General features: G+C 48.6%; 2 protein-coding genes across 2 annotated transcripts; one reads left to right on the top strand and one right to left on the bottom strand.

The window, feature by feature from the left end:
- Nucleotides 1–22,833: 22,833 nt before the first annotated feature.
- On the top strand, nucleotides 22,834–57,019 carry MME (membrane metalloendopeptidase). The gene is made up of 23 exons (XM_054639406.2): nucleotides 22,834–22,957; nucleotides 26,678–26,847; nucleotides 28,317–28,352; nucleotides 31,977–32,138; nucleotides 33,741–33,821; nucleotides 34,491–34,586; nucleotides 34,688–34,806; nucleotides 35,508–35,573; nucleotides 38,146–38,280; nucleotides 39,634–39,735; nucleotides 41,287–41,423; nucleotides 41,519–41,612; nucleotides 42,637–42,765; nucleotides 44,170–44,268; nucleotides 44,766–44,846; nucleotides 45,507–45,610; nucleotides 45,785–45,843; nucleotides 49,095–49,214; nucleotides 49,447–49,580; nucleotides 50,510–50,575; nucleotides 52,642–52,737; nucleotides 53,141–53,217; nucleotides 55,673–57,019. The coding sequence occupies exons 2-23, from the start codon at nucleotides 26,688–26,690 to the stop codon at nucleotides 55,770–55,772; spliced, it is 2,253 nt and encodes a 750-aa protein (XP_054495381.2). The 5' UTR covers nucleotides 22,834–22,957; nucleotides 26,678–26,687; the 3' UTR covers nucleotides 55,773–57,019.
- A 4,243-nt stretch (nucleotides 57,020–61,262) lies between these two features.
- STRIT1 (small transmembrane regulator of ion transport 1) lies at nucleotides 61,263–63,045 on the bottom strand. The gene is made up of 2 exons (XM_077183609.1): nucleotides 63,033–63,045; nucleotides 61,263–61,357 (listed from the first exon to the last, which is right to left on the bottom strand). The coding sequence occupies exons 1-2, from the start codon at nucleotides 63,043–63,045 to the stop codon at nucleotides 61,263–61,265; spliced, it is 108 nt and encodes a 35-aa protein (XP_077039724.1).
- Nucleotides 63,046–68,425: the final 5,380 nt, after the last annotated feature.

Raw genomic sequence — 68,425 nt, 5'->3', positions numbered from 1 at the left:
TCCTGGGATTTCTGCCTGCACTGGTTTGCATTTGACCTTCCAAAATTCATCTCCAATCAAGCAAATCCATCCATGCTACTGGACCATGCCAAGAGTAAAATAAAGGCACTAAAGGAATCAAACTTCATTTTAACCCAATGCAAACAAATCTAAATTAAGAATTTTGATTATTGAAAAGCAGATGGGACAGTGAGGCATTACATGACCACTGCTACAATGCCTGATTTATAAAAAGGAAAATACTATTTCATCAAAATCCATTCTTCATAGTAATGAATATATGAGATAACTAAGGCCCATTAAACCAAGTTATTCTCTTTAAAAGTCTCATTTCAGTGATAGAAACTAGTGTAAATACAGTCTCTTACTGCAGGATAAAAAAATAGACCTAATTTTAATATTTTCTTTGGTCAGGGGTACATTAAATGCAGCAACCTCATCAGCCACGCTCCTATGTGGTGGAAGTTGGAAGTTTTATGCAAATCAGGATTAATTCTCCTGGCAATAGCAGAGGGCCCCCATTTCACTGCCAGGGTGCCCCTGCCTGCTCAGAGGTGTGCTGAGACAGCCCGAGCCACACAGGGCATCATGCAACGGGGAAATGGAACTTTCAGAGCTTCTTTTCCCAGCCTGGCTGTGGCCCCTCATTCCCTCTGCAGCAATGATCTCCCAGGGTTCTCCTAGAGAAGGAAATGGGTTAAACTGATGAGGTATTTTTAATGTGTGTTGACAAAGGTCCAGAGTGAATGCACAGTTACATCAGTTAAATTGGGACTGCTCTGCTCAGCCCCAGTAGGAATGTCCTCCTCCTTTATTATTTAAAGCTTCTGGGTTTTTTTTAACATTTGCTTATGCAGGAAGAAGAAATACATCAGATGCAAATCCACTGGGAAAATATTCCAGCATTTTCTGTAAAATCACATTGAAGAAACCATGGAAATTTGTTTCATTTTCAAGCTACCTTTACACTTAATTTGTACACAATCCTTTTCCTTTTCTTCTCCTAATTCCACTGCATGGTGCAAGGAAAGAGGAAAGGGAAAGTGCATTTTTTACTCAGTTTGCAGAGAGTACCCCTGCAGGGTGAGGATGGGGATCAGTGGCACCATTCCAACCCCTGTGTCTCAGTCCCACTGTGAGAGCAGGGAGCAGCCTGGAAGGAAAACCCAGACTGAGATGCTCCACTGAGACCCTCCTCAGTGCCAAAGTGTGTGTTGGCACCTAGGAGGAGAGCATGCCAGGGGCTCTGTGGCTGGTACAGGAAGCCAACAAAGCCCTGTTCTGTCAGGACCCTGGGCTGGTAACCTGAGTCACTCTGGGTGCCACCAGGCTGCAAACCCAAACCTGCGCAAACCCAAACCCTCCTGTGCAGCAAAGCTGCCTGCACGCATTCCTGGCGTCCTCCCACAGGGAATTTCCTTCCTTTCCTTGTCTCTGAGGGCAGAATTCAGCGCTGAATTGATCAGGCTGTGATTGCTTTTGTTCATGTGAGCAATCTGTGCTCACTCCCACTCAGACCTGCTTGGCATATTGGCTGAGCTGCACGTGGTGCCCCATTTCCCCCTCGATTCTAAAATATTCAGGGCTCATTTCTGGTGAACAACAGCACTGTGGGGACTTTTTAGGGAGACCCCAATCCATATGGCAACTGGGCTTAAAATTATCTATAGGTGCAAGTTCCCTGGTGAAAGAATGCATCAGTCGTGTATTACAAACAGCCTGAACATAAACAGATTTCACTGTTATTGCTTTAGATAAAATCTTTCACCCCTTCCAAGGTTTTATATCATTTCACACTTATAGGAAAATGTCCCAAAAGCTTTTCAAATGGGATTCAGCCACAGCTGCTCTATCATAAATCTAGAGAATTAAAACGTGCAGTGAGACAGTTGGGCTAAACAACCTCTTAATTTCCTTCACGTGAAGCAGCTTGTGTAAACAGGAACAGCAGCAGGGATGGGAGCTTGCTCAGGCCATGGGAATGGAGAGAAAGGGAGAGCAAAGCACCAGGAAAGCAGCACTGGAGGGGCTGAAGGAGAACTGGGGGAGCCAGGGAGAATTAGCAAAGCCTTTGGAGTCAGAGAGCACGGGAGGGAAGGGGAGCATTCACCTCAGCCAAACATGGGGAGATCACCAGTGCCCAGCTGTGAAAAGCCCCCTGGAGGCACTGGAGATCCCAGTGGCACTGGGGAGACAGAGCAGCATAACCTGGCATCACCCGTGGGACTCCGGGAAGAATTTGGATTTTGCAATCAGAGAGCAAATTTAGAAATTGCCTTGCAGTTTTCCCAAATCAATCCCCCTGCAGTTTAAACAATTCTTTCCCTGAATCCTGATGGAATTCCTCCACTTCTGGCTCGATCCATGCAGGCATGCTGCCAGCCCAAGGTGGGCCAGTGGCTGCTCAGTGCATTGCAGATTTTAGCAGCCACACCAAGGAGCTTTCCATGAACAGCAAATTCAGGATTAATACCAACCCCACATGTAACATGAACACCCAGCATGCAGACTGTTCCTCATCTTGTACAGCCAGCCAAGCTGGCAACTGGCCATCCTTACACAAATACCAAATACCAGAAGAAAGAAAAAGAAGCAAGAATCCTGCAGGTCTTACTTCTCACTCAATTAATCAGAACCATATAACAAAGACACTGTGGTTCATTACAGGGGAAAAAAAATGTTATTCCTGATGGAAAACAACCAAATGGCAGCTAAACAATGAACTGTGGAAGAGAAGTGGGAAGAGTTTTCCTTCCTCCTGCTAGCATGGGCATTAGGCTTGCACTGCCAAGGTGCTCAGGGCTACCCCAGAGCAAAGGCCAGGGCTGGGAGGGAGCAGCTCTGCTCTCAGCTGGACTCTGCTCCTGACAGCAGCAGCTCTTGGTGGCCCAGCAGTGACACTGGAGCCACCCCAGCCAGCCTGGGATGGGCTATATCCATCAGCCAGCCTGGGAGGGCTCTCCAGCTGCACTGCCTCTTCCTAGGGACAGCTTCTTGGAGCCTTGAAAGAGTTTGATTTTAGCATGGAGCTCTTTCCTGTCAGATCAGATACAGTGATAGCATCAGCCTGTACAGGTACAATTCCAGGATTGTTCCTGCTCTCATTTTAGATCTGGCATTTGTGTCCCAGCACTGCCATAACTGGTGCATGTGGCTGGAAGCTGAGAAGTCAATTGTGTGTTTTCCTTTTCCACAATGTCTCGAAGGCCTGGGAACAGAATGTCTCCCTCCTGCTGAAGCACACTGCACATATCAGCACCACTTTATGGGCCTCTACCTTCCTCTGTCAGTTCATAAAAGTGCCTGCCAAGTTCTGCTTTTGGATGGGCTGGAGCAGCCCTGGGGATGGCCCTGCTTTGCCTGAGGCAGAGCTCAGCCACACTCACCCTCTGCAGGGCACAGCACTGAGTGAGGCTGGCAGGAGATTGGGAATCCACAGCCCACACAGGAGCAGCCCTGTCTGCCAGCACCAACAAACCTGGGGACAGCTGGGGGAACAGCTGGGGGAACAGCTGGGGGGATGAGACTGCCAGCGCCCATGGTGCCCATGGCCACAGCAGCACTCTCTGTGAATGTGCCATCAGGAATAATGGCATATGTGGGCTGGCACTGACCCCTTCCTTCTCCAAACTCCTGCTATTCCACAGCCAAGTCCCACCAGAGTCATTTCCAGGCTGGTCAAGGGCAGCAGGAAAGGCCAAAGAGGAGAGACCCTGAAGGTGAGCTTTGACTGAGCTGCAGGGTGAGCAGGAACAGGGTGAGCAGGAATAGGGTGAGCAGGAATAGGGTGAGCAGGAGCAGGGTGAGCAGGAATAGGGTGAGCAGGAGCAGGGTGAGCAGGAATAGGGTGAGCAGGAATAGGGTGAGCAGGAGGAGCAGGGTGAGCAGGGACAGGGTGAGCAGGAGGAGCAGGGTGAGCAGGGACAGGGTGAGCAGGGACAGGGTGAGCAGGAGCAGGGTGAGCAGGAATAGGGTGAGCAGGAATAGGGTGAGCAGCAGGAACAGGGTGAGCAGGAATAGGGTGAGCAGGAGCAGGGGGTGGGAGCAGCTGCCAGGCTGTGCCCCAGGCATGGCTGGGACGGGCTCTGCTGCTGTTTGCAGACAAGGCAAGGAAGCCCAAACGCCTCTGCTGGCTCTGAGAGCCTCTGCCCCCGACACTGGAGTGGGGATCCCTGGGGCTGGGGCATTGGCAATGTCCCCTTGCATTCCCAAGGACCCTGGCCCCAGGAGCACCTTCCCTGCTCCAACACCTCTCATCTGCCTGCTCTCTCCTCTCCTGCTTGCTCTTAGAAGGGGTGCAAGGTGCCCTGGTGAGGTTTTTGGCAGCCTGAGCTCAGCCTGGCTATTGAGGCACTGTGGATTTGTGGAACCAAGTCTCTGCTGCACCTCTGGGCTTTGCTATGGTCCCAGAGCACAAACACAGTCCCATTCCTGACTTTTCCCACTGTCTCTGCTACTGCCCCACAGCAACCACGAGCTGCTGGACCAATCCCTAAGAAAGGCTGCTTTAAGATAAAACAAAATAAAAGACTCCCTCATTTTAAAGCAGAAGCACAAGGCCCCAAGCAAAAACATGCACACAATTAAATTGATTTGTGCATGGAAATGTGGTGAGCACATGAAAATGCAGCATATTTCTGTGCTGCCTTGGGCTTCTGACTTTATGGAAATTCACTCCAATATATTAAACCCTACTTGTCCTTTGAAAAACAAATCCCCATTATTAACTAAAGTGCCCAAACTGAATAAATATGATTGTCCCATGCTAGCTGGATTGCCTATTTTAAAAAACGCCAAACTAACAGTTCATATCCATTTTATTAATATAGCTGTCTTTTCAGCAGAAAAAAAAGGAAAAAGACAATGGCAGAGTCTTTTATGTTGACATGCACATTAATCAGCAAGTCACCAAGCCATGTTCATAGTCCAGACAGGCTTCTGCTTTCCAGACCAAACTGAGCACAAACAGTGACCCATATTGAATGAGAAATCTCCCTCCTGGGCTGAATTAAACCCAAAATGCCTGATGGCAGGTTGGTTCTTACAGTGAACAAAGTGCATTCCTGATGGAATGAGATGTTTCAGAATGAGACCCTGGGGAAGTCTCTCTCCTCAGGGGTCAGTCCCTGTAACTTCACACAGCTGTGCCCTAGGGATGTATTTCGTGGGCACGTTGGTTCTACCAGAACAACAACTGCTGGCTCAACAAAGAGTAATAAAACTTTCCAAACTGAAGGAGGAGGGGACTAAGACAGACAAAACCCTGCAGCCCACAGGATTTTTGAGGCATTGGATCATGGTTTGTTCTCCCACTCCTCCTGACTCCAAAGGGGTTTTATCAGTGACCTTGGCAGGTTGTGCCAACACTGAACACTCAGCACTGTAAACCCTGGAAGGTTCACTCACAGAACCTCTGCTCCCTTTACTTAGGAAGGATTTATCAAACACACACTTCTGTAGAAATGTTGCATTGGAGAGCTGTGCTGATCCTATTTTATACCTCACCCACCTGACCAGTTTCTTTTCAATTTGCACATATAATCAGATGTAAGAAAACATCTCTTTTACCAGCTCAGGCAGAGGCAGGACTGAATGTGACCCACAGCATGTGTTTGCTGAGAGGTTTGCAGCACTGATGTGTGTCCCTGTGTAAGGAGATTCAGGGATCAAACCCTTTTCCTGCTATGATGGTGTTTACTGAGAACAAGCCACAAAGAACAGCTGAGCTCCAAGATCATCAGAATTAACCACTGACAAACAATAATGAGATTCAAATGGAACCCTGTTAAACATAAGTTAGTGCAGAGTGAAATAGTAATATTGAATTAGCAGCAAGATTCTTGGGGTTATTTAATACACTCAGTGAAAGTCATAAGTTGTGATGTAATATTTAATTGAAATATATTTCTGTCAGCTGGACACAGTAAAAAGTTGAGTGTTTTGTTTGAAAGGGATAAAGTGTGTGTTTGGTCAAGGAAATGAATCCTTGTATGTTAGAGCTGTGAACAGCTCCATCCAAGATGAGACTTTGCTACCAGCACCTATCCCAGACCCACCAGGACAGACTGATCCATCCCAGGCCCATCAGGACAGGGGCTGATCCATCCCAGGCCCACCAGGACAGGGGCTGATCCATCCCAGCTCCATGAGCACAGGGGCTGATCCATCCCAGCTCCATCAGGGCAGGTGCTGATCCATCCCAGATCCATCAGGGCAGGTGCTGATCCATCCCAGGTCTATAAGGACAGGGGCTGATCCATCCCAGGTCTATCAGGACAGGGGCTGATCCATCCCAGGTCTATCAGGACAGGTGCTGATCCATCCCAGGTCTATCAGGACAGGTGCTGATCCATCCCAGGTCTATCAGGACAGGGGCTGATCCATCCCAGACCCATCAGGACAGGGGCTGATCCATCCCAGGTCTATCAGGACAGGGGCTGATCCATCCCAGGTCTATCAGGACAGGGGCTGATCCATCCCAGATCCATCAGGACAGGGGCTGATCCACCCCAGATCCATCAGGACAGGGGCTGATCCATCCCAGATCCATCAGGACAGGGGCTGATCCACCCCAGATCCATCAGGACAGGGGCTGATCCATCCCAGGTCTATCAGGACAGGGGCTGATCCATCCCAGCTCCATCAGGACAGGCTGATCCATCCCAGCTCCATCAGGGCAGGTGCTCAGAGGTTCTGCCCCTGGGGCTCCCTGGCCACTGCAGCTTGGAACAAGACATCCAGGCACAGATTTCTTTCCAGCTGGAAACGTTTCCCAGCCTCTCCCAGCTCAGCCCAGGACACAAGAGCTGTGTGGTCCCCAGATGGCCACCAGTGACACACCCTGTGCTCACAGCCAGGTGATAAAACCAATCCAGCCCCGTGAGAGCTCTGGTGGAGCTCACCCCCTTCACAGGGAAGAAAACTGACAAAGACTTAGGTTTCAAACATTAAAAGCACAAAAATACTGAGCTGATATTTCAGTGCCAATTCAATGGCAGTGCTGGCCGTGGGAAGGGCTCCAGGAGAAAATACAGCACAGATACTCGGGGTGCTGAGGCAGCATCCCAGCTCCTGAGGAGAGCAGCCAGAGGAGAGCAACATCCAGGGAGCTCTGAGAGCTCTGAGAGCTCTGAGCTGTGCCCGAGCACAGAGCAGAGGAGCCTGGGCACAGCCTGGGCACCACAGGAAGGGCAGAGCTTGGTCCCTGTGCCCCTGATGTCCCTGGTGAGCAGAGCTCCAGCTGCAGCTGCTCCCTGCTGCACAGGGAGGGAGTGAGGTTTCCTTATTGCTCAACAAAAGCTGCTCTGTTGGGACGCTGTGCTTGGGGTTTGTGGTGCTCCTGCTGCCAAACACCTGCATTTATTCAGACACAAGTGCAAAAGAATCAGAGTTTGTGATTTGTGTTTCTGTTGTCAGACACCAGCCCCAGCAAGGCACCCAGTGAAACTCTGGGAACTCTGCTCCTGCGTGGGGTTTGGGTGCCTTCACAGCCTGTACACCAAGAGTGAGCAGAGAAACAGCAGCAGCCCCTCGAGCTCAGTGCTGGGCAGTTCTGCATCAGCAAAAGTACTGCAGAATGTTTAGGGGATAATCAGACCCTTCATTCAGTTTTGCTTTTTCTTTTGTATTTTTAATGTCATTTCTGACTTGCTTCCTTTTATCTGTATAGTGAGATTTTCCCCTTGGTTCTATTTGAAGTGGTGTCTTTTATTTATTTACTTTATTATTATTACAGATAACATAATCAACATGTGTATTTTAAGAAGGACAACTTCATCTGACTTGCTCTGTTTGTTCAGTCTGAATTTATCCTATTGGCTGAGAAACCACCAGGAGCCTTTTGAGAGTGCAGAGCCGTGCCTGTGCCCGCAGAGCAGCCAGCTGCAATTAGCAGATCTGCACACAAAAACTCAGCACTGCCTTCTCCAGGCCTGACACACCAGAACAGAGTCTTGGCTATGGCAGTGGGGGCTGAGCTCAGCAGGGAGTGTAACCCTGAGCTTCTCCTTGCTGCAGAGCTGCTGGGATGGATGGAGATGTGCTGCAGGTCCATCCAGACCAGCGGCACCCAGCACTGACACCAAACACGAGCACACAGAGCACACAGGGGGACAAAGGTGATGCAAGAAGAGCTCTCCCAACAGCCCTGGTGGCCCTGGCAGTGGCACTGCCATGTGTGGTACCTGCCAGGGCTGCCACAGGGGCACTCACAGCCAGAGGCCAGAGCACAAAACCAGACACACCTGAGAGCTGGCAAGAGCTGCTGCTCTCAGTCACTCTGTTCCCAGAGCATGGCAACTCCAGCAAGGAATGCAGCTGTGCTAGGTCAGCCCCAAAAGGATTCTCTTACAAAGGCACTGCCAGAGCCATTGCACCACTGCCATAAACCACATTTGTACGAGCAAGCCCAAGGCTCTTCATCTGGATTTATGACTCTGCTACCAACTCCAGAAACCATCTACAAGCACTTGAGTGGCTGGATTAAAGTCAGCTGTGTGGGAAAGAATGTGAGTCTGTCAACTTCAATGAAAGCATGTCCACCTTGCACTGATCCTGAATCTGACTCCAGAGAACCAACTGGAGCCTGACTCAGGACACACACACAGCAGATGGAGCAGTTCCAGATGTATTTTGGAAAATGGGATGACTCAGCTGTTTCTCTTCAGAGTTTTCTGGGTTCTCCTCAGGAGCTGAGCTTACACATCCTTCCCCAGAGCCTGCAGGCTGATCCCACCTTCCCTTCACAGCAGCATTTTATCTGGGTGGCACAGGCACCCCCAGGGCAGCTCGCCCTTAAGGATCCTGTCTGCTGCCTGACAGATGAGGCTGCTGTGGGTGCTGACATCTTCCATTCTCCCTGTGCTATCGGAGCAAACACAGCCCTGCCCCTTTCCAGAGGGCTGTGTGCTCCAAGGATGGTGCCAGCTCTGCCTATCATGATTGCATTGTTCTCTGTGCACGCTGGACTGCACCAGGATTTTGCTTCACCTCTGTATAACAGAGCCAGCATTTCTTTCCTTCCCCCACCGTGTCCTAAAATAACACTTTTTAAGCCCAATCCCTGTCATTCTGGGGAAAAGTGTGTATGGAAAATTATTATATTGGGAACATGTATTCAAACAGCTGCCAAAAGTACACAATTTTAAAATAGTGAGAGCAAAGCAGAGCACTGTGGGGTCTGGCCAGAAGAAATCTTCACTCCAAAAAGCTTATTTCATATACACAATAATTTCCTCAAAAACATAATGCCATAATGCTAATAATGTTTATGGGATGAGACGGATCTCTTCTGAATGCCAGCACAAAATTTAAATTAACTGACAAGAGGCATAATTTACCTTGAGTTCTCTTCATTAGGCACCACTGGCAGCTTCTCCTGAACTAGGAGGAATAACAATTAACTTCAGATGGAAATATGAAATCTAAATTATAGTTGCTAAACCTAAGAAGAGTAAGGAGAAGATTCTATTATAATAAGATATATTCAAATTACATACACAGCACCTTTAATTTGGGAGAGTGGGCTCGTTAGGAATGACAGAAATGAGAATAGAGTATGAAGTTTAGTATTTCTTTATATTCCTCAAACAAGCAACACAAGACTGCACCTTGTTTTCTCTCAGTGTTTATATACAGAAAATCCCAGCCAGCTTCTCAGCTGTTAGACACAGGCACAACTTATCACCCATTCCACTGGGCCAGTTTCCACCCCAAATCTTCCAAGGATTATTACAGAGGACTCCAGGAACTGTGCTTGAAACTCCAAGGGAGTAACAACTCCTTCAGCTTCTCACCCTGCCATCCATGCTGAGGACTCCAAAAACAGAGGAGAGAACTCCTCAGTCTGTATTACTGCACTTACTTCAGCTGGGGAGCTGCATGACACCCTCCCTGCTCCAAATACCCCTCCTGCCCCAAACCAACACCCTTCCTGCCCCAAACACCCCTCCTGCTGCAAACACCCTCCCTGCCCCAAACCAACACCCCCTGCCCCAAACACCCCTTCTGCCCCAAACCAACACCCTCCCTGCCCCAAACCAACACCCTTCTGCCCCAAACCAACACCCTCCCTGCCCCAAACCAACACCCTTCCTGTCCCAAACCAACACCCTCCCTGCCCCAAACCAACACCCTTCCTGTCCCAAACCAACACCCCCTGTCCCAAACCAACACCCTCCTGCCCCAAACCAACACCCTCCCTGCCCCAAACCACCCCTGTCATGGACATATTTTATGAAAAATCCTGTCCTTAGGATTTTTCCTCCTGAGAAGCTGAGAGGCCTCAGGAACAAAATGTAACCAATGGTTATCTGCTGCTGTGGAATGCAACAGGTGCATCTGGGATTGGTCTCATGGGATTGTTCTTAATTAATGGCCAATCCCAGTCATCTGGCTCAGACTCTCTGGTCAGTCACAAGATTTTATTATCATTCCATTTCTTTTCTATTCCTTGCCAGCCTTCTGATGAAATCCTTTCTTCTATTCTTTTAGTAGAGTTTTAATATATCATAAAATAATAAATCAGCCTTCTGAAACATGGAGTCCAAATTCTCACCTCTTCCCTTGTCGGGGCTGCCTGCAAATTCAACACACCCTCCTGCTTACACATTTAGTAGGGTTTTATTGGGAGATCAAGCTCCCAAGCAGGACGTGCTTTGAAGCCCTGCCTCTGATGGGCCTTACCCCAGATGTGCTGTGAAGCCTTAGGGGCCTGGGGCACTTGGTGTCCCTCCTTCTGGGCAGTGCCTGGAATGTCACCACCCAAGGATGTCCCAGGGCTGGCAGCTGTATTCCTGTGGCAGTGCTCCATGTCCCACAGCACCCCTCTCATCCCAGGCATTGTTCTCAGACAATTTCAAATATCTTCCATTAACATTCAGACAATGCCATGTCACTGTTCCCTCACTATGCTCAGCTCACTTTGAGTTATGAGATTGCATTTCTGCAGCTCACACGGGAAGTGGAATGAACAAAATAAAAATTCCTGGTAAGGACAGCAGCTGACTGATAGAGAACCAGGCCCTCATGAAACCCATTATTCTGGAACAGTTAAGGGGAGGAAAGCATTTATAAGACAGACGAATTTTTTTTCCAAAAGCATGTAAATAATTTATGAATTCAAGCTCTAATGGAAAGCAGGTGGGACCTGTGCTATAAATGGCTGCAGCTCTGGAAAACTGAAATGCTCACTGAATATACCTCGGTAGGTAACCACAGAGCACTCTTCTTCAGAAAATACAAAAGGCAGAATTGTTAATCTTTGTTTTGGCAGAGGATAATTCTAGCATGTAAAATTGCATCATCTTAAATACCACCTGGAAACAAATGGTGGAAGCATGTGCTGTGTTAGAAACTGCTGTAACATTTCAAACATTCTTGTCCTGCTTCTTTCCACTGCAAGCCAGCAAAGAGCCCAAGTGAGAACATCTGGGGCCAGCACAGAGCATGGCAGAAACACAGGCAGGGAGACTCAGAGCAGCTTCAGCCGTGTCACGCTGAACAGGAGGCCAGCACAGCGAAACCAGCCAATGTTTTCACCCTTAGAAATGCTGCTGTCAGTATTTGTGGGCCCCAGGGAGCCCGAGGGTACCTCTGCCCACCTCCTCACCCTCCGTGTCTGGGGCTCAGCTCATCCCCCGTGAGCTGTCAGAGCCTTCCCCATTCCACCAGGGTCACCGTGGGGAAAGGCTCCTCTGGCAAGAGGAAGGATCAGAGTTCAGACCAAAGGATAACTGTGACTCCCTTTGCAAACGCTCCCTCTGCTCCCACCCTGTCTCTTCCTTGGGAAAGCTGTTAATGTTTAAAGGGGGTGTGCCAGGAGCTCCTTTCAGCACTGGGTTTTCAGGCTGTTCCCTGACTGTGCCAGGGAAGCTGTGGTTTCACTGCAGAGTTCCTCAGTTTGCCATGGAAGCAGAGACCCAGGCCCAGAGCAGGCCAGAGCTTAACCAGAGGCAGAGGCAGCTGCAGCTGTATCCAAAGCAGAGGTGGTGACTGGCACTTCCTGGGGGCAGCTGAGGTGTAATAAACACATTTATTAACTTGCTTCTAGCACAACCAGGGGTGTCACCCCCTCAGGTGCTTCTTTATTCAATCCCCTGGCACCCAAACCCTTTAAATTTAGCAAGTGGTCCAGCCAGGTAAAAAACTTCAGAAAAAACTTCTTCAGAACTTTTGAAATTTCAGAGCTTCTAAATCTCCTGAGTTTGAGCTCAGAGAGAAGAGGGAAAACCAGCAGTGACTGAGCCCTGCTCCTGAGCCCTGCCACCAGCACAGAAATGTCACATTAGCCTGGACCTGTATTCCCTCCTCACTGTGTTCTAAGCTTTCTGTGTATCTCAGCTCAAACCAAAGAACTTCAGGTGCATCTTATTTTAAGGCTGATACAGAAAAAAACTTAATTGTTATTATGTTGGAAAATCTGATTGTGCTTCTCCACCACAAGGTGAGAAGAAAATTAAAGTATCACTTGTCAGTATCTTTATAATAACTAAAGCTGGGAACTCTGAATGCATCTTAACAAAGAGCTGTGAACATCTTCACAGATTGAAATTTCTAATCTCCTGAAATGCCACAAGCAAAATGGTTCATTTTTAAATCCTCCAAAAATTTGGATTATTCCCTCTAATCTTCACTAAATCATATAAAAGATAATGAAAAACTAATTTGTTTTAATCACTCTTAGGAAAATCATCAGAGAAATCTCCCCCTTTAATCTCCTCACAAGGGCCATCTCCTCATAACTGCATCAGCAAAGGTTTGGTCACTGGCCAGGGGAAGCCTCAGCCCAGTCTCCGTGACCATGGAATGCTTCAGTGCTGGTCTGACACTGGCAAGGGTGTTCCAGGGAGCACAGACTCATCAGGAAAACCCCAACAATCCCATTTCACTCTTGTCTCACACACCCTTCCAATCCTGATCTCATTCTGCCCGGCCACCCTATAGATACAGTGCTTTTATCAGCCCAGCAGTGCTAAAGGCTTCCTAGGAAACCAATATCTGCATCAGACAAGTGTGAAAGAGCAACCTGGGAGACAAAAGGTAAAATACCTTTTCCTTACTGCTACCATATCAACCATTAATGTCTGGATATCTGACATTAAGGTATCCAAGATGCAGCAGGGTGTTCCAGGAGTGCTTCAGAGCACAGGATACACAAGACCCGGGAAGGTGTAGGAATAAATATTTATAAACACTCCTGTGAGTTTTGTTTTGGCTCAGCCATCAGAGCAGAACATTATTTACATAGTAAAAGCAAGCTCCTATCTGTAAACAAAAACTAATGATCAGGGTGATAATATATGCTGAGGGCAGGGGATTTTTGTCTCAGGTAAAACAAATAAAACTCATCAACGTGAGAGCAGGCAGTCAGTGAAAAAGGAGGAATAGTGCCACACATCACACAGTGTGAACTGTGCCCAAAGCTAAAGAACAGCTGTAAATGATGCATGAGCAAAGACAGCATTTACCTACAACTGTCAAGAAAAGCTTGAATAAAACATGAGGACAAAAAAACCTCTCTATGAAGAAATTGTAAACCGTAAATGGAAAGAGCTGAAATTTCACAACGCAAGCAGTCAGTTGATGCTGCATTTGGAATGTAAAGGGCACAGGATGGGGCTCCCCCAGTGCAGGTAAACTCTGCTCTGGGAGCTCAGGTGAGCGGGAGGAGCTGCAGGTGCAGGTGTGGAAATTCCCCCTCTCACCGGGAGCTCAGGTGAGCGGGAGGAGCTGCAGGTGTGGAAATTCCCCCTCGCTCTCTCCCAGCTCCAGGGCAAAGGCGGATTCTGCCCTGCTCGGATTCAGCCCAGTCTAAGCCCGAGTTCTGCCCTGCTCGGAGCCAGCCCAGGGAGGGCAGTGCTGAGGATGATGATGATGATGATGATGATGATGATGATGATGATGATGATGATGATGATGATGATGATGATGATGATGATGATGCTCCCCACAGGGCTCTGCCTCCCAGCAGAACACGATCCCGAAGGAGCTGCCCCGGACAGGATGCACAGCACACCCCCAAAGGGGGATTTCTACAAGGAGAGACTTCAGAGCATTCACAGTGCTTTAAATCAAACACACAGGATAAAGAGAACAGAAGTGAGGCAAGCTCAGTGCACTGTGTGGGTGTGGAGTATTTTATAGCCATTGTTTTGCACTATTCTCTCACCTAAATCAAGAACAGTGATGTCAGAAATAATTCTTTAAAGTATGAAAATAAACAAAATAATTGTACTAGTTCTGAGCATTGCTGAATATTTTCCAGAGGAAGTTTTGCTGGACTGAAGGTCAAACTTTAACTATAACAGTAGTCTAAGACAAGAAAAACTTAAAAGTCCATGAAGACATGTGGAAATTACATCAATGCATGACTGTATCTCATAAGAATCCTCACAGAACAAATACTACTATTTCCAGTCCTCAGAAGTGAGGAAGGCATGTCACAATTTTCACACAAAGAAGTTTAAGTTAGCATACTTTGTAACCCTTCACGCGTGGTGGGTCAGTGTCACTATCCCCACAAAAATAAACACTTGCTCTTGCACAGGACCTTTCCTTGGCCCAGCAGTGTCACCAGGATGTCCCCACCAGCGAGGAGGCTGGCCCCACACCAGCTCAGCTGCTTGTGGCTGTCCTGGCTCTGCCGGTGTCCCTGAGGGACAGAGGAGCCCCGGGCGTGGGTGGCCCCGGGTTCCTCCTGCAGCCCTGGGTCCCCCAGCTGGGCTGGATGCTGCTGCCTGCCCCTGACACCTGCCCCAGGTTCCTCCTGCAGCCCCGGGTTCCTCCTGCAGCCCCGGGTCCCCCAGCTGGGCTGGGTGCTGCTGCCTGCCCCTGACACCTGCCCCAGGTTCCTCCTGCAGCCCCTGATCCCCCAGCTGGGGCTGGATGCTGCTGCCTGCCCCTGGCACCTGCCCCAGGTTCCTCCTGCAGCCCCGGGTCCCCCAGCTGGGCTGGGTGCTGCTGCCTGCCCCTGGCACCTGCCCCAGGTTCCTCCTGCAGCCCCTGATCCCCCAGCTGGGCTGGATGCTGCTGCCTGCCCCTGACACCTGCCCCAGGTTCCTCCTGCAGCCCCCGATCCCCCAGCTGGGCTGGGTGCTGCTGCCTGCCCCTGACACCTGCCCCGGGCTCTCCAGCCCTTTCCGATCCCCGCGGCAGCTCACGGCTCTTCCAAAAGCCAATTCACTGGAGAAAGAGGAAGGGACGCTTTATGCTTGATGTTTAAACTGAAAATTTGTTTTCCAGAAGCTCTTCCGACTGCGAGTTTTGATTGTACTTGAAGAGCTCCCAGTGTGACACGTTGAGCTGTGGGTTCCTGCTGCTGCTGTCACTCACAGAAACCCAAACTCTGCCTCAAGTCGGAGAGCAAGGGTAGAAATCCAGTGTAATGCCAAAGATATTCATGGAATTACCCTGCCCACAGGTGACAGAGCTACTCTGAGGCTGTGGAAGAACAGCAAGAAAAGCTCACTGTGGCTCCTGATATACATAAAACCCAAATTGCTAAGGCCAAGGAACACTCCAGCATTTGTCTTTTATCCCACTCCTCCCAGGGTCAGCATTTCTAGAAGCACATGTTTTTAGTGCTCAGGATACCATCAGTGAAGTTATGCTGTAATAGGAACAGAAACAGCTGAATTTATACTCCTGTATTTAGACAAGACTTAAACTCACTGTAACTTCAAAACTTTCCACAGGAGCAAATCAATTTGACATGAGCAAGTATCCTTGGATGGCTGCAGTCAGGAGATAGGGGTATGGACCAAACCACTCTGAGAGATCCTGATATACATTACACTTACAGAAAAATCTGAATTGGAGTTTACAGACCAATTTCACAAGTCAATCCATTGCTGATCCAAAACCAGATGTGGATAGGTCAAATTTCCAGAAAGTTCTACACTCCCTTTGCTGCACAGGTAAGCAGAGTAGTTTTAACACCGTGGTCTTCTTTCAGGGTAATTATTGAACAGAGAGAAGAAAGTTAATTATGGTTTGGGTTTCTTTAACCTGGAAGAAAAAACAGCAATTTTGTGCTACTATGAGAAAACTCCCAGTCGTTTTCTGCCTTTTCTTATCCTCCACCCTGCCCAAGCTCAGAGACATGGGGTAGGGGGAGGAAGGTATTTTTGGGTTAGATGTAATTTTCCCTTCCTCTCTGGAAAGTAAACAACAACAGAAGCTTGTGCTTGTCTCAGTTATGAGTAAAAAATAAACCAGGACTTCACACTAAAATTACCTGGCATTTAGCAGACACTGATCTCCCCAAAACACACAGAAAATGCGATGCCACAGAACCTTGTAAGTGACAAACAAGTATGATGGAGGAAAGCAAAGACTTCATAATTTTTTTAAACACAATTATGTATTCCAAGATCAGAAAGCAGCAGCAGTCACATATACCTACAGTACAATGCATACACAGAGCCTGGCTAATGTGTGATTTAATATTCATGTCTTATCAAATATGGAAACGTGCATCCTCACAGAAAACACACATCATACACTCTAAGCCAGGCATGTGTTACCAAGATAATGTTGAATATTTATTTCTGCATTTCAAATTAGGAAATCTGTGAGACTTCTCCTTGTTCTTTACAAAACAAGTAGTTTTCTAATTCTCATCCCTCAGTTCTATGTGTATTTTGAGACATCCTAGCTCCCTGCCAAAATCAGAGATGTCTTTAAAACTTCTTAAGGAATGTAATAGGTCTGGAAACTCTTAGTAGGCTACTAAATCCCCCTGTAAATCCTGGCAAATTCCCAGAGTGCCCATTCTCACAGGGATACATGGCCTAATAACAAACCCATTAAACACTGTGAGTTCAAGGGTGTGCTTTAAGCCTGCAATTATTTGATCCTCCTCACAGTAAAAGCTTCAGTGAAACAGAGACAGGCAAAACAGAGCCAACAGGAGAGGCAGGAGCAGGATCAGAGAGCAGGAAAACTGAAATTGTGAGGCAAGTGAACAGCAGTGGAAAATGACCGAGCAGGGAGGGAAATAACCCTCAGGAAAGGGGAAGACTTTCAGCTCCAGGGGGAGGAGAGCACAGCTGGCCAGGTGTGAGGGCTGGCCAGCCAGGGCAGGGGCACCGAGCTGGCAGTGCCAGGGCAGCTCTCTGGTACTGAGGGACTGGGAGCAGCTCTCCATGGCTGGGCAAGGAGCAGGGTCCCTGTGGAGCTGCCCCTGGCACGGGTGTGCTCATCCCTGGCAGCAGGATGCTGTGTATTCATCTGCTGTAACACATGAGCAATGCCAGGGCAGCTCTCTGGTACTGAGGGACTGGGAGCAGCTCTCCATGGCTGGGACCCAAGGAGCAGGGTCCCTGTGGAGCTGCCCCTGGCACAGGTGTGCTCATCCCTGGCAGCAGGATGCTGTGTATTCATCTGCTGTAACACGTGAGCAATGCCAGGGCACCTCTCTGGTACCAAAGGAATGGAGCAGCTCTCTGTGGCTGGATGCTGTGTATTCATCTGCTGTAACACATGAGCAGTGCCAGGGCACCTCTCTGGTACCAAAGGAATGGAGCAGCTCTCTGTGGCTGGATGCAGTGTATTCATCTGCTGTAACACATGAGCTGAGCTGTGGGAATGCTCAGACAGCGCTCAGGGTGCAGCTGGACACAGCAGGCACAAGCACCCACCCAAGGGGCCACTTGCCAGGGCACAGGCACCTCCTGGCTCCTCGTGTCACCCATGGAGCTCCCAGGAGCTTGGGCACGGGCCCCAGGAAGGCAGGACAAGTTCTCACTGACACAAACAATAGACATTTGTTTTCCCATATTCACAGATACAGCACACTTGCCCTTTCCTATTTTAAGATAGAAAATCTAATGTAAACCATTAGGAAAAGCTCTTGGTTTTCTCTCCCAGATCTGCTATCTCAGTGTGGCCTGAGAAGGATGGCTGGGATCAGGACAACTCTCCCAGTGCTCTGACAGTCCAGAGTCAGCACTTTTTCCTCTCCATTTTCCATACTGCACTTGTGCCACACAAGCCTTGTACTTTGTCATTTGACATTAAAAAAGACCAGAAAGAGACATTTAAGTCATGGACTTGATTCAAATGATCTCATGGACAGGGCTGTGGAGACAGCTAATCTGTGACATTGAAACACAACCTATTTTTCTTGCTGACTATTTGCTTATGTCATTTGGGTGGTGAAAAGAACCTCTCATCCAGGGTGCCAGCAGCAAGAAAGAACAGAAAAATGGGACTTGCCACTAGGCCAGGCAAAGTGCCACTACCCAGCACTTTGTCAGGTTCTGGCTGATTGTTTTCCAGTGACCCAGACATTACTAATGAATATTTTTAATCAGCCATCCTACATTTGAACGTTTCTTTCCTCTCTTTTGAATCCCCTGACCATCAGCTGGGCTGTGGCTGCAGTCAGGCTCCGGCAGACACAGCCCGTGGTGCTGGGTGTGTTTATCACCCTGGCAGTCCAGCAGGGGCTCGCTGCTCCAGCAGCCTCTGACACTGAAAGCAGTCACAGCCCTGGCAGGGATAACCTGATTAGCGCCTGTGCCAGGCTGACATTCCTGCAGCCTGCTGGGGGAACCCACACCTCAGAGCTGTCCTGCAGGGAGCTCCTGGGTCCTGCTGAGCGGGGAGAGCTGCAGCCCCTGCCGCTGGGCAGCCCCCAGGGCACAGCCACCCTGCCAGGGCACAGCCACCCTGCCAGGGGCAGCATTCCGAGGGCTCCAACGCCCCGGGGAGCTCTGGGGCTCCAGCCCCACCGCAGGCACCCCAGCGCTTTGGAGCCCCAGGGGTGTGGCATTCCCGGGGCTCTGGAGCCTCTGCTGTGGCTCCGCAGAGCCCCGGTGCAGAGCTGGTTCACTCCTTGGGTTCTCTGTGGCCCTGGCAGTTCCTGCTTCAGTTGTGGCTGCAGTGAAGGCCCCTCTGTGCTTCTGCTCGTTTTTCCCTAGAGCTGTGGTTTTAAAGTCAACCAGAAAAGTGTGACTGAGCCTTCACAACTGTATTAGCACTGAACAGGAAACCCGTGGTTAAGGGATCTCAATTCTCTCCTCTCCTTTTCTTCTGTGCTTACACCATTATCCGTTTTCACTCCATCATGCATGGCACATGCAGATTTACATCCCCTGTTTTGACCCACTTCTTCCACGAAATCACCCCCTATTGTCCCAGTACCATTTAACACAAGGCTCCTGGTAGGGCTGCAGGGACTCAGGACCCCAAAGAGCCTGTGAGCCAGAGCAATGTGTGTGGCAAGCTCCAAACCCTCCAAAACAAAACAAAACAAAACAAAAACATCAACAAACAAACAAACAAAATACGGGGAGGGGGATTAAAAAAAAAAAAAACACCAAAAAGAAGCAAGCTTTTCAGCCTTTTCAGCCAAGTGTTTTGTCAGGCTTGCAAACACCTGCAAATCACTTGCACTGCAAAGCCTGTTGCCTAACAAAGACAAAGCTTTGTAATACAATACAATTAGACCTGAATAATTTAGGCATTGAAACAAATATTTTGAGACCAAGACTGTTTGCTTTCCTGAATGAGAAATTACCCAGGCTTGGATTCATTACAAACCTACTGAGAAACAAAACCAGAACCAAATGAGGAAATTCTCCGTGTGGTAAGACTTTACCACCTAAATTCTCACGGTCCAGCTGCACTGAACATGCACAGGGCTAAGGAGGGAAGGCAGGAGGTTCCCCATTTTCCTCTCCTCTAGCAGAGGACAGGATGGGGAAGGGATCAGCAGGGTTGAGAAGGGTGGTCTCACTCACACAGGCAGCATTCACGTTGTTTGTTCCTTGAACCCTGGCTTTGCTGCTTTGAAAAGTGAGCTTTTCCAAGAGGAACTAAATACAAGTATCAATGAAGTTGTTTCACAGTGTGAATGAGCCCTAACGTCACCCAGAGGGCATATGGGGAATGAGGTCGTGCTGTGGTCCTTTGGATCCACCGGAGAGCACAATATCGAATGGGCCGCTGGCTTTTCTTGACTCCAGGAGGAATTCCAGTTGAGCTCTTGGGATACAGTTGTTTTTCTGAAGGCTGGACAGTGAATCCATTCCTGTATGTTGCTCTGAGCTACTTGTGGGCCCAGATTTTGGAGCAGCTTTCTTCCCTAGCCAGATTTTTAAGGGATACTACAGCTAAGTATTGCTAGCTCTTCTCAAATCAGCAGTGAGTAGAACTCTTTGTTTTTCAAGCACATGGATTTAACAGTAGTGTGCTCTTCCATGTTAACTCCGTTTTGTTCATTTTCTGACTCTAAAGGCTATGTTGAGTGGGTTTTGGTTCCATAAATTTGCCTCATATTTGTTTCAGCCTGGTGGCTGTGCATCAGAAGCCCAGAGGAGTCTGTGAGCAGCAGTGCCAGACCCTCCAAACTCGTGCCTATAGGATGAAGCTGCACACTCTTCCTCCTGCTCCTTCCCACAGCAAGAAGCAAGACCAGAGCAGCACACCTCAGCAAGGTGCTAAGGAAAAACAATTTACTCTTATCTCTAAATTCGAGAATTCCATTGTTTCTTTCAATTGTGGGGTGAATTTTCTGCTGTTGGTTTGCCTCTTTGTTTCTTATCTTGGTGAAGTCCCAGTCCTGGCAGAGGAAGGTGAATAAGAGGGAAGCAAACACACAGAGCTTGACTGGAATCAATACAAGGGTCAGCTGCCCCTTGGGTCATCCTGGCACTGGGGGCTTGCCCTCAGGAACCTGCAGGCCATGTCCATGAGCAGAATGAAGATACAGATCTGCCATCCCTATGCTGACAGGATTGGAAATGCTCTCTATCCATTCCCCCAGCACGCCAAGGCCCCAAAGGCCATGTCCCCAAGTGCCACATCTGCACAACCTTTAAATCCCTCCAGAGGTGGGGACTCCTCCACGGCCCCGGCAGCTGTGCCAGGGCTGGGCAACCATTTCTGGGAAGAAATTCTCTCTAATATGCAAACAAAACCTCTCTGGCAGACCTTGAGGCCATTTCCTTTTGTCCTATCATTGTTATCTAGGAGAAGAAGAGACCCCACCTCATGTTGTGTCCCCCTGCAAACCTCCCTTCTCTGACTGCCCACAGCAGCAGAGATAACATTGTCCCTAAGAAGCAGATCACACTGTTGCCTTGCTGGGAGCTTTCCCTAGGGAAGGCCCAAAAGGAATCTCGGTGCTTGACTCACAGATCACACCTCTCACAGCCTGTGTCACCCTCGGCTGCTCTCTCTTTCCGAGCACGGGGCTCTACAAGAGTGGAAACTCTCTCACTGCCTGTCAGGTATGTCTGTCCTCTTTGGGCTATTTACAGATTGCCAGACGAGTTTCTTCCTTTTCTCTCTCTTTGTGGTTAATTAGGAAGTTCTACTTTTTTTTTTTTTTTTTTTGTTCACCTAAGATTTTTGAAGCAAGTCCTTTTTTTGCCTTTTTAGTTCAGTCTGTTTGCACACCACCCTGCACTTCCCCAGCTTTGTTCAGTGGAGGCTCTGCAATGGGCACCTGGTTACAAAATCACATGCATTTTTAATGCCTCCTCCAGTCTTACATTGCTTGGTGAAATTTGGTATTGTTTAAGGCACCAGGTAATGACAGGAGTGACCTGCAGGAGCACATGGCTTGTCCCAGGAAAAGGACTGGAACTCTGTAAGAATTACTGCAGGAAAGGGTGAACGTGAGATATTTATAATGATTTGAACACTGATCCTGGAAAGGATATAATCAGTATTTCCCCCACTTCTCTCTGTAGGAAGATGCAGTATTTTTGTTCTCTAGACCTTTTGAATTTTTTTTCTTGCCCATTTTTGACACTTCTATTGCTTCTGTGGTGAATAAAACCTCCTCCTTCAGAAGTTCATTTTGCAAAAGTGCTCCATTTGTACAGCTAATGCTCATCTTTCCCTCTCCATTGCATCTGCCCTGCAGATCACTCACTGGGCAGTCCCATAAAGAAATGGGGATTCAGTTTCCACCTTTCTTGGCAGAAGTTACCCCTCTCAAGCCGCAGACATTTTAGTGTGTGTAGCTGGTAATAAAAGATTTCAGAAATTCCTGCCATGTCTGCCTCAGAGGTAATAAACCTCTGAAGGAACGCAGCAGAAAGCAGTGTGGTGTCTGGTTTGAATGAAAGGAATGACTGCAATTCATATTGCTGCTGTCGATGTTTGTCAGTCTCTTAGTAAAAATGAAACTCAATGAAGATGAAACTTTGTAAGAACGAAAGAAATATCGGTGGCCGAGAAATCTTTTTCCAGAGCTCAGAGCTGCCTGTCCGTGCAAGATGCCACGGCTATCTCGCTCCCAAGGAGAAACCACTCGGTGGATGAGGATGCAAGATCTTGCGGAGCGTATGCGACTGCATTAATTTGACAAAGGCGATGAGTGTGCATGGAAGCAGGCACGGAGCCGCAGGCATGCAGCCGCTAACCTTCCCTCGCATCGCCTCCCTCCTTCCCCCGAACGGCCCGGGGGAACCGGGACGCGGGCAGGTGCAGAGGCCGCTGCAGCGGGCCCGGCGCAGCCCTGGCGAGGAGCACGGCGCCTCACGGGGCGGGGGGGCTGTTTGTTTGTTTCCTGCCCCATCGCCTTTTTATGACCGCCAAGAGGAAGAAGCCTTCAGGTCAGCCGGAGAACTGCTGGCCCGGCGGCCGGCGGACAAGGGCTCCTTTGATCGGCGGCGAGCGGGCACGGGGAGCGCCCGGGCTCGGATGTCCCGGCCGTGCGGGAGCCCCGCGGCGCCGCCGCTGCCCGCGGGCGCTGAGCGCCGCCAGCCTGAGCCGAGCCCGAGCCGGAGCCGAGCCTGAGCCTGAGCCCAGCCCGAGTCTGAGCCCCAGCCCCAGCCCCAGCCCCAGCCCCAGCCCCAGCCCCAGCCCCAGCCGGCGCCGCCTCCCCGCGGGCCCCGCGGGCGCGGACCCGCCGGCTCGGGGCGTCCCCGCCGCCTCCGCCCGGCGCCGCCCGGGGATGTGCGAGGCGGCCCCGCGGCCGGAGCCCTGCGAGCACCAGCGGGTGAGTGCGGGACGGGGCTGCGGGAGCGGGGCGGCACGGACGGACGGACGGACGGACGGGGCTCTGCGCGGCTCCGCAAGCCGGGAGCTGGCAGCGGTGCTCCCCGAGCCGGGACGCTGGGGCTGGGGCCGGGCTCGGCCGGGGGTCGCACCCCGGGAGCAGCGCCCCGAGCCACCCTCGGGGGGCCGGGACCGGCCCGGGCAGCGGCTGCGGCACAGCCGAGCGCCCTCCCCGCCCAGGGCGGCCCGGCCCGGCCTTAGGCGCCTCCCCGGGGGCCGGAGCCGCGCTCCGAGTGCTCCGGGGATGTGCAGAGCTCTGGGGATGTGCAGAGCTCTGGGGATGTGCAGGGTTCTGGGGCTGCGCCCAGGTTCCGGGGCTGCGCCCGGGTTCCGGAGCTGTGCAGAGCTCCTGGGATGTGCAGAGCTCCGGGGATCCGCAGGGTTCCGGGGCTGTGCCCTGCTCCGGGATGTGCAGGGTTCCGGGGCTGTGCCCGGCTCCTGGGATGTGCAGAGCTCCGGGACTGTGCCCTGCTCCGGGGCTGTGCCGGGCTCCCGGGATGTGCCCGGCTCCAGAGCTATGCCCGGCTCCAGAGCTATGCCCGGCTCCAGAGCTATGCCCGGCTCCGGGGCTGTGCCCGGCTCCTGAGCTATGCCCGGCTCCGGAGCTGTACCGGGCTCCGAGGCTCTACCGGGCTCCGGGGATTGTTCCCTGCTCCGGGGCTGTGCCGGGCTCCCGGGATGTGCCGGGCTCCGGGGATTGTTCCCTGCTCTGGGGCTGTGCCCGGCTCTGGGGCTGTGCCGGGCTCCGGGGCTGTTCCCTGCTCCGGGGATTGTTCCCTGCTCCGGGAATGTGCCCGGCTCCAGGGCTGTGCCCGGCTCCCGGGATTGTTCCCTGCTCCGGGATTGTTCCCTGCTCCGGGAATGTGCCCGGCTCCGGGGCTGTGCCGGGCTCCGGGGCTGTGCCGGGCTCCGGGGCTGTTCCCTGCTCCGGGGCTGTTCCCTGCTCCGGGAATGTGCCCGGCTCCGGGGCTGTGCCCGGCTCCCGGGATGCGCTGGGCTCCGTGCCGTTACCGTAAGAGCAGCAGCCCCCGCAGGCTGCCCGGCGATGCCCCGGCTGGCACGGGACAGGCTGCACAAGTTAATGAAAACCCAGTAAAGTATTCCTGTGATGTGCTACATTTTCTGTGGAGGCGACGCTGGGAACCAAGTAAGCCACAAACCGATTTTAACTAACCCATCCCAAATCCAAAAGCTAATGAATTCATTAACTCCTTCTGCCATCTAGATCAGCATCTGGCAAAACATCTTCAGCTCTCTGTGGAGTCTAAGCTTTAGCAGGCAGAGCAGAGGGGATCACATAAGCACCAGGAGAAGTGTAAGAAAACCAGAATACCGAGGCTTGTATCTGCTTAAATTATTCCTACAGTTTCGCTGTGCTTGCAGTAGCACATAAAGCAGCTTCTACCTGGTGGTCGTTAATGCAGATGGGTTCAACTCTCCAAATAACTAGAAGTAAAAATTCGTCAGATGCCTTTAGACAGAGGAGCTCTCCTGCAGGAACAGAAAGATTAGCTCGCTTGGAAAAACGCAGATGACTGCAAAGAACACATTTACACATGAAAGGTGCAGTGTTTCCTGCTGCTCTATGGAACTGTATTTTCAGTGCTCAAAGTCACCACCAGAGTCAGGAGATAAGCATCATTGCTTCAGTGAGGCTCCAAGTGCTCAGAGGATTCCGGAGACTCGGCACTATTTAGTCCATATAAATAACTTTTCTTTTGCTGCTTAATATGACTGGAAGTGAGAAGGGGATAATGATTAATTTGCTTTTTTATTGCCTATGAACTTCTAGCCCATAGTTAATGCAGGGCAGATTTCTCACTCTTTTGCACATTTCAGTGGGATTTCAGTCCTGTGCCTCAGAGACCACTGGCTCATTTGACCAAAAATCCTGTTCTTCAGAGAAAAACAGCAGCTGATGAGGCATGTGAAAGTAGCTGTGCTGGTCCCTGTAGGTGCAGAAAGACAGAGGCTGGGAAGACCTCAGGATTCCAGCCTCCTGAGCCATGGAAGAGCTGCAGTTCTGGCACTGCCAGTCACCTCCTGCGGCTTGAAGTCCCAGGAGCAGTGACAGAAGGGCAGATGGACATGCAGAAATAAAATATCCTCTCATTTATGTAGAGGAACAGTGAGAGAATGTCCAGTGAGCCACCAAGATAGGTGTTGGTAAACTCATGCCACATGAAATCTCACTTACATCTGTGGGATATTGGCCATCTTTAGTTTATTAATAAACATACACATTAGGGACCTGTTTTTGCAGCAGAGGAGCCTCATTCTAGGGGAGGTGGACATCAGAGGAAGGAAGAGATTATTGGAAACTAAGGAATGTGAATCAGGCAGAAGACTAAGGAAAATAATCAGGCAGGAGTCCAGTAGAAAAGCTAAGACTGGAGATCTGAGAGATTGCAGCAGTTTGAGGAGAGTTTGAGTTGGGATGAACACAGGGCAGCAATACAGCTAAGCCAGTTTAAAATAATGAAGTTCTGAGTCTTAGACTTGACTGGATGCAGAGCCTGAGAATGGTCCCTCACTGACTTCTGCAGAGAGGGAGAGGGTGTAAGGAAGGTTGGCCTTTGTGTGAGGGGTCTGGTGAATGTAGTGTTCCCATTATTTATCCCAGTGAATCTCTCATAATCTTTCTCATTGAATGGAAAGGGTGTGGACTGCCTGTGGATGTAAAGTGCCCCAGGAAATGCTGGCAGGGACTCCCATTGTGAAATAGTGAGAAATACATTGCTGTGTGTGTAGGGGTTGGAATCGCAGTTGGTGGAGGAAAGTCTGGCCCTGGATAAGTGGGAGCAGGTGGAGGGAGGGCCCAGAGCTGCCACCACTGCACTGCAAAGGTGGCCCAGTTCCCTCTGAAGAGCAAGAGGAGGAGGAGGAGGAGGATCTCCAGCGCTGCTGCAAGGGCTGCACGAGTGAGCATGAGCTGCTGCCAGCGGCGTTGCGTGACTCCGGAGAGCGGGGCTCTAACCTCCAAAGACAGCCCTGCTCACAGCTCTTTAAAAATTGCTGTGAACACTCACTGTCTTCAGTGTGAGTTTGACAGGCTCCCAGCAGAGCCTGGGTTTTTTTTTCTATTTTTAGAGCCAGCTGTAAAGCTGTAGTCAAGAACTGCTTACATAATATTTTAGAAGTGACAGCGAAGCACAATGGCATATTTTGACCTTTGGCATTAGATAAGTAATTGGCAGGTTAAGTTAATTTTTATTCAAGCAAAGAGACTTGCTTTTTACTGCTTGTGAACTCCTGTACCTTCACACAAGATTAAACTCCACGGGTACATTTTAAAAATAGGTTTTGGTTTGCTGGCCTTCCTTTTCTGTGTGGTGTGAAGGAAGCTCCTCCACGTGAAGGAACTCCACTCTTCTGCTCTCCATCCATGACACAAAGTGCATGGTACGTGAGTGTGAGTGTGTGTGAGTGTGAGTGTGTGTGAGTGTGAGTGTGTATGTGTATGTGTGTGTGTGTGTGCACGGGCCTGGCAGAGGGCAGGATTCTTCATTTCCTGACAGCCCAGTAGCATTACAAACAATTGGAAAACTCACCTAGAAAACACCTTTGTTGCGTGCAGTTGAGGAGACGGTTTCGAGCCTGTGACTCAGGGTAAGCGCTCAGTGAATATTCCTAATTCACTCAGTGAATATTTCTCTTCCAGACACTGGGTTATGGGCAAGTCAGAAAGCCAGATGGATATAACTGAAATGAATACTCCAAAACCAAAGAAGAAACTGGGATGGAGTGGCCTGGAAATAGGGCTGGCTGTGGTGGTGCTGCTGCTGGCCATCGTGGCCATCACCATGATCGTGCTGTACGCCACGTACGACGGTGAGTGCATGGGGCTGCCTGGGAGCAGGGGTACAGGCAAGGGGAATGGGCTGGGATGGCTGAAATGTGAAGCTGCTGTACCTGGGAGCAGGGGTACAGGCAGGGGAAAGGGCTGGGATGGCTGAAATGTAAAGCTGCTGTACCTGGGAGCAGGGGTACAGGCAGGGGAAAGGGCTGGGATGGCTGAAATGCAAAGCTGCTGTACCTGGGAGCAGGGGTACAGCAAGGGAAAGGGCTGGGATGGCTGAAATGTGAAGCTGCTGTACCTGGGAGCACAGGTACAGGCAAGGGAATGGGCTGGGATGGCTGAAATACAAAGCTGCTGTACCTGGGAGCACAGGTACAGGCAGGGGAAAGGGCTGGGATGGCTGAAATGTGAAGCTGCTGTACCTGGGAGCACAGGTACAGGCAGTGAGGAAAGGGCTGGGATGCTGGCTGGAATGCAAAGCTGCATCCACATGGCTTGTTGCTGGAAAAACTCAGAAACTGCCTCTTTCCAACTGGGACTCGGTGGATTCGTTTGTTCATGCAAAGTTGTGGTAAACACAAACCATCTGCTTGTTCTGACTTAGGAATACTTCTGTTTGTAATTAATGCTTCAGTAAGCAACGATCCCAACAAAGAACAACATTGCTGAAGAAAACCAAACTCCAGGGCTCCCTTTGTGTTCCTATTTTTTCCTTTTTCAGGCTCTTGCAGCAAGGACTCTCAGTGAGTGTAGTCATCCTGAGAGGTTTTGTGCTTCAGTAGCCAGAGCAAAATAATTTCATTCGGAGGAAATACATTGGTAATTTTTGGGAAAGATAATACAGAGAAGCTAAAATTTCCATCTAGGGTCAAACTAGAATTTTTCCTTATATTGGAATTAAGTGGGTTTTTTTTAAATTTTGAAGTACCTAACAGTTATGCTTAAGCTTTTTATTGAAGTATAGTTCAATTACGGGCTGGAAAAATACCATTATGGGGGGAAAAAAGAAAGTTTTCTTTTCAAAGTCTCAAATGGAAATATTTTCATATTCCTGAATCCTGTATTTTGTTCAGAAGACTTCAGAGTGAATGTCTCAGAATTTTCATATAATTCCTTGAAAATCCTTTTGTCATTGTAAAGCATTGCTAATTTCAAACTGGCTTTGTCATTCTCTCCAGTCCTTGAGCTATTTTTCTCTAAATTGCTTCTCTGTTATAAAAATAGTATTTTGCCCACCTCCAATTGATGGGTCATTTTCCTCTGATGACTACAAAAATTCCACATGATGAGTGACTAGCACTGAATGACCCTAAAGGGTTGAAGATGATGATATTTTTAGAGCCTGATCCTATAAATATTCCCTTACTGACTGTAAGGTGTCCATTCATATTATCTTACTGTACACTGCAATTAAACTGACTGTCAATGGAAATAACTACAGTAGATTTTATTATATTGACATTGAGTAAATAATTAAGAATATGATTGTATTCTCTTTTAGATGGCATTTGCAAGACACCAGACTGTATCAAATCAGGTAAGAATGAAAATACATATGTTTTAAATCAATTTATGTGGTTTTAAACAAAATTGCTACCACGGAATTCTCCCACCTAACTGCAGACAAGTAATGGGAGCATGGGTCTGCAACCCCACATGATTTTCTTGGCATAGACCTTCTGCAAAAGTAAACTCTGGTGCTATGATATTGTCAATCTTACAGAGTCCTCCTCCATGTCCAAGAGATTCTGCCTGTTATAGTCTGACAAGCTGCTTCATCCTTCAGTAACAAGGGCAGCTGTTAAAGAATCCCAGGGACAGAGCACCATGGAGGCTCCCAAAGGGGCTGATTCACAGACACCTTTTAGGTACACCTTGCAGATAGAGCAGAGCCAGCAGAGCAAAGTCAGTTCATTGGTGTCCTCACTTCCATGGGACTGCTGGCTGCAGGTGCTGTTTGAGCAGGGCAGGCCCCAGGGCAGCCCCTCGTGCCAGGAGCTGCCCAGTGCCATCAGGGTCATTTCAGGTTATATAAGGTTTGTTATTTCCATCACTGTCTGTTCACTCCACTTCCAAGGTGCTCCTCTCCCAGCATGAAAGCTCATGCTGCGGTTGGGAAAATGATCCAATTAGCTCTCTAGCAGATTGTTTTTAATCTCTGATGATGCTCATTTTCAGCTGAATGCACATTGCTACAGGGGAGTTCAGACAGGCTATGGGATGGTGAATGAACTCCAAAAGGAAAAGCAGGAAAAGTTTGGAGAAATGAGGCACAATGTAGCAAGAAGTGCCTGAAGTAATTAATCAGAACAATTTTGCTCTTTCATGCTTCTGTTAAATGCTTTAACAGCATTTACCCACTGGAAGGGATAAAGTGAAGATACTGACAGAATTGATTGTTCATTTTGACAGAAGAGCTGCAAATAAATGACCAGAAGAAAAAAAAAAGTAGTAAAATAAATAATGAACAAATAACAAAGAAAAAATGTAATGAGAATTCATTGGTTACACCCAGGGTAAATACCAGTAACTGCATGGCACTGTCTTCCATGGATTTGTGAGGCCACTGCAGTGTGGCACAGGAAGATACAATGCAGTTTGTACATTTGAGCATTTTTTGGATAAGCTGACACACTCTGATGACTTCCCTGAGCTCAGGCAGCACAGCCTGATGGAACAGGCTGGGATTTTGGTCTCAGTTTTTTTTGGTCTCTCTTTCTTACCTAGGTAAGCATATTGTTTTCTCCTGAATCCTTCCCAGGTCACTGGTTGCTTTGCCAGCTCATATTTCTTTATTTGTAAGCTATTAAAGCAACAACTGGCAATCAGGAGTACTACAGTGAGATTAATCATTACTAGTAGATGATATGAAGCTCTACATTCTCGGTGCCAGGTAGGAACTGAGTAAACAAGTGACAGTAGGAACAAAGCCTAACTCTGGTTTGTCACAGCAACACTGAGCACTGAGGAAGAGTACACTGTGTATTACCTGTATTTGTATAGGTATAAATCCACCTGGCTTAGAGATAAAATAATAAAATATTTGTAACATAATCGATTATAATATAATTTAAAATAATTTATTATAATGTGTCTGTGGTATCAGCCAAATAATGAATGGTTATCTTGGGGCTCAGGTGTGCAAGTGGCACTCTTGGGGAGAGTATTCTGCATGGTCATACTTACTGAATGTACTTCACATGCAGCCCTAAATGAAAGACCACAGTGCCCACAGCTGAGCCCTTCCTGGTACTTTTGCAGTATTTAGGCTTTAGGTTCTGATCAAATTGGATAGCTGATATTGGCTGGGCTGGACACTGGAGCAGGAGAGCTGTGGGAGATGATTATTTCTGTGTGGCACATTGGATTTCCCAGGAGCTGACTCCAAGCAGAGCAACCTGACTGCACAGTTCAAGCCAGGTTTGAGATTACACTGTTAATGATTCCTCAGATTTAAGCAAGACATGGCTTTCTCCTGGCTTTTGTTGTGAGGTTTTTCCAAAGGACAAGTCCATGGATAAGGGCCATCTTGTCTTGGTGTCAGAAGATGTTTCTGTCCTGCTGTTACTGTTTGGCAGGGCTGGGTGCCCACTCCTGGCTAGGAAAGTCTGTGCTGCTGGGCTGACACATGCCAAGGGCATCCAAGGGACAGGGATGCCCTTCAGGGGCTGCCTCAGCCTGGCAGAGAGATCAGAGGGATGCCCTGAAAACAGGAGATGGCAGGAGTAGTTACAACCTTCCTCTTTCACAGCAAATTGGTGGAGTTAGGACAGGAATAAACTGCAGCATTCAAAACACTCCCCTTCCCCTAACTGAAACAGGGAAAAAGGACAGAAACCAGCACCAGAGCTTCCAGAATCCCCGAGCACTTGGGGCTGCAGCAAGTGTCACAGTTAGTAAGAACATGACTGAATTTCCCAGTCTCTGGCTGCTGGCGTGATCCTGTGTCCCTTCAAATAGAAGTCACCCTGAGGCCATTGACTTCAGAAAGGAAACCATCACTAGGAGGCTTTGCATCTATTTCCACAGTGGGTTTTATGCTACAGAAGCAGTCTGAGGTTGAAAATGCACCTGTCCATGGCTATTTCCATCTTGCAGGAGCTGGAACATTGTAAAATCATCAGATGTTGGCCTAGAATGTAACACTCCTGAGCCAACAGAAAAATGGGGCAGGCAAACCAACACAAACACCACAGACTGTGTCTCCATTTCCACCAGCACAAGAGACATGGAAAATATTGAAAGTACTGGAAAAATAACTATAAATATTTGACTTGCCCATGTGGAGGAATGAACACTTGAAATCACAAGCCTCATAATTTACTAAAAATAATGTCAGAAAAATGGGAAGAATATTCAGTATCCTGGGAAATTCAGAGGTATCCCTAGCTCCTGCCTGACTCCCAAGATCTCCCTTTTCTGTGACAGACTCTGTTCTGACACACTGGTGGTAGAAGCAGTCTGGGTGGGATAGGAATAGGTACAGGGAGGAGCCCAGGGGGTTTATGGGCAGCAGCTGGGAAGCTGTGATCAAGGAGTTGGATTTCACTGAGAATCCCTGTCACTACTGGTCAGTGACTGGCCAGTCCTGGACAAGCCACTCCAGGGAGTCAAAGGGATAGCAAGAGTCAGGATCAGCTCTAGAGTAAAATGGGGAGCAGGTCTAATAATGAGTGTAGCTTCCAGAAGGCATTAATAGAAAAACCTTTCCTGACAAGAACTGAAATAGTCCAACAAAGCCAGTATTTGATTGAAATAGACAGGATTGAATTGAGTCTAAATCATACTTAATGACCAAAATTACATTACAGTGAATAATTAACCTGTGCTATGCCTTGTGCTTTTCATGTCCCTTTTCACCACGTTTCAGTACAAAGAAGGCCAGGTGAAGGGTAAATGAAACATCCTACATTTTATTTAGAACCGAGTGACCACTCACAGGGAGCAGGAACATCTGTCAGTTTACCACCAGTAAACACAGCCAACTGGAAAGTGTGGCAGTGTGGTCAGCACAGGAATAGCAATTCCTTGTTCGCCGCTGAGAACTTTGTTTGCTCTAGAACACCCAAGTACGCTTGAGCCTATCCTGAACTGAGTACATTTATGACCTCCCTGCTGAGAGACAGGGTGCAGTGTGTGCAAAATGTGTCTGTGTCTGCAGCTGCCAGGATCCTGGAGAACATGGACCCCAGTGCCAGACCCTGCCAGGACTTCTACCAGTACGCGTGCGGGGGGTGGCTCAAGAGGAACGTCATCCCCGAGACCAGCTCCCGTTATAGCAACTTTGACATTTTGAGAGACGAACTAGAAGTTGTTCTAGAAGGTCAGTGCAGTTTGGGGACTAAATAAAGTTTCTGCTTGGCCTTACGTGTTATCCCAAGAAGTTGTAGTTTTCTAGCAAAGCTTAAAATGCTACCAGATACTTCAGGTTTTTTGTGTTTGCTTCAGGACAAATCTACCCCAAAGTGTTTGAGGGCTCTGGGAGTGTGCTGCTGTGTCTGACACTGGAGCAGAGCTGAGCAGACCTGCCCTTGCTGCTATCTGCAGATAAGACCAGCTGCAGTCCCCACCCTGAGCCTGCCCAGCGACAGCACCTGGCAGGTGCAGGAGGAGGAGGAGGAGGAGGAGGGAGCGGTCTGTCTGTGTCCACATCAGCTGAAAAGCTGCAAGCTGCTCTCTGGCAGCCCATGCCCTGCCTATCTGTGTTCCATCAGAAAGCCCAAAGAGCAGGGAAGCTATTTCCCTACCTGCCATATCAACAGTATCAAATTCTTCACCATCCCTTTTTTCAGGTGAAAATAACAGAGTCCAAGAAGGCAGTCTGTACTCATGTAACACTCTCCAGCCCATTCTCTCCAGGCTAAATATCCTTTTTGTTTTTACTTTGCCTATCTCCTGGTTTTGCCAGCTGTGTCTTCACACAATAGCCTGGTTGCTTAAAACCTGTCCCTGAGGAGTCAGAGCATTGTATTTCACCCAGGGATCCTAGAGAGTTATCTACTGGCTCTGTTCCACATCCCAGCACAGGCTGCAGCCACTGCAGGGCCCTTCACCTGCAGAGCTTTCCCCTCAGCTGAAGGGCAGAGCCTCCCTGGGCTGGGCACAGAGTTCTCCTGGCCCAGCCCTGCTCCTCAGAGCCTGCCAGCACAGAGCAGAGTGACCATGATAGAGCAGAGTGACCATGGCAGAGCAGAGTGACCATGACAGAACAGCAGTGACCATGGCAGAGCAGCAATGACCATGACACAGCAGGAGTGACCAGCATGGAGCTCTCCTGGCCCAGCCCTGCTCCTCAGAGCCTGCCAGCACAGAGCAGAGTGACCATGATAGAGCAGAGTGACCATGACAGAGCAGCAATGACCATGATAGAGCAGGAGTGACCATGACAGAACAGGAGTGACCACGACAGAGCAGGAGTGACCATGGCAGAGCAGCAATGACCAGCACAGAGCAGCAGTGACCATGACACAGCAGCAGTGACCATGGCAGAGCAGGAGTGACCATGACAGAGCAGCAGTGACCATGGCAGAGCAGCAGTGACCATAACACAGCAGCAGTGACCATGGTAGAGCAGCAGTGACCATGGCAGAGCAGCAGTGACCATGACACAGCAGCAGTGACCATGGCAGAGCAGCAGTGACCATGATAGAGCAGCAGTGACCATGACAGAGCAGCAGTGACCATGGCAGAGCAGGAGTGACCATGGCAGAGCAGCAGTGACCATGGCAGAGCAGCAGTGACCATGATAGAGCAGGAGTGACCATGACAGAGCAGCAGTGACCATGGCAGAGCAGCAGTGACCATGGCAGAGCAGCAGTGACCATGATAGAGCAGCAGTGACCATGATAGAGCAGGAGTGACCATGACAGAGCAGCAGTGACCATGACAGAGCAGCAGTGACCATGATTCACTGTGTGTGTTTCAGATGTCCTCGACACCCCCAGCACCAACGATATCCCAGCAGTGCAGAAGGCAAAAACCCTCTACAGGTCCTGCATAAATGAAAGTAAGTGTCCCCTGAGGCCATTGCCTACAGGATACCCCAGCAGCACCCAAAGGGTGTCCCATTCTGTGCATCCTTTCTCAGATAATATCCTGTGTGAAAACTGAAATGTGTCTATTCTATAGAGCCCAGTCAGAATGCCAGCAGTAACACTGGTGTTGTACCTCCTGCTTTACTACCTTAGGTGTTTTAGGCAACTCTTCAGTTACTAATTTGCTGCAGATACATAAACTCAAAGCCTTTCAGTTAAATGGGAGTTAACTTCTTTTGTAGAAGCTAGCAGGGATGAAGTGAAAGCTACCTGGCACACCAGGCTCTGCCACTGGAACAAAGAGCAGTAAAACAGTTTGCAGTGCTTCCTAAATCATATCTTTATAGTTTCTGTAATAGTATGAATACTTTTCAAAACTATTATTTCAAGCTATCTGCAGAGAGAAAAGAAGAAAGTACTTCAATGTCATGGTCTCAAGGCTCTGCATATGCTGTTTGTGACTGGAACATTTTTACATTAAATGTTAAGGCACAGTCATACATCACAGCAAACTGCTGCTGTGGCGATGGGGGAAACTGTTCTCAGCTTCATTTTTCTGAACTCATTATAATATATGTGATAATATATAACATTTGTGGGATTTAAAATGTCATGGTAACTCATTTTGTCTTTTCCAAAAGCTGCTATTGATCTCCGAGGTGGAAGTCCTCTAATTAGTTTATTGCCAAATGTGTCTGAGTGGCCTGTAGCAACAACTAACTGGGATGATTCCTATGGTGAGATAACCTGTGCTTATTTCCTTTTTGTGAAAATATCTGAATTATTTAATTTATTGCTTACTAAAAATACAGACTGACTATACCTTCCATTTGCTTAGGTACTGCTTGGACAGCTGAGACAGCTATTGCACAGCTCAACTCCAGATATGGAAAAAAGGTCCTTATTAATTTTTTTGTTGGCACAGACGATAAAAATTCCACAGCACATATCATTCACGTAAGTCTGCCTGGGTGCCGTGGCCTTTTGATCACAAAAGTGCAGCAAATAACTGGAAGCACAGACATAAAAGTTAGCAAGGAGAAATATCAGTGATCCGAATTTGACCCGAGTACTCTGTAGATGAATTTGTGAGTTAATGTGGTTTTCAGCTGGGACTCTGGGTTTCACAGCTCCCTGTCTGCTCTCCCAGCTGACAGCTTTGTTCTGTGTGCTCCTCCAGTGTTACTGCCAGTGAGACAGGAGTGACAGAGACAGAAAGGTCACCTCTGAAACCTGAACATGCAGACAGGGCAGGACTGGGATGCAGCAGTCAGGGCAGCAAGGGCCAGTCTCTCCTGCCAGGGGTGGGTGGGCCCTCACGTGCAGGGATTCCAGAGATGCAGGAGCTGCCTGGCTTGTCTCTGGGCTGTTCTGTCACCTGTGGCTCACCTGTTGTCACACTGGCTGCCAGTGCCTTGCAGTGTTCAGCAACAGGAGAAAAAAAGATTGAAAAGAAAAACCAAAGAGTTTAACAAGAATTAAAATAGTTGGGCAAGGTGGGCAATTGAAAAAGGTGGGCCACAAGAAGAGAGAGGAATGCCACTGTGGCCAGAAAATAATCTGTCCAGTGAAGCATCAGCAGCTGTAGTTACCAAAAGAAGAGTGCAGGGCTCTGCCATTTCCCCTTGAGCACTTCTGGTTTTTCTTTGCCTTTACAGATCGACCAGCCTGGGCTGGGGCTGCCTTCCCGGGACTACTACGAGTGCACTGGGGCATACCAAGAGGTGAGGGGCAGCTGGCACACCCTGGGGACACTGCTCCTGTTTCAGCCTCTATTTTCAAGGCAGCTCCTTGACTTTTTAAGACCCTTTGGAAGGAGATAAAACATGAAACAAATTAGCTTTGTTACAGAGCATCACAGCTTCACAGCTGGATCAAGAGCTATCCCCCAACTGTCAGAGCTGTATTTAGGCAGAATACAAGTGGCCATGAGCAGCCCTGTTGTGTCACTGCAGAAAGGAGGTCACTTCTGAGCTGTGGCCGACTGGCAGCAGCTGCTGCAGGTGAACTTCCACCAGGAAGAGGCTTGGGAGGAAAAACAGAACACTCAGAACCAAAGAGACATTTTGCTGCATGAAAGATCTGAAAAGATCACAGTCTCCTGCCCCAACTGCTGAGCACAAACAAACACAGCAGCAAAAGGATGTGATAGCACAGAAATGGCTCAGATACCTGAAACCTTGCATGGTCTCCTTTAATTCTTGTTTGCTCATTACTTCTGTGGGTCTCATTAACCTGTTAGCACTGACACTGTATCCCTGTTGCTAATCTTGGATGAGCTGTAAGTCCTTGAGAGCTCATGGGTGTCTGTGCTGAAGTCATGGAGCTGAAACTGCTACCACAGTGACCTTTAATTAACCACATTCCTTCTGTGTAATTAAATGCAAAAGCAATGAGAAAGTGTGCAGGCCGTTTGGGCTTTGTAGGTATTTTGCTGATGTGCCAACAGTTAATAGTGATTACATTTAATTACAGATCATATGCTCATTAAGACAATCATTGCCATCTGAACTGCCCAGTTCCATGTGAGATGGCCTTTAGGAGCTGACTCACATTGCACAGTCTGTGCCTTCCATGTGTTGTGTTAACTGAGAGACCATTCCTGTCCTCTGACCTACCTGAGTATCAGCTCGGCACTGCTGGAAAGTGGAGGAGGCAACACTGCTGGAAAACAGCTTTATGATGACAGGCAGGTTCCCAGTGTCCCAGTGTCATTGCTCCACGCAGAGCTGCTCCCTCCCAGCCCTGCTCTCCTGTCCTGGCTCTGCTTCCTGCTCTTATTCCACTGCAGGAGCTGCACACAGCAAATCCATCTCTGCCTCCTCTGTCCCCAGCAGCACTGCCCGCCCCAGAGCCACAGCTGGAACCTGCCAATGAGATCATTTCAAAATCTTTTTCTCTTGTAAGATACAGGATGGCTCTGCTCACACAGGAGGGATTCCAGCCTTAAGTTTCCACTGAAATTGCTGAGCTATTTATACAGTCCAGATGAAATTAGCTGACTTAGTTCTTTGCTACCTGACTTCAGAGCTGCACTTAGCAGAAACATAAAGTCACTGATTGGTACCTAAAAATCACTGGTTTGAGGTAATAGCTATATTGAATTTCATGATGGCTTTTACAGTGCTGGTATGCACTGTCTTTTGTGACTTGTTGTAGCCGTCCGTGGTTTCATGGGCTTTTCTATTTGTGAGGTGATCTCTCCTGCTTGTAACTGGCCCTGGGAGTTGAGCCCTTTGGGCAGCTGAGCCCCGTCCCTGTCCCTGTCCCTGTCCCTGTCCCTGTCCCTGTCCCTGCTGGCAGCCCCAGGTGGGCACAGCCCCAGGTGGGCACAGCCTGGCCCTGCTGGCAGGGAAGGTGCCCAGGAGGGGACAGGGAACGATTGCTCACATGCAGCACTCATTACAGAGGTGTGTCCCCTGCCTTAGGAGCTGAATGTACCAAAATACTCCTATCAGTAAAGCTGATGACATGCACACCTTATTCATCCTAGCTTTAATCACTGCTTTGGTAGGTTACGTTGCATAAAACAGATTTATTATTTGATAGCTGATCCAGCACTGTGCATGGCTTTTTATTTGCATTGAAAAGGAATATTGAAAACAGCATTTCTGTTGATAGAAAAATGAGTGTGACTTACAAATGAGGAACTAGAATTACAAATAATAATGGAATTACAATAAAACAGAGATCCCATAAAATATAATGACACCTTAAGATATTTGGCTGTGTGGCATTTCAGAGAATTTGCTGCTGTATTTACATTCTTATCATTACTGAACTCTTTAATGCTAGATTTCATATAAATGGTCTGTAGTATACCTAACTTTGCATACAGCAATGTGAGTTCTAGCTGTTCCAAGAAGCACTGGGGGAGGTTCACAGCTTCTGGGAGAGCTTTTCCCACAAAGCAAATTCCCTCGGTTTATGTTCCTGGGAACACAGCTCTTTGGAAATGGTATTTTTGGAAGTTGTAATTAAAGTGAGCTAGAAAAAACATGGGTGACGGTTTAAATATGGACATACAAATGTCTCATTCTAAATAATGAAAACAGTGCAGTCATTGGGAGTGTTCAGCTTTGAACAGTGCTCCAGTTACCCAGCAGGGCTCCATCAGGGAATGCTCACAGTTAATTTCTAGTTGTGACCTAACAGTATTTCTGATAAAATTGACCTGTTTAAATAAGGAATGAAGAACTGTAGTTCATAAAAATGAAGGTGAAATCTTGGAGATAATCAAGATGTGCTCTCCTTGGAAGAGTTTTGTCTTTAAACTGTTCCTGTTTTTTCCTGCAGGCATGTTCTGCCTATGTTGATTTCATGACTTCTGTAGCTAAACTAATCCGACAAGAAAGAAATATTCCTGTCAATGAGAGCGACATTTCTGCACAAATGAGAAGAGTTATGGAGCTGGAGAAAGAGATTGCCAATGTAAGAAAAACTTCTTTAAACTGTCCTTTAAATAACTGGCTTTTTTCATAATACCAAAGAGAGCTGACTGTGCAGTGAGTGGGTAACCTCCTTGCTGCTGCTGTTTCGTGGGAGTAGAAATGCACAGAGCCTGTTACACCTGAAGGAGCAGCTGTGTCCTGGGAGGAGCCAGGGAAAGTATCTGAGGCAGCTGTTTCCCAAACAACAAAATGTTTTATCCTGATCTGCTCACAGAAGCCTTGCAAGAGCAGAGAGAGACAGACTTGGGGTTTGGTTAATGTGGTTTAGAGCGTGAGTTTTGGGAGATGCTTCGCACAGTGGGGCCTCTCCTCCCTTTGTCCCGTTTCCCTGTGGGCTGTTTGGATCCCAGAGCAGCAGATTCCCAGCCCTTGGCCTGCTGTGAGCACAAAGTCATGTTTGTGCTGCACAAGCTGCTCCACAATGCTGATTGTTCCAAGGGCATTTTTTACCAAACACTGTTCTCCCTTAAAAGAAAAGGGCAAAGGAAAAATAATATCATGAATTTGACTTTGGAGGAATAGGGAGGGATTGAATGTGCATGGAGAAAACCAAAGGCATTCACGAGCAAAGCGTGGCTCATTATTATTAACCATTGTAGCAGGACCTGAAGCTGAGGGTGACCATGAAATAGGCTGAATACATATTTTATAGCTTCAGCTATTTTTGAAGTTACACTGATAGTAAGGTCACATACTTGGGAAAAGCATTTATATAAACTAAAGCCATCTGATTTGGATTTTCTTCATTTTCGTGAGAAACACACCTCTGGGCCTGGATCAGAAATGGGCAATTATTATCAAAAAGGGAATTCATTGAAGAAAGGCTTTAAAGAGGAGCATGAGGGGAACTCATGCCTGCAATGTCCCTGCAGCAGTTGCTGCTGGTGGGGCCCAGCTGGTGCTGGGGAAGCCGCCACTGCCTGGGATTTTAACCTTTCATCCAAACCTCAGCATCAGCCTCAACGTGACTGAAGAGAGCTGGCATTGTGCTCTTGGGAGTTTGTTTAAAAAACACAGAAAAAAACCCACTGAATGCACAATAGAATAGGAAAGAGGAAGTGGAAGAGAAGGATGAAAGGAGGCTTGGCATAACTGATTTTTCAAAGCACTTGAAAAGGGTAAAATCCGCTGCTGTAGATGCAGATGTTGAACTCAGCAGTGCAAAGTGCCAGTGCCCAGAGCAGCACAGAGCTGGGTGAGCTGGGGCTGTGCCTCCCCAGCCGTGCTGTGGGTCACAAAGAACACACAGGGCAGCAGCGCACCCTGAGCAGAACCAAAACTCCTGGGAACTCACTAATACACTCAGTAATCTTCTCCTGATTAACTCTGGCAGGCAACAACAAAATCTGAAGACAGAAATGATCCACTTCTGCTGTACAATAAAATGACCTTGGCACAACTCCAAAAGAACTTCTCCCTGGTAATCAATCATAAGGTGAGTGATCAATAACCTGGTATTTAACCTCTAATTTATCACTGATGGGATTAAACAATGAAGCCTGGATTTTTTTTTCTGTTAAAGACATATTTGCAATTGAACAGGATCCCTGATGTGCACAGTCCTTCTTGCTCTTCTGATGACACTGAGCTGTATGCACATTCTGTACCCACTGCTACTCCTAACCTGAAGGTGCATCTTCCCATTGGCCTCACCATAAAAAGATGGAAAAGTACAAAAGAAAAAACCATTTCCAGTGGGAGGTGTCTCTGCCCATGGCAGGGGGTTCAAATAGATGATCTTTAAGATCCCTTCCAACCCAAAGCATTCTGTGGTTCTCTGATCCTGTTCCTTATCCTCATGGGTTTATGGCCCAGGACTGGAGTCCAGCCTGCAGCCACCAGCTGCTTCAGGGATGTTGAGTGAATACTCAGCCCCGCTCTGTTCATCCAGAGCTGCAGATCCAGAACAGAAATCCAGTTTGTCCAGCATTGCTTCTGTAATTATTGCTCCCAGGGCAAGCAGCAAGGAGCCCAGGCTGTCAGGCCCATGAAATAGGGCAGCTCTCCACATCCCTCCCACTGCAGCTCCCCCGGGATGTGCCAGCTCTGCTCTCACCTGGAGCCATGTGCTGTTTGTGAGGGCAGCCTTTAGCTCATGGCACCAGAGAGCAGCTGAGAACCAGCCCAAGCTTTGCTAACACAGCTCTGTCTCCCCAGGAACATAATGTCGTACTGAACATGGGCAGTTTTTATTCTCATGACTTTTATTGAGGTTTCTGAGGCCAGTAAGGTGCAATGAAACACTGTTATTCCTGGCACTTTTTCATATTCACTGCAATTTTGTTGACTTTAATTCTCTGACAGTTGCCTCCTGCCTGGTTTAATTGGTTTCATAATTCACCGTCTCCCACAGGTGTAGTTGGTTACCATTACAGTCATCCTGTCAGAAAACAACAACTCCTGTCATGGAGTGGCATTGCCCTGGTTATTATTAGTGCCTGGGGGGTGCTGCAGATCAGCACTAATTTAAATTTATTCCAAAATGCTCAAAAGACACTTGATGGGAGTTGGTAGTGTTGTAATGTCTAAGGATAGAACAGCAATTATTCCCAAGATTAGCCTGGAGTTTGCTGCTTCTCTCCCAGACCTGCAGTGACTGCTCCTGAAAGCTTATCTGCTCTCCTCAGCTACCTCCACTTGTCTGATGGAAGACATTACCTCTTCCAATAAACCTTTCCAAAGACACAGGCAGGGAAAAATCACCAACACTTTTTAAAGTAATAGGCAGAACAGAAACTTTAAAAATTAAAAAAAAATTGTGTTAGTTTGGAATCAAAGCAATTTCTCTACCCCTTCTGCCAAATACCCCCCTATGTTAACAACATTTCTAGAGCTATAAAATGATCTCAGGCCAGATATTATTACAATGACCCCATTTATAAGTAGTGCAAATATTAGGGAAACTAAAGGCAGAGCAGCTGTGTCATGCAAACATACTTAAACTGTTTATGATCGAACCCTATCATAATGCATGTTGATTTTCCAGGAGTTCAACTGGTCAGAATTCATAAATGCCATCATGTCAACTGTGCAAATCAATGTTGACAACACGGAACACGTCATTGTTTATGACCCTGACTACCTGCTCAACCTCAGGTCTGTTCTCCTAAAATACTCCTCCAGGTAGGTGTGTTGAGTGTGGTATTTGCATTTTCTTTCCAGAAAACTTCAAAAGCCTCAAAACATCACCAGCTTATTGTGGTTGTTTTGTTAAACAGAGACCTTCAGAATTACATGGCCTGGCGCTTTGTCATGGATCTTGTCAACAGCCTCAGCCGGGACTACAAGGACACGAGGAATGCTTTCCGTAAGGTGCAGAAATTCACCTCTCCCTAAGTTGTAATGATGGCTTTTGTGAGCCACAGAAGATAGTTTTTTTATGTAGGTGTAGGATATAAATATTTAATGTATTTTGGATTTTGCACACAAAAGCCAGATGTGTTTGCTGAGCCTCTGCTGGAGTGTATCTATAATTTATGGGATTTATGCCTGATAGCTGAGTGGATTTGAAAGCACTGCTCTGGTACCTGGTCTCTTGTTTTTCTGAATCTAAATTAATCCCCGTTTTAGTATCAGAACAGTCACATTTATTTGCAAGGCATTACAGTTCTGACTGACTTGTTAGAAACTCTTCATCATCCAAGGGAATATATTCGAGGCAAACATCATGGCCCCAATCTTGGTTTCCAGTCCTTCGATCCTGCTGACAGCTTAGTGCTTTTAAGGAAATGCTGAGCAATTTCAGCAACTGGGCATGGAAGTTCTTTGTATTCCCACAGCAGAACTTCTTCCTTTGAAAGAGTTTTCCTAGTGATCCTCCTGTTAGAGTGAGTGCAGCTAAGTGCCCTGGCCGGGTATGGACTGGGTGTGTGCACGGAGGTGGAGGAGCTCCTGTTTAGCCCTGTTTGCCTGCTGTGTGTCTCCTGTTTAGCCCCGTTTAGCCCCATTTAGCCCTGTTTAGCCCTGTTTAGCCCTGTGTAGCCCCGTATGCCTCCTGTGTGTCTCCTGTTTAGCCCTGTTTAGCCCTGTTTAGCCCCGTTTAGCCCCGTTTAGCCCCGTTTAGCCCCGTTTAGCCCTGTTTAGCCCCGTTTAGCCCCATTTAGCCCTGTTTAGCCCTGTTTAGCCCTGTTTACCTGCTGTGTGTCTCCTGTTTAGCCCCGTTTAGCCCTGTTTAGCCCTGTTTAGCCCTGTTTGCCTGCTGTGTGTCTCCTGTTTAGCCCCGTTTAGCCCTGTTTAGCCCTGTTTAGCCCCATTTAGCCCTGTTTAGCCCCGTTTAGCCCCATTTAGCCCCATTTAGCCCCGTTTAGACCCGTTTGCCCTGCTGTGTGTCCCACAGGCCCTCTACGGCACCACCTCCGAGAGCGCCGTGTGGCGCCGCTGCGCCAACTACGTCAACGGGAACATGGAGAGCGCCGTGGGCCGGCTCTACGTGGAGGAGGCCTTTGCTGGGGACAGCAAGCACGTGGTAAGGCCTTCAGCCCCTCAGCCCGAGTGTGTCGCCCCGATTCTTTAAGATTTTCTAAGCCTTCTGATGTTGACATTCTTGTAACGAGCTTTCTCACACACTTTCTGTAAATAACTCACTGTTTCGCGTTCTTTTGTGGAAGAAAGAAATTTGATGGACTGTTGGATTGTCCAGTGTCATTGGAGAGGTGGCACTGTCACCCTCCAATCCACTGTCACTTTTAGAAATCTATAAATGTTAGAGTCAGAAAATAAACTTCCCTTGTTTCACCTTGAGAACAGCGCTCGTGTGGTGTCCTGTAGTGACACGAGTGCACTCCATCAGGGGCATTAAGTATTTAATCATCCTCTGTCTAGGCTTTTATCCAGTTTTCACAGGAGATGGTACCTTCATCACCACCATGAGTAATAGGAGCCTCCTCAAGCCAGGTCTCATAAGCTCTTGGAGGTCTATCACTCACCTAAGATAGATCAGCTACCTTTGGAGACATAAAAATAGCAGGATAGCTTCTGTTGCAGTGTTAGAAACAAAAAGGTTTAATAAAAGGCAAAATAACAACCAAAAAAAAAAACCCGAGCCAAGTGCAAGAGATTTTTGCTCCTAGTAAAACACCTCACAAAAGCAATTAGTTTCTTTGTTCTCTTCTTTTTCTAGTAAATTGCCTAAGCAAGACTTTTTAGCTTCTATCCAATTAGCTATCCTTAAGTTTGAAGTCCCTTAAGCCTATAAAGTAGCTTTTTCACCTAATCAAGGAAAGAAATGTCTAAGCTCTTTCCTTTTTAAAAAGACAAAGAATAGTTTTGTCCCTCCATCAACAAAAAGCACATCCCTATAGCCATGCTCTTCCTGACACAGCTTTGGTTGCACTTTCTATCACAGCTTAATCAAGGTGGGCTTGATTTTCAATGTCAATAAGAGTTATTACAAAGGTTTAAATATGCAGGTTTTTACCAAGTACAGTGTGAAATGTGAGGCTTGCAGGTGCGCAGCTGGAGGGAAGAAGCCCTGCCTGCTCTCTGAGCCAGGTGCATGGGCAGCTGTGCAGGAGCCCATCCTCACATCCCAGGAGCTGCCCCCGCTGGCACCAGCAGCCGCTGATTCTCTGAGAGTGACACAGTTCACATCCTGCCACCACTGGGCACAATTGGTTTTTTCTGTTCACCTCCAGCCACACAGAAAATTCCTGAAAACGGACCTGAAGTGAAGCCTTAGTTGAGTGCGATCACCACTGGAATCTTGGTGTGAAACCACCCATTTCTGGGCTTGGCACAAACACAACGATTCCCTCAGATGCACAACATCCAGTGGGGCAATGTCTATCAGGTTATGGTAACCCTGCATGACTGAACTGCATTGCCCACCCTCTTACTCTGTGGGTTTGTAACATTCTGGTGTTTTTTCCAGGTTGAAGAAATGATTGCAGATATACGTGATGTTTTTATAAAAACCTTAGATGAACTTCCCTGGATGGATGCAGAGACCAAAAAGAGAGCAGAACAAAAAGTAAGTTCTGTCTGAAATATTGGTAATGTGTAGTTCTATAAAAATCAGTATTTAAATTGTTTGTCCTGACAAAAAATAAGCAGTAACTTCTATATTATAATACCAACAAATTTATAGTTATGCTTATATAGGCACAGCAGTTTAGGACTCCAAGGGAAGGGGCCTCTGGAGACAGGCACACAAAATAGGAAGAATCTGCATACAAGAGTGAGACCTTTCAGGCAAATCAGTGATTAAGGAGCTAGATAATGAATATCTACAGGAAAAGAATACTGAAAATGAGAAGGAATGATTTCTGGTGATTTGACCAGCTATTAGGAGGAACAGGATAAAACCCATAAACTTGTGCTTTCAGTGAATAAAAATTTTAAACAAAATCTATATATAATTAACATCCTGTGGTTTCTGCAGTGGCTTCCATATTGCCTTTCTTATATAATTTATTATTTAAAAACATGGCTGGATTTGCTATGGATATCAAATTCCCTTGTCCCTAGGCAATAGCAATTAAAGAGAGGATTGGTTATCCCGATGAGATCGTGACAGATGACAACAAGCTCAACAGTGAGTACCTGGAGGTAAGTTTGCACAACGGGCAGGGGAATTAGAAAAGGGCTTTCAGAGAAGAAAAGGGTCATTTGCTTTCCTTGCCCCACTGGCCCGTGCGTGCCCAGCTGCAGGGGGAAGGGGGGAGTGTGACCAGCCAGCCTGGGATGTGACACGAGATGGGACACGCGGATGTGCCTGGCCCTGGTGGCATTCCAAGGACCACATTCTGCTGGGTTATGTGAGGGCAAGCTCGGAGCCAGTGGAGCTCAGGGCAGCATTCCCCTGGCACGGAGTGGCCAGCACTGGGGCAGTGCCTGCACAGGCACGGAGCTGGCTCTGTGCTTTGTCTGAGCTGGAGCTGCTCCTTACCAAAGTGGCAGCTGCTGGTCTGCAGCAGGCAGCTCCAGGGGCTGAGGGCAGCACCAGCAAGGGCTGAACTGCACTCAAAATATGTCCAGAAAGAGAGAATGAAGAGCTCTGGAAAAAGGACCCAGCTGCTAACATAGATCCAGCTACAATATCAACTCTGTGATGTAGCAGAGCTCTGCAAACCGAGGTCTAATGGTAGATAAAAAAATGTTCTTAGAAATGTGTTGCTTCATACTTAAGACTAGATTTTCCTGATCCGTGTGTCTTTTATCCCAAATCAGTAACACCACCACTAACTCCTCTTCTCCCTTTCTTTTTAGTTGAACTACAAGGAAGAAGAATACTTTGAAAACATTATTCAAAATTTAGTATTTACCCAGAAGAAAAGGTTGAAAAAGCTTAGAGAAAAGGTGGACAAAGAGGAGTAAGTATTTAATAATACTCTGTCTAGTCTTTTGTCCAGTTTTCACAGGAGAAGGTACCTTCCAACTTCAAATATTCTGTGATTCTGTTATACAGTTTCTAGGCCTATTCTAGCAATCATTAACATTGCCATTAACAATTGAAATACTAACATTTATTCTTCTGGTGTTACCAGGTGGATAAGTGGAGCTGCTGTTGTCAATGCTTTTTACTCAGCAAGTAGGAATCAGATAGGTAAGGTTTACCTATTTATTGTTGCCCAGATTATCTATTTTTTTATATTTATTTATTATATAAATATATTAATTTTTTTTATATTTTTTATATATGTATGTATGTACTTTTAAAATGAGGGACTGAAACGATCTTGTTATAACAGATTTGAGTATAAAGATTCCTCATGTCAGGCTACCCATCCATGGCTACCCATCCAAAACCATCCATGGGAATAAAAAGCCCTGTCCATTCTGGCTAAGGATTAGAACCACATGGAGGCCCTGAGGTTTCTCATCTTGTGAGCCATCCCAGCCCCCTCACAGTGCTGCAAGGCTTGCAAGTCATGAAACATTTCACAACATTAATTATGCATCTCAATATTTCTGTCACGTCCATTCTGCAAATAGTGTTTAAATTTTAGTCATCCAAATGTCACAGACTGCAGTGTCCTTTCCAGGCCATCACTGAGGTACAGTGATCCACCCGTAATTCCTGAAAACAAGTCTAAGAAAATGGAAAATCCTTGTCCTGCAGGGCTCTGCGCAGAAATGAAACAAGATTATTTCTTGATGTGAGCATTTAGCTCTTGACTGAACAGTTAACACAAAAACTTCCAGAAGGCTTTGTTTGAAATAGCTTTGTTCAGTAATTTGTAGGAAAGGAATCATGATGTGGAAGACTGAAACTGGTGACTGGCAGTTAATGTGAGTCATAAATTCTTACCTCATCCTTCAACTATGGCATGCACAGGATAATTAAAGCAGTCTGATCTTTAGAGTGATGTCTGAATTAGAACTAGACTTTAAAAACCCTCTAAAGAGCAGTTCTGTGCATGGTGTGTAGGGAACCCGGGGCTCTGTGGCTCCATCTGGGCGTGGTGTGACCTGCTCTGCTCCATCAGCAGTTCACACCTCGAGGAACCCACTGAGCTCCCAAAGAGCAGCTGAGCTGAGCTGCACCAGGCAGCCCTGGTGTGTTCCTCAGGAGCACCTGGCTGAGGCTGCACAGCCCCGGCCCTGTCCTGGGGCAGAGCTTCCACAGGCAGCAGCTCCAGAGGTGGCTCCTCATGCTGCTGACACCCTCTGTGCTCCCTGATAGCAGATTGAAATGGGACAGTCATTCCACAGCAAACTAGCACTGGGATTGTGCTAGAGGAGCCAGAGCTGGCTTCTCTCACTGCTGACACCATCACTGTGCTCCCTGATAGCAGATTGAAATGGGACAGTCATTCCACAGCAAACTAGCACTGGGATTGTGCTAGAGGAGCCAGAGGTGGCTCCCCACGCTGCTGACACCATCACTGTGCTCCCTGATAGCAGATAGAGCAGTGGGACAGTCATTCCACTGCAAACTAGCACTGGGATTACTGTGGCAGCAGCTCCAGAGGTGGCTGCTCTCACTGCTGACACCATCACTGTGCTCCCTGATAGCAGATAGAAATGGGACAGTCATTCCACAGCAAACTAGCACTGCACTGGGGCTGCTGTGACAGCAGCTTGGACACACAGCACAACTGGCTGATTTCGAACCTCTTTGTTATTTTCTGGTTTTCCCATGGCTCTTTCTTGTCCTGAAAGAAAGCCCTAGAACTGAACTGGATTTATACTGAAATGCAAGAAGTATCAATCTTCTTTCTTCTGCTGTGTGAGAATTGTCACCCAATTCTGTCTGTTTAAGTTGTGTAGAGCTACATCCACCTCCTTCCCAGGGAGAATTAAAACTTCATATTGCAGAGGCAGCAGGGAGACAGGAAAAGGCCTTCAAAATACTAAGTGGAACTGAATATTTTATAGTATTTTATTACTCTTAATTTATAAAAAGATCAGAATTGCAACATGGTTTCTTTTTAAATGAATTATTTTGTAGAAGAAGTCTAGAAAAATGAGCAGAGAAGTGGGTAAATGGAACTGCTTTGTTCCAGTTCTTTTATTGACAGCTTGGCCTATTTTTATTGATTCCAGTGGGAGTTACTTGTATTTTCAAGGGAAGAATAAATTCCTGTCTCTGAGATTGATTTGTGATGGAATGATCAAATAATCTATTCTTCTGGGGGGACACCCTCCCACTTCTCACAATGTTGTGAGGTTTGTTTACTGATGAGACTGAAGTCTGTGAATGCTAAGTGATGTAAATTGGAACAAACTGCTTTTTCCTGCAGAGCAAAAGCGTAACAAAGCAAAAGCTGGTCGTGGTTTTGGAAGTGTCTGAAGGGGGGGGTGGTCCTGCTGCTCTGTTTCTCCTGTCCTACAGCATTCCCACGTGTCAGGCACTTGTTGCTGCTGGAAGATCCCAGGGAACAGGGTGGTTGGGGTTGAAGCCCATAACCGTGGCCTGGCCCCACTGTACCTGCAGGGTGATGGGGCAGGGCCTTGACTGTGCTGTGCTTCCTTTTCAGTGTTAACTGTGCCTTCCTTTTCCATGTTAACTGTGCTTCCTTTTCCGTGTTAACTGTGCTTCCTTTTCCATGTTAACTGTGCTTCCTTTTCCGTGTTAACTGTGCTCCCTTTCCAGTGTTAACTGTGCTCCCTTTTCCATGTTAACTGTGCTCCCTTTTCCGTGTTAACTGTGTTCCCTTTTCTGTGTTAACTGTGCTCCCTTTCCAGTGTTAACTGTGCTCCCTTTTCCGTGTTAACTGTGCTTCCTTTCCAGTGTTAACTGTGCTTCCTTTCCAGTGTTAACTGTGCTCCCTTTTCCGTGTTAACTGTGCTTCCTTTCCAGTGTTAACTGTGCTTCCTTTCCAGTGTTAACTGTGCTCCCTTTTCCGTGTTAACTGTGCTCCCTTTTCCGTGTTAACTGTGCTCCCTTTTCCGTGTTAACTGTGCTTCCTTTTCAGTGTTAACTGTGCTCCCTTTTCCGTGTTAACTGTGCTCCCTTTTCCGTGTTAACTGTGCTCCCTTTTCCGTGTTAACTGTGCTTCCTTTTACATGTTAACTGTGCTTCCTTTTCAGTGTTAACTGTGCTCCCTTTTCCGTGTTAACTGTGCTCCCTTTCCAGTGTTAACTGTGCTCCCTTTTCCGTGTTAACTGTGCTCCCTTTCCAGTGTTAACTGTGCTCCCTTTTCCATGTTAACTGTGCTTCCTTTTCAGTGTTAACTGTGCTTCCTTTCCAGTGTTAACTGTGCTCCCTTTTCCATGTTAACTGTGCTTCCTTTTCCATGTTAACTGTGCTCCCTTTTCCGTGTTAACTGTGCTTCCTTTTCAGTGTTAACTGTGCTTCCTTTCCAGTGTTAACTGTGCTCTTTTTCCATGTTAACTGTGCTTCCTTTCCAGTGTTCCCTGCGGGCATTTTGCAGCCCCCTTTCTTCAGCGCCTCCCAGCCCAGGTCCCTGAACTACGGCGGCATCGGGATGGTGATCGGGCACGAGATCACGCACGGCTTCGACGACAACGGTGAGGCCCGGGCTGCCCTGGCCAAGCTCCCAGAGCTCAGGGTGCCTGCCATGCTCCAGGGCTCAGTCCTTCCAGGGAGCAGAATCCCCACGTGTAGCATGGAGCCTGCGTTTCTGAGGCATTACAGCATTGCTCTCCCAAGAGCACAGCCCAAAGCCTTGCTCGCTCCCCTCCCCGCTGCACCAAACCCTCTTTTCTTGTACAAATAATTCTGTTTAACTCACTGCTACAGGCAGGAATTTTAATGAGAACGGAGACCTCGTGGACTGGTGGAGTGAAGAATCGGCACGGAATTTCAAGGAGCTGTCCCAGTGCATGGTGTACCAGTATGGGAACTTCTCGTGGGACCTGGCAGGTGGACAGAACGTAGGTCCTGTCTGGGGAGGCAGCACTGCTCACAGAGCTGCGTGGAGGGCACGGGGAGTTATTCCTCTCAGTTCCACTGGCTGCCTTCTTACAGCCTGACAGTATATTCCATCACACAGGACAGGGCGAAGATAAAACTCCCAGCCCTGGGGTTGTCCCAAAACATGTGCTGAAGTGTGGGAACTCAGAGACAGGCCAGTAAAAATAGAGAAGAAAATTTCAGCGTGTTTTGCTGCCCTTTTATTCACACATTAAATTCAATCAAATGATGATTCTAGATTTTGCAGCTTTTACTATCGTTAATCAATATGATGGACTAAATCTTAAAATAAGGATTTTTTAAAAATAGAATTAGAGGTTTCCCATTATCAAAGCTTCATCATCTTTGGTGCTATTTGACTGACTTAGGAATACCTGCTAAATAGAGATCTTCTACTTCTCTGGCTACCATGAAGCTACTGAACTTGCCTACTATACAGAAAAATACCTTCTAGCAGGTTTGCTGATGTCTGTTAACAGACAATTTCAGCAGTTTGGAGTTTGAATTTTAACTTGTTCTACAGACTACAGATTCTGTCCACTTCCTCTAACTGGAACTGTGGTAAGAAACTGAGGGTTAAAGACAAGGAGAAAAGAGGAAGAATAAATGAGCAATGACTAAGTAGCAGAAAATCTGGGTAAGAGATACAGAGCTGAGAAAGTTGCCTGGAGGGGAAGAGGATTAGAAAAACAATAGTATCTCAAAACATGGATTTTGAGACAAGGGACATAAAGACTTTTCAGAGATTTTAACATAATCTACTGCTAAACCTTCAGATTTTAAGGTAATTCTTGCCTTCAGAAACTGGGAAATACACAAAGTTTGGTGTTACAGGTCCTGGATGAGCTTTTTTTTTTTGAAACCAATACTCTTCCTTTCTATTTTACAGCTGAGTGGAATCAACACACTAGGAGAAAACATTGCTGATAATGGGGGTGTGAGACAAGCATACAAGGTAAGAAATATTAATTTCTCTATTTTAGCTGAAACTATCAGAGATTAAGAAAGTCAGTTTCAGAGCCTTGGAAGAAGAAACACAATTTCTGTGTTAGGGACAGGACCAGACCTACTGTGCCATCAAGGCCTGCATTAAAGCTACAGGCCAGCTGTGGTACTTCTCTCACCCTGTTAATCATGTCAGGCTACAGATTACCTGATCCTAGGAAATTCTTTCTCAATTTTTCTTTCCTTTGTGAATAAGGAATGTGAGGAATGGAAACATTCACTGGCTGACACTTGGACCATGACCTAAAGAAAGTGCTGATACCAGCAGCTGTGTGCCTCTGGCTCTCTTTTTCACCAGGCTTTTCCTGCCAGGAAGGAGGGGCAGGATGACTTTCTTCTGACCCATAGACATAAACACTTTGCTTTTCATCTTGCTCAGGTGACTTGGGCCCTCTGTCCTGGTACCCCAAGATGCCAGAGACTCCCTGCACGAAGCCTTCCAGAGGAGCTGGATGCTTTCTGGCTCTGCTTTCCTTCTCTTCCCCAAGCAGCTGCTGGACTCCCTAGGTTGGCCACCATTGGGACTGGCAGTCAGAGAGACTCAGGTTCTTTTAGTGAGCACGGTCTGCAAGAGAGCAGCCAGCCAGCTTCTCTGCCAGCTTTCCTTGTTATTCACAGATCTGATGGCTGCAAGCCTCAGCACCCTCATCCTCCTTCTCCTTCCCTGAACACCTTCTGTGGCAGAACACCCAAACTTGACAGCTGAGTGCTGTCACTGCCCAACAAAGAGCCTCTGGATGCACGGGCCAGCGCACGCTTCTCCAGCTCTCGCTGGAAATGGACATGTTTGAGGGCAAGCACAATTATTAATGAGAGTTTAAGGAATGGTTTGGAAGCCTAAAAGAGGCATCAGGCTTATTAGATTAGTCTGATCTTTGGTTACTGGAATATTTGTGCAAAGTACAAAGCCTTGAAAGGGGATACGCTTTCTGAAAGGAATGGGAGTAGCCAGAAAAATTAGGTCAGAAGTATTAAAAATTATTATGACATCATATAAACAGTAAAAAAAGGTCCAGAAGGAATCTTGAGAGGTCAGTATCCCACCCCCCTCTCCATGCAGGTGGAATCAACCCCTTCTGCATCCTTCAATCTCCCAGAGGAGCATTCCTGCTGCCTCCTCCTGGCACTCCCAGTGCCTCCAACAGGGCAAACACTACAATCTGCTCCTTTCTCTCCTGTGACCTTTCACATATTTGAAGACTTACATGCTTCAAGGCCCAGACTTCTCTCCTTTAGACTAAACAAACCCAATTCTTTCAATCTTTCCTCATAGGTCATGTTTGCTGGACCTCTGCTCATTCTTGCTGCTTTCTTCTGGACTCTCTCCAGTTGGTCCACATCTTTCCTGAAGGGCAGTGCCCAAAAGTGGACAGAGCACTCCAGCTGAGCCCTGGCCAGCACCGAGTGGAGTAGAAGGATTACTTCATGTATTTCGTATAAGCCACTCCTGTTTACACATCCCAGTACAACACTGGCCTCTTTTGCAGTGCCGTGGCACTGTTGGCTCTCGTTCAGCCGTTATCCATGGAAACTTCCAGAGCCTTTTCCATGGACCTGCTATCTGCTCATCCCTCAGCTGTGCTTGGGCAGTTGATTGGCTTTACTCGTGCGTTGCTTTGGCACTGACTGCAGGCAGAACATTTCTGCAGCATCTTTCATCAGGGATGAGACACTAACAACACATCCACATTTGACACGTCTCCATAAGAAACATGAAAGCAGCTGCTCTTACTGTGCCAAGGTTTTAAACCTTTCTGCAATTCACTTTAAAAAAAACCAAACCCCAAAAACGAGTGGGAAAAATCTCATTTTCATAGTGCAGCATTAGATAATTGATAGCACAGTACTGAGAAATGGCCCTGTTGTCTTCTGCTTCAAGGTGGCACATGTGGGATGGATGGCCAAGGGAGGCAATGATTAATTATGTCAAAGAATCCATGTTCCTCCTTGCCATCATTTCATTTTGACTGGGAAAATGCTGGAAGTGGTAACATTTCTACTCACTTCATTCTACAGGCTTATGAAAACTTTGAGAGAAAACACGGAAAAGAAAAACTCCTTCCTGGTCTCGACATGAACCACAAACAGCTGTTTTTTCTGAACTTTGCACAGGTATCCTTTACTTCTTGCCCGAGGGCTTTGAAAACCACTTGACATTACAGCTTAACAGCAAGTCAGAACAGGCTGAGTCCCGTGGGCTAAACAAGAGCTGGCAGAGCTGCAGAGCTGAGCAGTGTTCACTGCAAAGCAGTGAAAATAAAGTCTTGTTAGCTGATTTTTATCTTCCCCAAAGAAATGAATTCAGCCTCTGGTAAGCCTGGTAGGAAGTGCCTTGTGCCCAAGTGCCTTTGTCTGAGGACAGAGATATACTTTTTTAACAAAATACACCCTTTTTTCTCTGTGTTCTGATGTGGAATTCATTCTCATGAACATCAGGTATTTCACAGTTAAATAACAGCAGGTCTCTTCCTGTACAATCTCAGGCTAACGATGCTTTTCTCTGTTTCCTGTGCAGGTGTGGTGTGGCACGTACAGACCAGAATATGCAGTGAACTCCATCAAGACAGACGTGCACAGCCCAGGCAGATTCAGGTCAGCAGAGCCAACACCTGAGGTGTGACACCTCTGCAGCCTGGGATCTTAGTGGGGGAACTGAGGAGACCCTGCCCAGGGCTGGGCTGCCCTTCCCAGGGAGCTTTAGCATGCACACACCACAGGCAGAGCACACTGGAGGAGGGCTGGGCTCTCTCTGTCTCTTCCAGCACTGCCCAGACAGGCACAGCCCTTCCCAGGCAGCTCCACAGGCAAAGGAAGGATGTGGGATCATTGTCCCATCCTTGAGAAGATCCAGCTTAATTCTGTCCACGCTATGGAGCAGCTTTGAACAGCCTCCGCCCCAGGACACGCAGCATCACCTGGCTGCCACTGTGTGACTGTTACTGCAGAGTCCCAGGGACTGTGTCTGGGATCCAGGGCTCATCCACAAATCCCAGCTCCCACAATAGCTCCTGGTAGGGTTCTTGTACACCAGCAGCACTGATGAACTTTCATCCTCCCCTGGAGTCACGGGTAGAGTCAGTGGGAAATCACTGCCCTCCCTCCTCACAAGCCCTTTGCTGTGGCACAACAGGGATGTGCATTCTGTGCCTGGTGTGCCCAGCCAGCCTTCCCAAGATCAGCTGGGCTCAGCTCAGTGGAGCCATGCAGGAAACGTGGCTGCTCAGGCCAGACTAGGATCTTTTCTTTTTCTCTGAAGTCAGAGCAGCCCATTCATCAGCAGCACCAATGTGCTCTGATAAACCTGCCTGGTCCCGTGCCGGTATCAGTGGCAGTGCAGCCATCACAGCATCTGCTGGGAGGCTGAGCCACCTCCAGGCTCCACGTCCACCACAGCCAAGCTCTGTGCTGATACAATCCACTGCATTAATTCCAGTGTCTTTCTTCCAAGGGCTTTCCAGCAAGCCCTGTTTACCCCCCACGCTGGGATATTCAGTGAAAGCAGCGACTGTTCCTCGCTGTTCCTGGTGCTTCCCCGTGGGTGGGTTGTGCTATCTGAGATCTCTCCCAGAGGCACTTTGTGCACCAGCTCCTGCAGCCGTTCCTGTCTGCTCTCAGTGCTAATGAGGCTCCAGAGGCCCTCAGAACCTCAGCACATCTGATCTGGCCGAGGTACAAGGCCTTTGAAGCCGGCTGGTTCAGCATGCCAGTGCAACAAGCTGTGTTTGTGTGTACCCTGGACACGTTACATCGTGCTGTGCTCTCTGTACCTCAGTAGGACAGGCATAAACTGGACATGCAGGGATACAAGTGTTCATGAGAAACCTGACAACATCCTCAGAGTGGGCAGTCAGTTACAGCATGAGGCCCCCTAAGAGCTCTAAAATAGAAAACATTTCATGAGACATACCCACAAAATTAACACCTAATAAGATACTACACAAGCGTCACAGAGGCTCCCCAGGTGCCTCTTTTGATTATTATCTGGGGAGTGCAATGAGCCTTTTCAGTACCTGCTACACTGGCTGGGGGCTGCTTCTCCCTGCAAGTGGAACAGGCAGCTCCTCGTAGTAATTGTTAATTGCAGTGCATCCCATTTTAGCAGTCCTTGTTCATTGGGGCACTGAAGCACAGCTAGATCACCAAAATGCATGAGGTTTCTGATAACCCTTTTTCTGTGCCATCTTCTCCTGTTCCACTGCTGGCTCCCAAGACCAGGGAGTCACTTTTGGCCTTCTAGAACAGCTGAAGTATTGCAGGTGTCACTGCTGAACTTCACCTCAGCTTCTGTGGGCACACCCTGGTTCTGAGGATGAACACAAATCTCAGAATAATCATGAATTACTCAAAGAAACAGTTTTTTAAAGAACTTCTGGGCCACAATCAATGTCCATCAGTGTCTGTATTTGACCTGTTTCCCTGCATAGGTATGTGCTGCTGTGTTCCCAGTCCTGAAGGAACAAGTGACTCTTGGCACACGTGTTCACAATTACACATGTAAATTCAGCCTTAGCTGGAATGGCCTCATACTCACTCCCCATGTTGAGTTGAAAGCCATTGTTTGTATGAGATTTTTTGCCAGAAAACTCATTCACTGGAAAATCTGTGTAGAATGCCCAGAGGAGCAGCATGATCTCAGTTAAAACCTGCTTGGTGTAAAAATGTAAATGAACATTCAGAGATGAGTTACCACCACAGCCCTTGACCTCAGGGTCTTGTTTTCCCTTCACCAAGACACTTGTCAGCAAAATGGAGCTGAAGAAGCCCTCAGTGAAAACTACTGACAATGAGAAAGCTGTTCTGGGGGAAAGAACTGGCTCATGAGAGCCAGCCATGAGGAGGGGACAGGCCCTGTATTTCTGGGGTTGCAATAGGGGCAAGACAAACTGAAGGAGAAAACACAGCCAGCCCTTGAGGTGAGATGAAGCAAGTCAGAGCCCAGCAGCAGGGCGTTCCCCACACTACACTGAGGTGACACAACAAAAACAAGTTACAAAATACGGGTCATGTTGTTTGTTTCAAACCCAGGCATGTTGATTTGTTTTTAAAGGGTCCTGGGGTCACTGCAGAACTCCCCAGAGTTTTCAGAAGCCTTTTCATGCACCACGAGAGACAACATGGACCCTGCCAAGAAGTGCCGTGTCTGGTGACGGACTGCAAACCTCACATCTCAAGGAGCTTTCCAGGAAAAGAGACCTTTCCAGCTGATTTTGAGAGGGGGAGGAGGGAAGAAAGCTGAGTGCAATGTGCTGGAGACATGTCTGTAATCCTTGGTAAACGTGCAAACCCCAAATCATGGCCGTGGCAGCAGGGAAGGCACCGTGGCTGCCCGGCTGCTTCCCCCCAGAGCCCGCAGGACCTGACCCACCTGGCAGTGCACACCTGCAGCTGTAAGCCTGCCCACAGCCAGTGGGAGGGAGTCCTTTGGAAATGGCAAAGTATGGCCCATGATCTCCCCGGGTGGGTGAATGCAGATTTCTGACCAGGGCAGATGGAAGTGCTCAGTAACACACATTTTAGCCACCATAACACGACAGAGAGACAGCAGTTCATATCCCAGTGTCAGACTCTGTACCCTCTGCTGTTGCAGAAAATCTCTTCTACCAAATGTTTTCATTTGTACTTGAAACCATTTATACAAGAGGAGTCCAAAGACCTGCTGTACTTAAGTAACTTCTCACTAATTACTCCAGCGTGTATTACCTGAAGCCTCTATTTACAACAACAGTTAATTTACAGCTTTCCAGCCCAAATGAAATCATAGGTAATTTATTAATTTCTGTACCTATAATCTGTAAGATTGTGATCAAAGACCCTTTCACCATTTTCTAAGCTTTATCTTGCTTTCTCTAAAGTCGCTCTTTTTTAAAGTTTCTAGTAATGTATAAATCATAGTTTTTATATTTAAATCTTGAGCTACACTTTTGACTTGAAGTATTGTAACATATTTTATCAATGGCTGCATAGAACTGGGAAATTGGACTAAAGCATGGTATCGGGCAATAAGATAAAGCCTACAAAACTGAGTTCTCCAATGGAGGGCACAAACATGGGAGTTTTCAGGCTGACTGTCAGTGCTTAGGCTCTGATCCTGCACATCACTTGTACGTGTTCTGATCAGTGTCAGTCCTCACATCAGCAAAGCTGCACAGCTGATTGCAAGAGTCTGAAGGAGCTTTAAGTAAGAGGGTAAAAGGCTTTAAATCTGCAATGATATGTATTACACATCCTCATGCAGATTGCAAAGGAACTTACTGCTTTGTTTATCAAAGCAAAGACATTCGCAAACCAAGTACCAGATACCTCAGATGACTGCTACAATAGGTCTATTTAAAAACCTATGTCCTTTTAGCTGAGTTTGTCATCTGATCAAAACATTTTGATAATAAACTGAAATTATGAGCCAAATGCAGTGAGTGTTCTTCATAGGAATTATGAAAACACAAATTCTCTGCAAATAGATGCCCGTGCTTGCCCCCGAGCCCCACAGTCAGAAAACACAGACCACGACAACAAATCCCTCCCGGAGCCCCCAGGCCCAGCTTTGCACCGGAGCGAGCCTGTTACAGAGAGAAGAAACCCAGAGCGCCTCTGTTTTCACACAGAAACCATCATTTCACACAGGACCCAACGCTCCGCACAGCTTTGCGCAGAACAAGGACCACGAAAAGCCTCCGGCGCTCGGAGGGAGCTGGAGACGGAGAGCGGAGCCAGGCGGGCCCTGCACAGGTGAGGGAGCGACCTCACCTGCCCTGAGCCCGCGGGCCCGGGCGGCTCTGAGGGCCCCACCCGCCACTGACCCCGCCCGGGGCTCCTACCTGAGCCGGGATTCCTGCCTGAGCCGGGGCTCTTTCCTCAGCCGGGGCTCTTTCCTCAGCCGGGGTTCCTGCCTGAGCCATGCCCGCCGCGGGCCGTGCCGTGCGGGGCTCCAGGTGCCCGCAGGTGCGGGGCTCGGGGCTCACACCGGAGCGGCTTCGAGGGTCCCGGGGCTCGGGGCTCACAGCAGAGCGGGGCCGGGGGTCCCGGAGCTCTGGGGCTCACACCGGAGCGGGGCCGGGGTCCCGGGGCTCTGGGGCTCACACCGGAGCGGGGCCGGGGGTCCCGGGGCTCGGGGCTCACACCGGAGCGGGGCCGGGGGTCCCGGAGCTCTGGGGCTCACACCGGAGCGGGGCCGGGGTCCCGGGGCTCTGGGGCTCACACCGGAGCGGGGCCGGGGTCCCGGGGCTCGGGGCTCACAGCAGAGCGGGGCCGGGGGTCCCGGGGCTCGGCGCTCACACCGGAGCGGGGCGGGGGTCCCGGGGCTCGGCGCTCAGAGCGCAGCGGCTCCGAGGGGCTCCTGAGGGCGGGGGCAGGTGAGGCGGCGCCCCCCGCGGAGCGCACCTGGCGCCCCCGCCCCACCCGCACCGGGACCCGCCGCGCGCTGTTCCCTTTGCGCTTCCACCCAGAGCAAGGCAGGGCCCTGAGCCCCGCGGGGAGGTTTGGGCCATGGCGGGGTACGCGGGCACAGGGGAGCCCAGGTGTGTGAGGCGCTGCGGGGCAGCAGCCGGGAGCGGGTGAACACCTTCCCTGGGCGGGGGTCAGCCGCTGGGGCAGGAGGGACACAGCAGGCGGGCAAAGAGCCCTGGAGCCGCTGTGCTTGGCGTGGGGCTGGGAATGTCCCACATCAGCTCTGCTTCACAGGCAGGTGTTACCCCTGTCCCACATCAGCTCTGCTTCACAGGCAGGTGTTACCCCTGTCCCACCCAAACTCTGGTTCACAGGCAGGTGTTGTCCCTGTCCCACATCAGCTCTGCTTCACAGGCAGGTGTTATCCCCAGGGCTCTGCTCTGCACCAGTCATGCTCTGTGTACACCAACACCTTTAAATGGGATTATGAGCACTGAAAGAATATAAACATGAGCCTGGAGGTTTCCAGGATGCCACATCCCAGGCCATTGCGGGGGGACAGACACTCCTCCTTACTTCATTTACTCCAAGAGCTGTTCAGGGGAAACAGAGAAGCCAGGAAGAGGTTGGGGCAAGCTTGTGGGGCAAGCTTGGCATCCTTCTGTAACAATACTGGCATTAAGTTATCACCTCACTTCAACAGTGTAGCACCAGCATTTTGAAATAAATCTGAATGTGCATGGCTTTTTTCCCCTCAATCACCAGCACTTCTCTGAGAGAAAAGAACCTGGCTCTCAAACACTCGTTTTATTTTTCAGGAACTAAAAACCCCAAACCTTTTGCTTCCCCTTTTACCCCCGCATGTAAGGAGAGCTTCACGCTGTACAGCTGCACCACGAGCAGACGCCCGAGTGGGCTGTGTGAAGGTGGTTACAAAAGGTCACTGCAGAGTGCTCAGTGATCTTCCAGCAGCGTGGGGGATGCATATTTTCTTGGAATAATCCTCTCTTTATTACCCCATAAAACTGGCAGGAACTCCTGCTTTGTATACGGCAAGTCAGCTCGGTGATATTGACGCCAGCCTAGAAAGTTATTTTGGTTTGCTCTGCCAAATCAGATCTCAAAAATCAGGTAAAGCTAAACCAGATTGCAGTGTTTACATTTTATCTCCGTAACATTTTAATTGGAAACATTTGATTTCCAGCGCTGTGGGATACCCAAAGAGCTGTTTGGGCCAGCGGGCCCTCTCAGAACTGTTTCCCTCTGTGCCTGGTAAATGAAGTGAGTTGTGAAAACACGGACGTGGTCACTGTGGAGCCACAGCTGGATCGGTCTGGGTGGGCTCAGACACCGAGGAATGGAAGGTGAGGCCCTGGGGTGTGTGCCAGGGTGGGCTCAGATACCCAGGAATGGAAGGTGAGACCCTGGGGTGTGTGCCAGGGTGGGCTCAGATACCCAGGAATGGAAGGTGAGGCCCTGGGGTGTGTGCCAGGGTGGGCTCAGATACCCAGGAATGGAAGGTGAGACCCTGGGGTGTGTGCCAGGGTGGGCTCAGATACCCAGGAATGGAAGGTGAGGCCCTGGGGTGTGTGCCAGGGTGGGCTCAGATACCCAGGAATGGAAGGTGAGACCCTGGGGTGTGTGCCAGGGTGGGCTCAGATACCCAGGAATGGAAGGTGAGACCCTGGGGCGTGTGCCCAGGGTGGGCTCCGGACGCTCCCACCTGCAGGGACCCCGAGGTGCTGCTCGGGTGTCACAGGGCACAGCAGCCCTGCAGCCATGGCCATCTCCAGCGTTTATCCCCTCTCTCAGGACAGCTGATGAGACTGGACCCCCTCTGCCCTCAGCTCCTTCCCAGGAGCAGAAACCCAGTGCTAAGGCAATTCCCAAATGGAATGTCACACTTCAGCGCTGCTGCCGACCGCTGGAGTGGCCCAGGAATGTTCGTGGCTGCACCACGGCCAAATCTATTTGTGTTTCCATTCCCAAAGCTCAGCAGACAGTGCCCACAGATGGAGACAGGATGTCTGACTGATGTGCCTTCCTCACATTCTCAAAATTACACAAATTATGTGAGCAGGAGTGAAAAAGTTAGTTTCTTTCTCTATTTAACCCCATCAGGGGTTGTTAAGAGTTTTTTCACATTCCCTTCAACATGCATCTTGCTGGGATCTTCCAGACATGCCTCTCACAATCAATTCTCTGCTTTAACTGGGGATTGAATTATTAATGATTTCATCTTCTCAGAACTGCAGTTCTTCAGTAGAAAACTCTTCATGCTCAAAAGCCCAGAGCTGTCAGTGAAAATGCAGTGATCTGATGCTCAGTTGTGATTTAAATGGCAAAGTCACTGCAAGTTCACGTGGTTCATTATTGACTGGGGGAGTATAATTATCTCCAATTCTAATTAAGAAGGCAAACCCCCAGCACAGGGCACAGAGGGCCCTGTGAGCCCGAGGTTCAGACACACTCAGCTGCACAACCCTCCCAGCCCTGACTGAGCCTGGGGTTTTCTTTTCCGAGGACATGCAATGTTCCTGTTTCATAACAATAGAGTCCAAGAGATTTTCCCCATAATAAAGCTAAAAATACTTGCCCAGGCCCCATGAGAAATTAACCCTTGCCTGTTCCTGCCAAGCTTGAAGCTCCTTAGCTGGTAGCAGCTGTTTTAAAAGTTTGCTGTTCAGCAAGCAGGTGGGATCTGACCTACCACGGGATTGCAAAAACCACTCCCTAAATTGCAAATAATCTGAGAACAGGGACATTGGTTTGGTGATTCTTCCTAATGGATAAAAAGTGTGCACAACATTTACATGGCTGATATTAAAAATAACTCATTTTATATGTATTTTAGTCATTAGAAATCTAAACTGAAGTTCTGTGTTCTTCTCATCAACTTCACTGTAGGTTCTTCTCACCTGTAAGACAGAGAAAATAGCATTTAAAAGGGTGGCAGTGCCATGTAGGGCAGAGGAGGCTGTGTGTGACACTGCTGTCCCTGCAGGGCTCTGTGTGACACTGCTGTCCCTGCAGGGTGTGTGTGTGACACTGCTGTCCCTGCAGGGTGTGTGTGGCACTGCTGTCCCTGCAGGCTGTGTGTGTGTGTGACACTGCTGTCCCTGCAGGGCTGTGTGTGACCCTGCAGGGCTCTGTGTGACACTGCTGTCCCTGCAGGGCTCTGTGTGACACTGCAGGGTGTGTGTGGCACTGTCACTCACCGCAGGGCTCTGTGTGGCACTGCCATCCCTCCGAGGTCAGGAGAAGACGATGTACACCATGAGGGCACAGCCCAGGATCCAGCCCAGCGCCAGCAGCACGGGGACGAGGAGGCGGGACAGCGGGGCCTGGGCTGGGTGGGACACGGGACATGGGACAGGACACGGGACATGGGACAGGACATGGGACACAGAACACAGGACACAGTACACAGAACAGGACACAGGACATGGGACACAGGACAAAGAGCACAGGGTCAGTGACGCTGGCAGGGACTCGCTGAGCAGGTCCCACCAATGCCAGGACAGGAGATGGCACCTCCAGGTGCAGAGCCATGGCTCAGCAGGCCCGGGCCAGGCTCAGAGCAGCCCAGGACAGAGCCAGGGTCGGTGTGGAGCACACAGGAAGCAGGACTGTGTGACACTGCCATCACTGCACTGCCTTCACATCTCCTTACAGCAGCCAAACTTCATGGACCCTGCTGTGGGTGTCCTGCAAGCAGCACACCCTTGCCAGAAAGCAGAATAACAATCTTTGAGACCCTATTGCTGACCAGCACATTACACCTCTTACAGCAGTTAATGCAATTACAGGTTGTTTCTGAAGGGATTCATAAATTGTGTAAAATGATCCACAACACCTTGCACAGTTCAGACCAAGCAGGCAGACTCAGGAATTGCCCCATTGCTCTTCTGAAGCTCTGCACAGCACACCTGTCTCACCAGGACACTGCACAGGGTGTCTGCCAGAGGGACAGACCTGCATGTGCTGCCATGAAACCATTAAACACATAAACACATTAAAAATCTGCCCCAAACCGGGGGTCCTTCAGCCCCAGGGGAGCCCTCACTGTTTCATTGAGAGACCTTCCCTGCCCTGCCACCAGGTGAAGCTGCTGGAATCCCTTTCCTGCCCTTTCTCTGAAGGTCTGATCACAAAGGCAGGGCTGGGTCCTGCTGGGGCAGGATTGATATTATATATATTGAGGGGTTTGCCAGAGCTCTGCTGACTGGGGGCTTTGTTAGGGGAGCTCCAGTTCAAACCAGTATCAGGGTAATTTCTGGGGCTATCAATGAAAACTTAGTAAATAGTGTTCAGTGTCCCTTTGTACCTTAGCAGAAACTCACTCTCCCTAGACACCAGAGTCAGTGGTGCAAAAAAAACCAGGAGAAAAATCTTTAAAAACTTTAAACATAGCTATGAAGGTGTATTAAGAAGTTCCCTTCACAAGTGTCACCTGAGTAACTGTGCACACAGCACAGCTACAGTTGTAAATTTAAGTGAAATAAATAAAAATTTACAATAGATATAAAATGCATTTATATAAAGTGCCTTTTCTCCTTGGAGAAGTGAAGTGTGCTTACAATGGAAAGGTCATTATTGAAATTTCATTTTGCTCTGCCACTTGAGCTTTGTGGGGTTAAAATCTAAATTATTCTGCATTCATTTGCACTACACTTGGAGCTCAGCTCCACACAGTATAACAGAAATGCTGTCAAACATAACTCATTTTACACACTGTCCTATTGTGTCAGCTAACCTGGAATGACAACTACAAAACATAAAGAAAACAAAACTGGTAGGATTCAAAAATACAGGAGGAACCCAAGCTGTTAATAGAATCAGCTTTTAAAGAGATTACACTTTCTAACTGAAAAGTAAAATGTATCTAGTGTATCAGAGAAGAACCCAGGTAGCTGAGTGTACTTACACTGCATTGCCCAGATCCGTTAATGTCAGTATATAATAATAATAATACATATATATATATATATATATACACATCCACATGTAATTGTGCCTCTTACCTGGTTCTGCCATTCCCCTCTGCTAGTTTAATGGCAGGTCAAGGTTTGCCTCTGCAGCTGCTCTGAGAGCCCCGGGATGCTTTAAATAGAGCAATATTTGGAATGTGCTGCAGCTGCCTGGCTCACTGGTGCCAGGGGCTGGCTATAAGCATTCAATTGTCTAAAAAGGCAGGAGCTCAGGGCTTCAAGGTTACCTCTGCCTGTTCCTGCCACTGCACCTCTGTTTGAGAGCACTCTGACTGCAGAGGGCTCCGTTTCCTGAACAGGGAGAGGGACAAGGCTGAAAACTGCTCTATGGTCCCTTTATGGGCATGAAGCCCCCATGTAAATGCAGCTAACACTCAGGAGCACCCTGTACCTGCAGCAGGACAGGGACCTGCTGTGTCCTGAGTGCCCCACGCTTCTCTCACCCCTCTGCTATGGAAAACCCAGCCAAGCCCTGCTCAGGGCTCCTGGGCAGGAATCCCTGTGGTTCCCAGCTCTCTGCTCAGGGCTCCTGTGCAGGAATCCCTGTGGTTATCAGTTCCCAGCTCAGGGTTCCTGTGCAGGAATCCCTGTGGTTCCCAGCTCAGGGTTCCTGTGCAGGAATCCCTGTGGTTATCAGCTCCCAGCTCAGGGTTCCTGTGCAGGATTCCCTGTGGTTCCCAGCTCAGGGTTCCTGTGCAAGAATCCCTGTGGTTCCCAGCTCCCAGCTCAGGGCTCCTGTGCAGGGATCCCTGTGGTTCCCAGCTCTCTCTACTTGCAGAAGGTCAGTCCCAGGGCAGGGCTGCTTTGCAGGGCTCCCTGCTCAGGGCAGGGATCAGGGGGGCAGGAATGTGTCCTGCATCACCCCTGCAGCACAGCTGGGAGGGACAGCCCTTCCCCAGCACCCCTCAGGAAGGGAATTGCACTCCTGCCCCTCCAAAATGGGAATTGCACCACTGCTTCTCCAAAATGGGAATTGCACTACTGCCTCTCCAAAACGGGAATTGCACTACTGCCTCTCCAAAATGGGAATTGCACTACTGCTTCTCCAAAATGGGAATTGCACCACTGCTTCTCCAAAATGGGAATTGCACTCCTGCCTCTCCAAAATGGGAATTGCACCACTGCCTCTCCAAAATGGGAGCAACCTCACAATAAACTCAGGGCTATGTGTAACACTTACCATGCCATGCACTGTCCAGCCTATCACAACATTCTGAGACACTAGAACAAACCATGAGCTTCACTTTCTTTGTCCGGCTTTGCCATAAAGCAAATCCTTTTGGGATAAGATCCAATTTGTTGTGAAAAGAAATATGACTCTGTGTAAAATATTTATTGGAGAAAAAGAAATCTCTGATACAATAACTTTGTTGGCTGCACAGCTGTTCCTGTAAGAATCCTATCTGGCTTGGTTCTGCTAACTATATCCATCCATCTGATCTCATGGAAATAATTTCCAGCAGGAATCATGTATTCCTGACAAGACAGTCTGACCTTCAGGGGCTGGGATCCTTCCAGGCCCAGCTGCCACAAGCAAGGGCAGCAAGTCATTGCTGCTCACACCAGTTTGGGTATTGCTCACACCAGTCTGGGTGCTGCTCACCCCAGTTTGGGTATTGCTCACCCCAGTCTGGGTGCTGCTCACACCAGTTTGGGTGCTGCTCACACCAGTCTGGGTATTGCTCACACCAGTTTGGGTGCTGCTCACACCAGTTTGGGTATTGTTCACAGCAGTCTGGGTGCTGCTCACACCAGTTTGGGTGCTGCTCACACCAGTTTGGGTATTGTTCACAGCAGTCTGGGTGCTGCTCACACCAGTCTGGGTGCTGCTCACACCAGTCTGGGTATTGCTCACACCAGGTTTGGGTGCTGCTCACACCAGTCTGGGTGCTGCTCACACCAGTTTGGGTATTGCTCACACCAGTTTGGGTGCTGCTCACACCAGTCTGGGTGCTGCTCACCCCAGGTTTGGGTATTGCTCACACCAGGTTTGGGTATTGCTCACACCAGTTTGGGTATTGCTCACCCCAGTTTGGGTATTGCTCACACCAGTTTGGGTGCTGCTCACACCAGTTTGGGTGCTGCTCACACCAGGTTTGGGTGCTGCTCACACCAGTTTGGGTGCTGCTCACACCAGGTTTGGGTGCTGCTCACACCAGTTTGGGTGCTGCTCACCCCAGGTTTGGGTATTGCTCACACCAGGTTTGGGTGCTGCTCACCCCAGTTTGGGTATTGCTCACACCAGTTTGGGTATTGCTCACACCAGTTTGGGTGCTGCTCACACCAGTTTGGGTATTGCTCACCCCAGTTTGGGTGCTGCTCACACCAGTTTGGGTGCTGCTCACACCAGGTTTGGGTGCTCTCCCCATGAGTGCTGCCCTGCACGTCCACAGCTGGACTCAAAGGAGATCAAAGCTGGAACTGCAGCAAAGACAGTAACAATATAGACATTATTTAAACAACACATCTTCTGTTGGGAACTGAGGAATGAACTGCAGACATCAATTCCACAATAGACCTCAGTCCAACAGCCCAAAAACAAAAGCAGAGGGACAGTTTCAAAATATAAGAACAAGGAGAGGACACAAGGCTTAAGAAAACACCCAGAATGATCTGTGGTAAAATGCAGCCACTGCTCTGCAGCTGAAGAACAATCCCCAAGAACAATCCCCTCATTTCTATTTGTGTGAGCAATTACGTGCCCTTGGTTGATGTTTGTCCCCCTCTGTCTGGGACACTGAGACACCCAATCTGCACAGTCACACGTGGATGGGCAGCTGGGCTCAGAAATGAGATTCCTCTTTAGTCTCCAGCTCACTGAGGTGCTCAGACAGATGGGGCTCAGGGCAGCCTTTGGGGCAGCCTCCAGGGCTTCACTGCCATGAACTGCTCCCAGCTGGGAATCCCTTCAGATGCTGTAAATGTCTGCAGTGCTTCGAGGGAGTTAGGGCCAGCATTAGGAGGAGGAACAGGCTAAGGCAGCAGGGCTGCAAGGCTTTCTGTGAGAGAAGTGATTTCAAGGGGAGAAATCCTTTTAGTGCCTGGTGTTTGGGCAGGAACTGTCAGAACCTCACTGACCTCCCCCACTTTGCAAAGCAAATTGGCCATTTTTAGTGTTAAGATACCCAATACGTTCAGAGCACATCCCAGTCTTCATCACTGTATCAGTAGCCAGAGATCAAATACTGGAATGTCACATTTCTGTCTTTGTTGCTGTTCTTGTAACCTCTGGGAATCTGAACCCACGTCCAAGAGGCTGGCAAAGAAATGTTTTGTTTTACAAATTCTATATGATCCCGATAAATAACTGCAGCCTACACAGCTTTAGAGGGGATTAGAAGGACAGACCAACTCATCTTCTCAAAGGGAATGCTCCAAGTAATAAAATCTTTATAGCTTTGTAATACTGGTATTAATTTTTAAATCATATTTCTTTTAATTGATCTTTTTTCCTTTAAGAGAAAACCCTGATTTATTAGTGAATCAAAAGCCAAGTTTATATGCCTTGAATTATTTTATGACTTTCCCATACTCTCTTGTGACCTGCAGACTAACATATGAGAATATCAGATTATTGCATTCACAAAATAGGTTTATGTGTGGAGAATTTGTCGAATGAAATGCATTTTATTAGTCACACCAATCTTCACATTTGAAAGCTCCCTTAAAAATTGCTAGACATTACTTCTACTCACATTCACATCATGAAAATAAAGGCTGATTTATTTGATAACTATGCAGCCAAAGACCTGAAAAAATCCATGTATTAAGCTATTAAATAATTAATTCCACATGCTGCTTCCTAAGGCTCTGGGTGTACACATCCTTTCTGCTGGCAGAGAGCAGCATCACTCAGCTGAGTGCTGAGGTACCTGCAAAACCCAGCAGCAGATATGAGGGAAAGAGCAGAGCAGAGATCCCCATGAGCACTGCTGGGCCAGTCCCCACTGGGGTCCCAGAAGAGCAGTGAATGAGGTTAATAATTACTCCATTCTGTTTCTCTGGATGAGAAAAAAGAACCTGCAGTGCACTCTGTGAGCAGCAAAGAGCTTGAGGAGGCTCCCTGGCGCAGGCACAGGGGGTGGGTTTGGCCCCAGTCACCCCTTGCACAGCTCCATGGGGCTGGCACCAAGCTGGGAAGAGCCCCAGGGCACCCCCAGAGCACTCCCAGGGCACCCCCAGGGCATCTCCAGGGCACCCCCAGAGCTCCCCCAGGGCTCCCCAGGGCACTCCCAGGGCACCCCCAGGGCACTCCCAGGGCTCCCCAGGGCACCCCCAGGGCACCCCCAGAGCACTCCCAGGGCACCCCCAGGGCACCCCCAGGGCACCCCCAGGGCACTCCCAGGGCACTCCCAGGGCACTCTCAGGGCACCCCCAGGGCTCCCCAGGGCACCCCCAGGGCACCCCAGGGCACCCCCAGAGCTCCCCCAGATCACCCCCAGAGCACCCCCAGAGCTCCCCCAGGGCTCCCCCAGGGCTCCCCCAGGGCACCCCCAGGGCACTCCCAGGGCACTCCCAGGGCTCCCCCAGGGCACCCCCAGGGCACCCCCAGAGCACCCCCAGAGCACTCCCAGGGCACCCCCAGAGCACCCCCAGGGCTCCCCAGGGCACTCCCAGGGCACCCCCAGAGTGCCCATCAGCAGCCACAGCCCAGTGAGCAGCGCTGCTCAGCTGCCAGGGCAGGCTCAGGCGCGGGCAAAGCTTCCCCCAGAGGCGGCTGGGGAGGGGAGGCACAGGGCAGCAGGCAGGAGCCACCGGGGACGCTCCCCCAGGGCTCTGACCCCGCTGCTCTGCTGATCTGAGACTGGCACACGGCTCTGGCTGCTGCCTTGTTCCTGCTCCTGAAAAACAGGGGATGTGCTCAGCTGGGATGTGCGTCCCAGCTCTGGGTTCAGCCCCACGATTCCTGGTGGAAAACAGCTGAGTGAAGATGCTGCACTCACAAACCACCACTGACCTGTGTAACTCAGCTCATGTGCTGGGCAAAGTCAGACTCAGCCTGAAAACATCTTTATTTGATCTTACTGTGTCCTCTGAAAGAACATGGGCTTGTGCCAGCAAGGAACACAATGGCAAAACACAAACTGGCTGGAGAAAAAAGGGTGTGCTCATAAACTGTGAAAGACTTTCTCAAATGTCATGTTTGTCTAAGATTTATTTCTTGATTTGACCATTCCAGTTGACCATAAACACTGGATAAAATGGAGCAAGCTAATTTCAATGTCCTCTTTAGAGCAAAATGAATGATTTCTTCAGGATCTTTTATTCTAAATTTTTGTAGAATCAGGGAATGGTTAATGTTGGAAAAGACTTTTAAGATCACCAAGTCCAACCACTGGAAATGTTCCTTCCTTTAGCAGTCCATCTACCTGAAGGAGAACATGAGAGTGATCCTTGTCCTTGCTTTTCCTATAGCTTATATATTC

This window comes from Agelaius phoeniceus, chromosome 10, assembly GCF_051311805.1.
Source record: "Agelaius phoeniceus isolate bAgePho1 chromosome 10, bAgePho1.hap1, whole genome shotgun sequence".
Classification (NCBI taxonomy): domain Eukaryota; kingdom Metazoa; phylum Chordata; class Aves; order Passeriformes; family Icteridae; genus Agelaius; species Agelaius phoeniceus.
The sequence above is the reverse complement of the archived record's forward strand: the minus strand, read 5'-3'. Positions and strand labels throughout refer to the sequence as shown.

Bases quoted from the DNA above. Each gene is read 5' to 3' on its own strand.
- MME (XM_054639406.2), top strand. From the start codon at position 26,688: ATGGGCAAGTCAGAAAGCCAGATGGATATAACTGAAATGAATACTCCA. The intron at 33,822-34,490 runs GTAAGTGTCCCC...CTTTTCCAAAAG, and splicing joins CAGGTCCTGCATAAATGAAA to CTGCTATTGATCTCCGAGGT. The intron at 34,807-35,507 runs GTAAGTCTGCCT...TTGCCTTTACAG, and splicing joins CCACAGCACATATCATTCAC to ATCGACCAGCCTGGGCTGGG.